Source organism: Acanthopagrus latus, chromosome 13 (genome assembly GCF_904848185.1).
Source record: "Acanthopagrus latus isolate v.2019 chromosome 13, fAcaLat1.1, whole genome shotgun sequence".
In the NCBI taxonomy this organism is placed as follows: Eukaryota; Metazoa; Chordata; class Actinopteri; order Spariformes; family Sparidae; genus Acanthopagrus; species Acanthopagrus latus.
This window is the reverse complement of record NC_051051.1, coordinates 18,253,502-18,325,590: the sequence shown is the minus strand read 5'-3', so window position 1 is coordinate 18,325,590 and position 72,089 is coordinate 18,253,502. Positions and strand designations below refer to the sequence as shown.

Genomic DNA, 72,089 nt, shown 5'->3' with positions numbered 1-72,089 from the left:
GGGTTCCGCGGTGTGTGACACCATAGCGGGGTTCCAAGCAGCATTAACCAAAACTTTTGATCCCGTAAGCTCCAGCTGAGAGAAAGCCCAAGAACTCAGTACATTGAAACAGGGCAAAGACTCAGTGTGCGACTACGCTATTCATTTCCGCAGACTGGCTGCCGAGAGTGGGTGGAATAACACCGCTCTATACGACATTTTCCTGAAGGGTTTGTCACCCGACATTCAAGACCTGCTCATACCCCTGGATCTACCAACGACCCTGGACGCCCTCATTGCTCTTGCCATCCGCACCGACAGCTGACGGAGTCAGCTCAAACGACAGTGCGAGCCGAAACAAGGAGTACGAGGGGGAGCACATTCCGCACCGGACTCAAGATGGCCGACTTCTCTTCCAACAACATCAGAGAAGCTTCCCAGTCGACCGCCCACACACGACGACGAACCCATGCAGCAGGGCAGAGCTCGGTTGACTCCGGAAGAATGCCAGAAAAGACAACGGGAAGGAAGGTGTTTCTACTGTGGCGACACCGGTCATCTCGTCAGCTCCTGTCTCCACCTCCGCCTCCCAGAAGGCGGGGCTAATTCGTCTGTCTTCGTCACCTGCTGGAGCCGGGTTCATCTTTGTGGGAAAGAAGGACGGATCGCTGCGTCCTTGCATCGACTACAGCCCACTGAACGACATCACAATCAAGAATCGATATCCACTTCGACTCATGACCTCTGTATTCGACCAGCTTCAACAAGCCAAGATCTTCACTAAGCTTGACCTTCGTAATGCCTATCATCTGGTCCGCATTAGAGAGGGGGACGAGTGGAAGACCGGTTTCAACACCCCTAGTGGACACTACGAGTACTGTGTAATGCCATTTGGTTTAACTAACGCTCCTGCTGTCTTTCAGGCCATGATCAATGACGTCTTGAGAGATTTCCTGGACCAGTTTGTGTACGTCTACTTGGATGACCTACTAATATACTCTCCTGACCTAGCTACACACCAAGATCACGTCTCCCAGGTTCTCAAGAGACTATTAGACAATCAGTTGTATGTCAAAGCTGAAAAGAGTGTATTCCATGCCGATACTGTCTCCTTTCTGGGCTTCATTGTAGCCCCTGGAAGAGTACAGATGGACCCGGCTAAAGTGAGCGCTGTGGCAGAATGGCCCACTTGCGACAGCCGCAAAAAGGTTCAGCAATTCTTAGGATTTGCGAACTTTTACTGGCGGTTTGTCAGGGGCTTCAGGGCAATAGTGGCGCCTCTCCATGCTCTTACCTCCACCCAGGTTTCATTTCGCTGGTCTCCTGAGGCTGAAAAGGCATTCTGGGAGCTCAAGCAGCGATTCACCACGGCTCCCATCCTCACCTTGCCTGATCCCCAGCGTCAATTTGTGGTGGAGGTAGATGCATCCAAAGACAGGGTAGGAGCAGTTCTCTCCCAGCGATCAGAAAAGGACGGCAGGATGCATCCGTGCGCTTTCCTGTCAAGAAGGCTGTCCGAAGCAGAACGCAACTATGACGTTGGCAACCGAGAACTTCTAGTGGTAAAATTAGCATTGGAAGAATGGAGGCATTGGTTGGAGGGGGCCGAACAACCACTCATTGTCTGGACCTGTCATAAGAATCTTGAATTTATCAGAAAGGCCAAACAGCTGAACTCTCGCCAATCCAGGTGGGCTCTGGTTTTTTTTATTGCTTTTCTTTTACTTTGTCTTACAGGCTGGGATCCCGAAACGTCAAACCAGATGTCCTATCGCGACTATTTGATCCTGAGCCGAAGACCAAGCAAACTGAGACTATCCTTCCACTGAATCGTGTGGTTGGAGTGGTTACTTGGCCTATAGAAAAAGAGGTTAAGCAAGCTAATGGTGGAGCCCCCTCACCCAGTGGCTGTCCCGACAACTGTCTGTTCATTCCCGCTGAGTTACGGCCACAGGTGATTCATCGGGCCCACACCTCACTGCTTTCCTGCCATCTGGGAGTCAAAATTTACCATGTATGTGATCTCCCAGAGGTTCTGGTGGCCCACCATGGAATCAGAGGTCCGGGAGTACATCGAGGCTTGTTCGGTCTGCGCACGCAACAAGACGTCTTCTCAGGCTCACACAGGATTGCTTCAACCACTTCCCATCCCTTCCAGCCCCTGGTCGGACATTTCCATAGACTTCATCACAGGGCTCCCGGTCTCACAAGGAAATACCACAGTACTTACTGTGATCAACAGCCCCAGTTTGTGTCCAGGTTCTGGAAGGAATTCTGCAGACTCATCGGAGCTACAGCCAGCCTGACATCGGGTTACCATCCTGAAGCTAACGGCCAGACCGGACACCTCAATCAACAACTGGAAACCGGCCTCCGATGTGTGGTGCACCAGAATCCCTCGACATGGAGCAAACACCTGGTCTGGGTTGAGTATGCTCACAATTCATTACCCACCTCTGCTACTGGTCTATCTCCATTTCATTGTGCCCTAGGTTATCAACCCCCATTGTTCCCAGACAATGAAATGGTAGTGTCGGTTCCCTCTGCCTATGCCATGGTTCGACGCTGCCGACGCATCTGGGCTGCCGCTCGACAGGTGCTGATCCATCAGGGAGATCGAGTTAAGAAAATGGCAGATCGAAAAAGACGCCCTGCCCCTAATTACCAGCAAGGCCAGAGGGTATGGCTTTCAGCTAAAGACTTAAACCTCAAAGTCCCATCCAAGAAGTTGGCACCTCGGTTCGTGGGCCCCTTCCCCATCAAAAAGATTGTGGATCCTGCTGCAGTTCGACTACGTCTGCCCCGGTCCCTATGAGTTCATCCGACATTTCACGTGAGTCAAGTTAAGCCGGCCAAAGAAAGCGAGATGTTTTCCCCCTTGTGGAGTGCTTTTTGTTGTATTTTCATAGTTCTCAGTGTAGCAATTTTCATAGCCTGAATTTAGACCTCTTCGGAGTGATCCCTGTGCTTTTGGTTGGATAATTGTCTTAGTTTTTTCCTAATGTTTTTGCATTCTGAGTCATACCATTGTTCTTGCTTTCCATTTTTTGGGTTTAGTTTTAGGAAGGGCAAGTTAGATTGTTGTGCCACATAATGGAAGATATTGTTGATGTAAGTTGCAGCTACGTTTGCTCCTTCTTTACTGTGTGGATATATATGGGCCAGGAATCTCCTGATATTCAGGTAAGCTGTTTTGCTCCCACCTGTAGTGAGTTGTTATGTTACTAGGATTGGGGGGATTGGGGCAAGGCTTGTGTTCTTTTTAAGCATATATTGATCTGGTTATGGTCTGAAAAGGTGGTTTGTTGCTTAACTGTGAATTCTCTAAAACAGAAAGGGTCTAAATCTGTTATTGCTGTGCTACTGCCAAGAGAAGAGCTGTAGGTGTAATGGCCAAAAGAGTCCCCTCTTATCTGACCATTAACTGTGTACAGACTGAGGGATCAGAAGAGCTGCAGTAGTTCTTTCCCATGTTTGTTTGTCATTTTGTCATAATTATTCCTCGGGGGAAGAGTTAGACAGGTGTTAGTTTTGTTATTCATGTATTTGTCTCCTTTTGTGTTGGTAGTGTCTGATTCTTCTGCTGTGCATGCATTCATATCACCCACAAGTAAGATATTTCCTTGTGTTTGGAAATGGTTGATGTCTCCTTCTAGAGCATCCTTAAAGTAGGGAGATTCAGCTGGAGGGATGTAGATCGCACATAGAAAGATGTTTTGGGTATTGGTGGTCAGTAGTTTTTTTTTTTTTAACTTAACTTATATATAATTTTCACCTTCTCTAATAAGTTCAATGTGATGTGTGTATTCAGCTTTAAACCAAATAAATCTTCCCCCTGTGTTCCTTCCCACTAACTCACCTCATTTTTGAAAGGCTCAGTTGTTTACAAGCATAGATTGGGTGAAGATCACCACTTTGTGAAGCACACGATTGTACAAAGGATGGTACTATGTGTACAGGAAGACTTCTTGAAAGTGTTGATAAATACAGTTTACAAATTATTGCATTCTGTTTTTATTTGTGTTTGACACAGCATCCCAACTTTGTGGAAATCATGATCATAACCAGCTCATCTGTCCAAGTGACTTGAGCTTTGATCACTAAAATCTACAATCACTTAATCTGTGAGTCAAAGTAGATAATTGATGCTAAATTTTAAGAAATTCTCTTAAACATGAAGTGTATCAAGTGTTAAAGTCTTGATTTAACTGGTATTCTCCTACTCTGCAGTTACTAAAGAAGAGTAGCAACTAACCAGCACACACACACAAACATAGCATCATAGCAAATCAGCATTTACCAAGACAAACAGTGGTGACAGTCCAGTCACCAGAGAGTGACGAGCAGCATGGCAGTGTCACATCGCGGTGAGGGATGTCCTGTCTTGGGTTTTTGTCTTGTGAATTTCATGTTTTATTTTGAAAGTAACTCTCCTCTCGTTTCAGGTCACTTGCCCTTCCACTTGTGTCCCTGGTCTGACGTCATCCCTAATCCTTGATTGTTTTCGCCTGTGTTCCCCTCCCCCATATGTATAAAGTCTTTGTCTTCCCCTGTTTGCTTGCCAAAGTATTTCGTCCTCTGTCGTGTACTGAAGCCCTGTTTCTCAGGCTTGCTGTTGCTCTAAGTTAAGTATTGCCAAGTTTTATTTTCTGTAATTGAACCTCTTGAGATGAGTGATTTTGAGTTTATAACGTTTTCTGGTTAGAGTTTGATTTTTTTCAGTATAGTTGTTTTATAGCCTTTTGTTTTCCTCCACATGGAGCACCTTTTTGTTGTACCTTTTGTGTTATAGAAAGTAGAAAGTTTCATAGCCTGAGTGCTGACCTCTTCGGAGTGATTTTGTTTTCAGTTAAATTTTTAGATTTCAACCGTAGTTTAGGTTACTCCTTCAGGAGCGCTTTTCTTTGTGTTTTATGTCTTGTTTGTCCTCCACAGTGTTTCATAGTCATTTGATTTATCATTCAAGCTGAAGAGTTGCAATTTCAGTCAATAAAACCTGACATTACTTCTACCATTCTGCATCTGAGTCCTCTCTCTTTTGTCCGAGCCTGACAGGCAGTGCAGTAGTTTGGGCTGTTGCCTCACAGCAAGAGGGTTTGAGACCAGGCGGCTTGGCCTTTTTGTGTCAAATTTGCCCAATGCACCGTGCCTTTGTCTGTTTTCACTGGGTACTCTGTCTTCCTCCCACAGCCCAAAGTCATGCTAATGTAGTGAATGGGTCACTCTCTTCCCAATAGGGGTGAATTTGAGTGTGGACAGTTTGTTTCTTTGTGCCAACTTCTGACTTGTCCCCAATCTACCCTGCCATTCACCAAATGTCAGCTGGGATCAGCTCCAGCCTCCTGTGACCCTGCAAGAATAAGCAGTTTCGCAGAATGAATGACCACCTGAGGAACCTCTCATCTTGGGAAAATGTTATGTGAGATTTCTGTCATCTGATCATTTACTGAAAAGACATGATTTCAGTATATACAGTTCTGCTGTCCATGGTCATCTATGCCGTGTTAAAGTGGTAAAACTCAAGTCACTGGACAACAAAATTGTCCACAATGAAATTGGGTAGGAATCAATTAATGTGTCAGTTTTTGTCCAGGACAAAGTAAGGTGAAGCTACCTATTTACCATATAATTTTCATGCTGCAGCACACAGGCTGGTGCTTTGCATACAGTTAGAGCTCCGAAAGGCAAGAACACACAGTACACTCGACAGTCTTACTAACTCACCTTTCTACCCATAAACGCACAGTATCAGGAGATTTGTTGTTGAAATTACCATTTAATTATCCTCTACCGTTATTATCCCACTGACAACCACTGAACCACCTGAAGAGATAAGTGTGCATTCTGACGTGTATTTATGCTACTGTACATGTTAATGAAGGTTCTTGGTCATCCAGGTCATTGAAATTCTAAATGTTGTATTGTAGGCAACTGGATGTATTTCAGTTTCTTGAAGAGGTTAAATCTCTCATCCAAGAGGCTTCTTAAATTTTAACTTACTGGAGCAGAGTTGCAGTCTTTTAAACTCTATGTGGGAGTGTCCTTAGAGAATCAATACTCAGAGTCCGAAGCCCCATTCACACTGCCGTTTGGATGCGGGGATCCTGTGCCAATTCTTCATCCCAGCATCTGTGTGAGTTTCTCAGAAGCGGTGAGGGATCAAATTTCGCTCCGGCATGGATCCGCTTCTGGAGGTAGTATTAGGGGGGATGCGGGGATCCTGTGCCAATTCTTCATCCCAGCATCTGTGTGAGTTTCTCAGAAGCGGTGAGGGATCAAATTTCGCTCCGGCATGGATCCGCTTCTGGAGGTAGTATTAGAGTATTAGTTCGCATTATTGACGAACCAAACCACTGTGAATGGATAAGCCGGCTGCGCATATCAAGGGCATATTGGTCTGATAGTCTGATAACTGCACAGGTCCGTCACTCATCTAAATAAAGAGAAATGTCCCATAAAGCAATGTTACATGATAAAATAAAAGTAACATAGTAACTTTAACTGTCTTTGGCAACTTATGAGGAAAAAAAAATGCAGTTATATGTAAAAAGTGTCTGTCTGCTTGTCTGTCTTCCTGTCTGTCCTACCGACTCTTCATCTCATTTCTGCCCAAAGGACAGCGTCTGTCACCGGCAAATAACTTTAACTCACCAAGTATTTGTATTGGAAATAAATCTCTGCGATGGTTAGCCCTCCAGACCGAGACTTAAGTGAACTTTCCCCCAGAAACGGCCTCCCTCCCCCACATATGCCAGACTGATGATTTAATTACATAATTTAGAGTGACAAACATAACGTCACTTTCCAGGATGTTTCGTGGGTCAGGATCTCGATCACTACACATTATAACAGCATCCATATGATTATAAACTATCCGATAGGAGGACCCCTAGGAAACCTTGAAAGCACACATGGACCGTCACGCCTCTTTAGGAACTGCAGCGCTGGCTTTCTGTGTGAATTACACAGCGGTGCATCTTGAAGGCAAAGATGCTCGGCTCTGTATGAATGACCAACAGTGGAGAATTGGCTAACAGCCGGCTGCAGCGATAATCTGGCCTCTCTATGTGCAAGGGCCTTGAGCTTCAAAGGTCATTAAGGTGACCCACAAGTGGCCCTAATGACTCGGAAACTTACACGTGTCCTTAACAAGGACACTGTGCGGACATTACATAGTTTAAAAGTCTGCAACTGTCCTACAGTTAGTTAAAATTGAAGAAGGTGACAGGTGAAACGTCTTCAAGAAACTGTGTAGTTGCAGATGGTACAGCACTTAGAAATACTACTGTGCAGTTTCCTGATGTTCTTGAAGTGACCTCTATTGCTATTTGCATGATGGGGTTTAGACTCATCTGCATCTGTATGCTGAATCCAGTGAAATCATATGCACACAGTTCATTTTCCTCTTCAGCATACATGCCAACAGTGTACTGACACTGCAGTGACAATAAGACATGGTTGTGCGGTATACCTTGGAAAAATGGGGAAAAAAAGGTCTTTAGGAAAAAATAATGCTATATCAACAAGTAATCTATTGGCAAAAATGCTGTAAATTTGACAAATTAGGTTTTTATTTTTCCATCCATCCATCCATTCCTATGTTGCCTTTTTCTGTTCAGGGTTGTAGAGGCTGCTTTCAGTCCTAGTCTGCAGTAGACGAGGGACAGGGGCTTTTTAGAAGCTCTGTAATCCCACCAAACAATTGCAACAGAAAGAAGCCAGAAAAAAGAGAAAGACTTGATTTACCTAGCAGTTAAGGCTGTGGCTCCTCTGTGCTTGCTCCTGTTACTCAGACCGTGCCCTCTGTCTGGGGCTGGGGCTTGGTAGGGGAAAATATTTGCATACCAAGGGCCACTTGAATGCGGAGCTCCCCGGATTCTCACTACCTGACATGCAAAACCAGTGTTGACCAGTTAAAATGATGCACACGCACAGTCAGCACAGGTGTAGTCCAGTCAAAACACACCCCCACCCTTTCCTACAACCTACCAGTCTTCTCAGTGAATGAGCTGTGATTTTGCTGGGATATTTTACTTGTAGGTTGTTAAGGGACGAGGATTGGTTGGAAGTGAAGGTGATATCAAGGTTTTCCTTAACAGAGCAAAAACTTAAGGCAGTGGAAATCAAGAACAAGTATCAGAGGTTGAGGGTCAGTTAAAAAAAGACAAAAAAATAAGGAAGAATAAGTTTGTGAGAACTCTAAAGGATGCCGAGGTCTTTTCTTGTGAAAAAGAAACGACGGACATGTAGAGCATGGCAATGGAAAGAGGCAGAACAACTTCAGTGGAAACAAGATGTTATAGTAGGTAAGCATCTTTAAATGTATTTTCATTCATTTTGTCTAAAGTAAGCAGTGACATATACAATTGCTTTTATGCCTGTTAAGCTGTATGTAGTTATTGTATGTGGTAATTTATTTGACCTGGTTAATGATTATGAAGTAAAAATTTGTCCTCTTTTATCATTTTATAGCGAGTGAAAATGCAAGAAAGCATGACAGCCAGCAGACTGCCAATGTGCCTCTACCAGTAGCCAACTTACAATGTGGGACAACAGTAGGAATTAGAGTGCCCACACCTTTGTTGGGGTCAGGAGGACCAGGGGATGAAGCCAGGCCGGACTGGTCAACACTGATGCTCAGGGGTTCCTTCTACCCTCCCAGTACATTGGCTATTGTAAGCAGAGCGAAGGTAAGGTTGTTTCATGTCAAGTATAGTGTCAGTCCTATTAGATGAACAAATAGCATTAGCCAGTGATTGCTGTTAATAGAGCTGCTGACAACTAGGGAAAGATCAAGTAACAGATAGCTAATGCGATGAAATTGGCTGAAGTGGGGAATGTTAAGTCTCTGTAAATTAAAGAGTATGGTCTAGACCTGCTCCAATTGAAAAGTGTCATGAGATAACGTTTGTTTTGAATTGGCGCTATATAAATAAAATTGACTTGACTTGACATGGTAGCACCATCTTAATATGTTAGACTGTGCCATTTACAGCAACAAAGAAAACAGACATTAAGACAACAGGCAGTGAGCACGGTAGAAGCCACAGTAGCAAAGGTAATGGAGAGACAGCTACCAATAGTTTTTATGTGTAGGTGACTCATCAGCAATGATGTAAAGGAAGAAAAGGTGTAGCACGAGGGGAGGGTAATAAGAAATAATGTGGTAAGGGTAAGTACCCTTATAAAATGTAATAATCCACAATTTGTATTAAATTCGGCAATACCTAGAAATATGTTCTAAAAACAGTGTTACATCCTAATTAATAAGATTTAACAAGCTAATTTCATATCAAATTAGAAAGATATTTAAAATAATACATACATTTATATCCTCATTATAAACCATACACATAAATTCCTAAACTGTAATTATAAACAGAATATATTGCATTATTAGAGCAAAAATGTACTACACTCAGACACGACTTTTCTGAATTGTTCTATAATTACAAACCAAATAGGAGCTCCACATTGACTATAATATGATTTCACAAGATCATGCTATAACAAATCAAATTCAAGTCCATGTCAGATGGAGGGGGATGTCTGTTGAAGAGTCAGTTGGGAGTATCTGTAACAGCCTGTAAAGACACTTTTTGACACTTTCAGTTAGCCTTGTCTGTTACCACCAACTCCAAAAGTGGCCTGTGCCAGGCTTCCACAAGGTTCACTGAAGATTGTTTCAGGGCAATATGTTATGTTTGTGTATGTATGAGACATAAGTCAGTCTCTACTTGGGCATTTTGCTGCTATAGATTTTGTAATGATACGATTTTCTGATTCCTTTTGCTCTCTGTGCTGCACCTATGTGAATCTCTGCAGACAAGACATGAGGAACAGATAGAGTTTTGTGTTCACTAATTATTACCAAATCATTAGAGCAACCTCATAACTATTCAACTGATCATTGATGGCAAATTAGAAATTAAAGGGCATGTTATTGGTATATACTTAATAGAAGATTATTTTTATATATCATTATAAAGAGACATTAGGTCTTTGTATCTTGTCAATATCTTTATACAACATTGAATCTATGGAACATGAAGTATTTTTTTTCAAAGTCCGTTTAAAACATACACACACATTTTCAAGTCTAAACAATTCCAGCTCCTATAAAATTACCTCCTGCAGACAGGATATTCTCTATGATGTTTTTCTGACACTATAAACATTTATCAGGCTGGGAATTGATATCCAGTTCTTATGGGTATCAGCTCATGTAGGCATCAAAGGAAATTAAAGTTTGGATCATCTTGCCAAAACTGGACTGACTGCAGATCAAGTAGAGCTGCCAATATCAATAAGCAGGGTAGAAACTAAAGCTTTCATATGGAGCAAAATTAAGATGCAGTGGCAGAGGCTACAGGATAGGGATAATTATGGAAAGCATCTGTATCAGATCTAGCAACAAATCAGAGAGGGAAGATCTCTGGGCAGATTTAGCAAGGGAGAGTGTCTGATGAGCAGATTTAGAATAGGAAAGCGAATAAATAATTCACCTAAAAAAGAAAAACTTTGAAAACAGCTTGGGAAAGTTGGTTTAAAGCATGTGTTTTCACCTATCTTCAAAACACTGGACAGTTAATGGCAATAATGCTTCACCTGGTTGCAAGTCACCATTAAAAGAGGAAAAAGAAAGAAAGAAAGAAGAAGAAGAAGAAGAAGCTTTTTACAAGGTTTCTCCCTTCTAATGGCAGAAGTGGAAAATGAGAGTTGATTTAGGAAAACTCCTCAAAAGGTACATTTAGGGCTTTCAACAGTCACTTTTGTGACACAGGCTGCACAGGCTGATTTCTAACTGCAGAGCCTAATGATCAAATATGATTTAATATGAATACTGGAGTTCCATGGAATGCTTGGCACTTTTTTACTGTGAAAACCCAGATGCTGATCAGTGATGTCATATTGTCATGTTATTTAACCAGGTTTGTATCTCTCCCATACTAGCCCCGACTCCGTACTTCCCCCTGCCCAGGCGACTTTGTGTGCTCTGTGTGCCACAAGATATTCCCTCTACAGCGTATGTTGACTCGCCACCTAAAGTGCCACAGCCTGGTAAAGAGACATCCTTGTCGATTCTGTGGAAAAGGTTTCAATGATACCTTTGACCTGAAGAGGCATATGCGAACACACACAGGTCAGCAACTCTTTCTCTCTGTCTCTCTCTCTCTCTCTCTCTCTCTCTCTCTCTCTCTCTCACACACACACACACACTCATGCAAGTATAAACTGGTTTAAAAATGTGCATTCAAAATATTACTGAAGTAAAAGTACAGACATTTTAGCAGCAAGTCGTACTTAAAATAAAAGTGCTCATTAAGAGAAATGATTTTTGTCTGACTTCAGTTATTACAGTTTATTGATTACTGAGTAGTATGCCAGTGTGAACGGATAAGCGACACGGAGCGTGGGTGTGCCGTGTCGGTCAACGGTCAGTTAACTACACAGGTCCCTCACTCAACTTAATACAGAGAAATGTCCCACAAAGCAACCTTACATGACCAAACAAAAGTAACACAGTAACTGTAACTATCTTTGGCAGCTTATATAAGAAAAAAAATGCAGCAGATATAGGCATCCGTCCTCCCGTCTATTCTCCCACCTGTCCTACTGACTCTTCGTCACATTTCTGCCCAAAAAAACAGCATCTGTCATTGGCAACTCACCGAGTGTTTATAATGAAAATAAATCACTGCCATGGTCAGCCCTCCGGACCAAGACGTCAGTGAACTTTCCCCCAGAAAGTGGCCTCCATCCCCATGAGTGAGAGAGTTAGATTGACAGGGGGGATGCTGGGAAATACCTTGAATACAGGAGAAATCAGGTGTTTTGAAGAGCCCCAGTGCCAGCTTTCTGTGTGAATTCACGGCGGTTCGTCTTTAAGGCACAGATGCTTCACTCTGTGTGAATCACCATTGGTGGAGGATTGGCGAACTGCTGCTGCAGCTTTTATGTGTCTTTTCCTGTGTGAATGGGGCTAATGACTCTGATGGACACACCAGAGCGACACATCATCATGTCAGAGAGGACGACAGTCAAAGTCATAAACTGGGACATCTGTATAGTTTTATCCAGGAACGTGCAAGTATTCACCATTGAAAGTATATATGTTTACAATATGCTGAAGACAGTCAAGCTCTGTTCCATAAAAAAAAACATCTAATCATGTTGCTCATGACTGCAATTCATGATGACCTTCATATTTGAATAAATCTAGTGATTTCAAGAATCAAACAGTGGTTATTAGTGATGTGTGATTCATGAACGAATTGTTCAAAACTCAAGATCCTTTTTACTGACTCAGGAGTTACAAGTATTGTCTCCATTAACTTGTTCACTGACTCACCAATGCTACCGCCAGTTAACTGCAAAGAGGAGACATACCACACAAAAGCTGTGGTCATCCACCACTCGAACGTATAAGCACTGACCTTAACCATGGCTACTTGTGTCGGAAAAGTGATGTAATTGCCTTCTCTTGAGCAAAGCATCTTTGAATCTGGAGGTCTTCAGATTCTTTAGGTCTTCCAGTCAGCTCTCCCATCACGGCTCTAGTTCTCCAGGTAGTGGCTCATCCCATCCAATACTCTTTTGGCACATTTCTTGTTGTATTGTCCTTCCCAGTAGGATGAAGGAAGCCAGGAAGCCTAAAGTGTCCAACAGAGACAACAGTCAAGATGATTCCCCGTCACGTTGCTGGTATCTCATCCAGGACGACCCTAAACAAGAAACTGTCACTGTTCACACTCCACATTCCTCCCAAAACAGTCTGGACTGGGCGTCCATCATGACTGATATCGATATCCTGCGCTCCACTGGCTCGTCCACTGACAGGAATTGACTCCAAGACTTCTCTATTGTAAGAGATGAACTTGTGGAGGTGCAATCTCCCTTTTGCACACACACTGATGAGGCCATCATCAATGTAAAAAGCTTTTCCTGATAAAGTTTGCAGCTGCAGGATACTCCTTTTTCATTCTGGTTCGCAAGATACTTCATTCCTTAAATTGCGCAGCCATGAGATGATGCTGCACCAAAATGATGGACAAAAACCACAGGAAACATAAATAATCTCTTAAAGTTCAAACATAAATAAATCCTCTCATCTTATATGAAATCTGTGGAACATTTTCTCTATGTCAAAGGTCACTGCAATTGGATGTTTGCAGAATCTACAGAGCACTCCTGTCAGCCCATTTGTGCGATCAGGTCCAGTCAGTAGCCCTTTTTGGATAGAAAAGGTGGCACATTTGCTCTAAGGGTAAGGGTGGCAATGTGCCACCCTCTCTTTCTAAAATGGAGATGTAATATTCCTCCTTTTCCAAAAGGAAGCATAAAAAAAAAAATTGATATGAGGCAGGCATAAACATGTGACGTGTGTGAAGCACGAAGTTGGGTGGTGAACAGTAACAAGGCATTTGTGTTCAAAATAAGAGCTTTACATTGTACCCCGTTGGAGTTCAGAGCTGGGTTCTTAGCGGGGGGCTTTTAATTTGAAAGTAGTGACTGTTCGTAGCTTGCCGCTACAACAACAAGCGGACACAACCAAACAGCTACAGAGACCGAGGAGATGCTAGCATCTCCTGGATCTCAGCGGCTTTCCAGTTGCTCATCTTGACATCCGCAAATGAAGTGATGGACTGACTGCTGTGATCAGCTGTTTCCTGGTTTTAAAACTCCCCAGCTGTGGGTCGCACAACAGTGCATGTCATCGACACCTCCAGCCATCTCACGCAATAGCCAGCAAATTGACGCCTCAAATTTAGATAGCAATGGAGGTGGAAATAAGTGTAACCTCAGAGGCGGACCAAAACAGACCGCCAATTTGCCACCCTTTGTCTAAATCCGTGGAACTAGCCACAAAAAGGACGGCCAAATTGGCGGCTTGCTGCCCAGTATAAATTTTTCACTTTATCTGTTGGTGCTTTTGACATGAAAAACCAGCCCTTTATCTTTCTACTTACTGTATTTACTGTGTTATGCACCAAAACACGACTTACTGTACAAACACAAGTAGTTTATCAGAAAAAAAGCAAAAGTAAGGTTCTACTTAAGATATCTGCCACTGGGCCTCATGCCACATGGCTCAAACAAAGAGAAGGCCTGTAAAGGAAATCAAAACCTAACTACAAGTGGCCTTATCAACCTGAGGAATCAAGAACAAAGGAACTGAACCAATGCCCAAAAGGTGTGAAGAACTGTGACTCAAAGTATGACACACCCCCAAAAATTTGACCCGTTCCCTATTGGCCTGGAAACCATGCCAGGATTACCATGACATCACTCACTTGCTTGTCGCATTCCCAGAAAGTAAGGTGATGATATGTGAAGACTGCTGTTTAGGGTGTACTTTGAGAAACGTTTTCCACTTCGCTTGGCCTAGGCTTCAGTTCTTTCCTCACTGGACAAGACAGTTTTTGTTTTACTTTCGTTTTTGTTGGAATATTCTTTATTATTGTTTTGGATCCATAGAGGAACACTGCACAACCTAGTCGTTCCTCACTGCCTGCAGAAGGAAGAAATAATCTTCAGAAGGAGACGGAACCACCAAGGTCAGTCCTTCCATCTGGTCAATCCTGCTGTGTGATAACAGAATGCCCTCATCAGCTGTTAGGACACTACAGCTGATTCCATGCTTGCATCCAAAACGAGTTGGAGTTTCGAGTCGGACACACGCTAGTAGCAACGAGCGACCCAAGTACGAGGCTACTGTTTGGGCAGAAACAGATGCCCAAGGAATTATTTTACAAAGATCAAAAACACAGGTTTGTTCCACTCAACAGGCAAGACACATGGTTCTCAGTTACAAAAATACTTTTATTATTTTATTAATGAAATATATAAGTTCTCACAAAAGTACGATTCACACCAAATGAGTAAAAGGACGCCTAATCAGGGGCTGAGGCCTACTTGTGGGGAAAGGAGCTAGTGAAGGGGAAGGGGACTCAACAAAGTTAAATGAAAGAAAAAGGGGTTCACACTGACATGTGTGGCAGTCACACACTGATATCAATAATGTCCAAGGGCGCACAACACAGAAGAAGAAGGAACACCACCACCCACCTCACCAATACCACCACCAGCCTGCAGCCACTTGGGGGGGGAAAAAGGAAGTTACAATAGAAATAAATATCCCAAAATGTACAATATACAAAATAAAGCAAGGAACAATTCACAAAATAAGCTAAACACAGTTGCCTAAGCAAAACAATTTACTTAATCCAAACAGAAGTAAAGAAAACAAAACAAATAATACAAAAATAACGGATTAACTTTTCACAATCATTTAGTTAAAATGACAAAAGTAACCAGGTTAAAAGTGCAATGTCAGCAGTGCTCCACGCAAGCCGACTGCAGCAAAATTCCGGAAGACAGCAGCGCCACCAAGCAGCACAAAGCCAAGGGAAAAGGCAGCAATGAATCAGTCACTGCCAGAGACAAAGCCCGACGAATCGGGGACAACATCATACATAAAAGCAATAGCAGAGACCAAGCAGCCGCAGTGACAAAGCAGCAGGAGAGACAAAGTTGTGCATAAATGTGGTAGAGACAAAACAGCTGCAGCGACAAAGCAGCAGCAGAGACAAAACAGCAGCAGTCCCAATCAGCTGGTGGTGGAGTCACGTGATAGGCTACCTGTGGATTTTGGCCAGCTGATGAGAGTTCCCTGTTTTTAGAGTCAAACCTGCACAAGCAGAGGGAGGGAGAGAAAGACCCACACAGCAGCAGACATCCACCATCCGAGAGAACCAGGCATCAAATGGAGCACAAAGTATGGAAGCCCGGACCCGGAAGAGACGCGTCATTGAGAGGAGGGAGGAGGAAGAGGAGGAGGGCCATACTTATGTACTGCCGCCCTAGTGGTCAGCTGTGCACAATTAACTGCAGCAAGACAGCCTTATTTCTATGCTGTTACACATGCTTTTGTTGTGCTTATGTTTTGTGTGAAGGTACTGCCGAGTCCCACGTATGGTTGACTGTACTGTGTTGCACTGTATGCTAATGGTGTTATCACGCTTGCTAGGAGCTCATTCATGCTGATTCACTCTGTGGATTGAGATGGTCAGTGCTCAGATTTACGCCTTCCCTCTTATCTTATTATTAATATTTTAATAATATTGACAATTTGATTAATTTTAGGCTTTGAGACTAAAGGTATATAATTTGATTATTGATCCCTAATTTCAGGGTGGTGCCCCATGTTCATTAATGAATCATTGTAACCTACATTTCATTGATTAACTATTAATACTAATATTATATAATACTAATCAGTCAAAGGACTAAGAGGTGAAATAGGTCAGAGACACTTAGTCTGCTAACATAGATAGATCGAAGGCCTCCTTATGAGGTTTACACAAACATAAGCCACTTATACCACTCTGAATGTAAATTGGAATCCATAGAAAGGTTAAAGACCTCTTTTGTCTCTACCTGCTGCAGGAATCCGCCCCTACAAGTGTGAGCTGTGTGAGAAAGCCTTCACACAGCGTTGCTCTCTGGAGTCCCATATGAGGAAGATTCATGGTGTCCACCAACAGTATGCTTACCGTCAGAGACGCTCCAAGATCTTTGTGTGTGAGGACTGTGGTTACACCTCAAGTCGCCCTGATGAGTACTTCCTTCATGTGAGACAGTGTCATCCCGGCAGTCCCGTACTACGCAGGTACTACCGGCGCCAGGCCAATGAGAACAGCAGCCTTGTAACAGTAGACTGTAAACTCAACCCCTATTTGCAGTACTCATCCCCTGCATATTACATGTAGGGCTCCTTCAATCTCTGAACCACATTATATAATAGCTGCTCTATGAGCAATTCATAAATGGATATAACCTTTGTTAGTTTTAATAAAGTATTCAATGTGTAACATTTGGGCCATGCATGCACCTTGTCTGTGGTCTTTATCAGTTTTTGCTTTAAATGATTTTGTAACTTGTTCACTTTTCATGTTTCATATCACTGTTTGGATGTTTTCTTTTTTATAGACTTGTTTACCGATATCAAAATGTATCCTAAATGTTGTGTTGTGTTATTTCATATGCATTTTTGCCAAATTCAAGATTTTTGTTTTTATACAATGTACCACTCATACATATGTATGTTTGGAGTCATGTGTTGCATTGGCCTGGCCATCAGGATACATTTTGGGTTTGTTGTCTTGTCCTGTCTCAGGGATAGGGGATAGTCAGATGATGAGACCGAGTCTTGGATGGATGGGTCACATACATAATGTAACTTAAGTTGTGTACATAATGTTAGTTACATCACATACAAGTTAACTTATTTAAACCCAAATACCACATGATTTTCTAGACACGTAGGTAAGGTTTTGTTTTAGGTTAACTAAACTGCAACCATACAACAAGGGTCTGGTACACCTGTCTCTGGTGGAGCTGCAATGGTCATGGTTTGGGAACAATGATATGTATATACATTTTGTTTCGTTGTCTTTCCGCTTATCCGTGAGGGTCGCGGGATGTTGCTGTTTCCCCTTAAGGGGCTGTGGGGCTTACTGGGGCCAAATCCAATTCACTCAATGGGCATAGGCCAGGATGAGTTGCCAGCTCATCGCAGGACCCGTACTGATGGCAGTGGCTGCCACACAAGGTGCCATCTGCACATCAGGAGCAACAGTATCGTGCTCAAGGATACTTCAACATGTAGCTCAGCTCTGCCCAGCGGGGCCCGGATTTGACCTGACTTGTGACCTTCTGATCACCAGTCCACCAGCTCTACCCACTGAGCTACAGCCGTATATACATATTGTAACTTAATTTGTGTACATATTGTTAGTTACATTACATACAAGTTAACTTATTTCAACCCAAACCATGATACTTTCTAGACTAGTAGGTAAGGTTTTGTTTTAGGTTAACTAAACTGCAACCAAACAACAAGGTTCTGGTATGCCTGTCTGTGCTGGAGCTGCAACAGTCATGTTTTGGGAACATTGATATGTACCATTCTGGCAGTCCATTCACTCAGTTAACTTTGACAATAATAAATGTTCACCGGCTCGTCTCTAATTGTGTCTGTCTGCTGTTTGGTACAGTGTACAGTGAGATCAAGTACAGAACTTTTAACTCTGGTTGACATAATGCACATGTGTATGTTCACTGTTTGGGTGTTATTAGGGCCCGAGCAGGGAACCTGCAAGGACCCTATTGTTTTTGAAGCGATTCTTTATTTTTAGGGCCCGAGCAGGGAACCCCTGCGAGGACCCTATTGTATTTGAAGGGATTCCTTATTTTTAGGGCCCGAGCAGGGAACCCCTGCGAGGACCCTATTGTATTTGAAGGGATTCTTTATTTTTAGGGCCCGAGCAGGGAAACTGCGAGGACCCTATTGTATCTGAAGGAATTCTTTATTTTTTTATTAGGGCCCGAGCAGGGAACCTGCGAGGACCCTATTGTATTTGAAGGGATTCTTTTTTAGGGCCCGAGCAGGGAACCCCTGCGAGGACCCTATTGTATTTCAAGGGATTCTTTACTTTTTTTTTTTTAGGGCCCGAGCAGGGAACCCCTGCGAGGACCCTATTGTATCTGAAGGAATTCTTTCTTTCTTTCTTTATTTATTTATTTATTTATTTATTTTTTTCTTCGGACGAAATGATTGCATTTTTGACTACCTGAACATACCCCAAAACTCACCAAACTTGGAATATAAGTCCCAGTGGGCGAAAAATTTTATAATCTATTTTCCTCCTGAATTTCCACCACTAGGTGGCGCTGCTATTAAGCACAGCGCGTTTTGGCTAATAACTCCCATAAACTTTGTCGCACATTCAAAAACCTTATATCCACGCGTTCAGTGAAGTGGGCTGAGTCTTGTGGTATAGGCCACGCATTTCCGCCTACCGTTTTTTTTCGCTACGTTGCAAAATGTCGAAAACCTACTTTTTCGAACTCCTCCCAGGCGATTTCACCGATTTGCACGAAACTTGGCACACAGCATCTGTGGACCCTCCTGACAAAAAGTTATTAAAAGAATTTTGATAGGCCAAACAATACTCACGTTATTAAATAACAACTTCCTGCAGATTTCCTGCCAAACAGGAAGTGTTGGATATCTCCACAACGGTGTGTCCAAATGACATGGAACTTAAGATTATGCTTTGACATGACTTAATGAGCATGTGTCCAAAAGTCTAGGCGATGACCAAAAGGTGGCGCTCTTTAAATTCATATAGTTTATATCTCCACATCGCTTGGGCGGATTGACACCAAACTTGGTATAGTCATTGCCACTTCCCCCTTGAGGATATCTGACAAAGGACTTATCAATCGGCCACTAGGTGGCGCTCTGGTGCCAGTTTAATTTTATATTTGGCCCTGTGCCCACACCATAACACTTATGGAAATGAAATTCATAGAGCTGGTATAGACTGGCCCCTGCAACTTACACACCAAAAATGACCAGCAGGTGGCGCTATTTTTCACTTGAAGAGTTTTTGACCCATAACTCACACATAATGTGTCAAACATTGATAAACCTTATATCTCCATGTTCCCTGCATCCAGCTGAATTGTTTGGTGTAGGCCACGCCCACTTTCGAGCTAACTTTCAGTTCGCAAAATTGCGACAAATGCAAAACCTACTTTTTCGAACTTGTCCCGGGCAATTTAACCTGTGGACCCTCCTAACAAAAAGTTATTAAAAGAATTTTGATAGGCCAAACAATACTCAAGTTATTAAATTACAACTTCCTGCAGATTTCCTCCCAAACAGGAAGTGTTAAATATCTCCACAATGGTGCGTCCAAATGACATGAAACCTAAGATAATACTTTGACATGAGTTCCTGAGGATGTTTGCAAAAGTGTAGGCTATGACCACAAGGTGGCGCTCTTTAAATTCAAATAGTTTATATCTCCACATCGGTTGGGCACATTGACACGAAACTTGGTATAATCATTGCCAGTCCCGTCTTGACGATATCTGACAAAGGACTTATCAATAGGCCACTAGGTGGCGCTCTGGTGCCAGTTTAATTTTATATTTGGCCCTGTGCCCACACCATAACACTTGTGGAAATGAAATTCATAGGCTTGGTATAGACTAGCCCCTGCAACTTACACACCAAAAATGACCAGCAGGTGGCGCTATTTTTTTTGTGAAAGCGTTTTTGGCCCATAACTCACACATAATGTGTCACACATTGTTAAACCTTATATCTACTTATTCCCTGCATTCAGCTGAATTATTTGTTTTAGGACACGCCCACTTTTGAGCTAACTTTTTGTTCGCAAAATTGGGACAAATGCAAAACCTACTTTTTCGAACTCCTCCTAGGCAATTTGACCAATTTGCACTAAATTTTGCGTGAAGCATCTATGGACCCTCCCGACAAAAAGTTATTAAAAGAATTTTGACAGTCCATAAAACAGCCAAAATATAAAACAACAAATTCCTGCAAATTGTCTAGAAAGCAGACAGTCATGTACATCTTAACAAAATACTTTCTGATTATCATGTAAATGTTGAAAATTGTGTGCAATGGACTGATGAGGCTTTGTGTAAAATTTGGTGCAGATCAGCCAATAGGTGGCGATTTGGTCGAAGTCTAATTAGTTTGAATGGAAAGTAAATGGGAAAATCTTAAAATCCTCTTCAAAACTCATTGCCTTTCAACCTCTTGTTGTGCTTCTTGCTTTGAGCTACAGATACTATTCCACATTTTAAAGAGTCAGAAGACCTTGAACTATTGGGCATGCGTTCAGTTTCTAACAATCTTTAACGGTTTTCACATCATCACAGTTTTAGTTTCAAGGATTTTTTAGGCTATCTTGTGATTTTATAATGGGTGTGTATTGTGTGAGCTAGAGTGCCTGACATCATCGCTACAGTGTAGAGCAGCTGGAAGAACTGGAGAAAAAATTCTCTTCAGCTACTGGACGATGATACTTTCAGCTTCTTCCCGAAACTATTTCTTTGCATTATGCCTCATGTGGACATTTTCGTCAGCCAGCTCCAGAAGCGGACCATCAACTCAGTCTTTGTCTGGGGAATCATGCATGTACATTACTTAATACCAGCGGGAGCAGGCCACCAAATTATAAAGAAACAGCTTCTTCAAGGCGTTGCATGCGGAAGCCCTGACGGCAGCATGCCCCGAGATGCGTGGACTGCGAGGGCCCGTCCAACGCTGCTCGCAGCTTTATTAGGGCCCGAGCAGGGAACCCCTGCGAGGACCCTATTGTATTTGAAGGGATTCTTTTTTAGGGCCCGAGCAGGGAACCCCTGCGAGGACCCTATTGTATTTGAAGGAATTCTTTATTTTTTTTTATTTTTTTCTTCGGACGAAATGATCGCATTTTTGACTGCCTGAACATACCCAAAAACTCACCAAACTTGGAATATAAGTCACACCTGGCAAAATTTTTTATATTATATTGTCGTCCTGAATTTCCACCGCTAGGTGGCGCTGTTATTAAGCACAGCGCGTTTTGGCTAATAACTCCCACATACTTTGTCGCACATTCAAAAACCTTACATCCACGTGTTCAGTGAATTGGGCTGAGTCTCATGGCATAGGCCCCGCCCATTTCTGCCTACTTTTTTTTTTCGCTACGTCGCAAAATGTCGAAAACATACTCTTTCGAACTTGTCCCAGGCAATTTCACCGATCTGCACGAAACTTGGCACACAGGATCTGTGGACTCTCATGACAAAAAGTTATTAAAAGAATTTTGATAGACCAAACAATACTCAAGTTATTAAATAACAACTTCCTGCGAATTTCCTGCCAAACAGGAAGTGTTGGATATCTCCACAATGGTGTGTCCAAATGACATGAAACTTGAGATAGTACTTTGACACGAGTCCCTGAGGATGTGTCCAAAAGTTTAGGCGATGACCACAAGGTGGCGCTCTTTAAATTCTAATAGTTTATATCTCCACATCGGTTGGGCGGATTGACACCAAACTTGGTATAGTCATTGCCACTGCCCTCTTGAGTATATCTTAGAAAGGACTTATGAATCGGCCACTAGGTGGCGCTCTGGTGCCAGTTTAATTTTATTTTTGGCCTTGTGACCACACCATAACACTTATGGGAATGAAATTCATAGAGGTGGTATAGACTGGCCCCTGCAACTTATACACCAAAAATGACCAGCAGGCGGCGCTATTTTCCACTTGAAGAGTTTTTGGCCCATAACTCACACATAATGTGTCACACATTGATAAACCTTATATCTCCATGTTCCATGCATCCAGCTGAATTATTTGGTGTAGGCCACGCCCACTTTCGAGCTAACTTTCAGTTCGCAAAATTGAGACAAATGTAAAACCTACTTTTTCGAACTCGTCCCAGGCGATTTCACCGATTTGCACGAAACTTGGCACACAGCATCTGTGGACCCTTCTGACAAAAAGTTATTAAAAGAATTTTGATAGGCCAAACAATACTCAAGTTATAAAATAACAACTTCCTGCAGATTTCCTGCCAAACAGGAAGTGTTGGATATCTCCACAACGGTGTGTCCAAATGACATGAAACTTAAGTTTATACTTCTACATGACTAAATGAGCATGTGTCCAAAAGTCTAGGCGATGACCACAAGGTGGCGCTCTTCAAATTCTAATAGTTTATATCTCCACATCGGTTGGGTGGATTGACACCAAACTTGGTATAGTCATTCCCACTGCCCTCTTGAGTATATCTGAGAAAGGACTTATCAATCGGCCACTAGGTGGCGCTCTGGTGCCAGTTTAATTTTATTTTTGGCCTTGTGACCACACCATAACACTTATGGGAATGAAATTCATAGAGGTGGTATAGACTGGCCCCTGCAACTTACACACCAAAAATGACCAGCAGGTGGCGCTATTTTCCACTTGAAGAGTTTTTGGCCCATAACTCGCACATAATGTGTCACACATTGATAAACCTTATATCTCCATGTTCCCTGCATCCAGCTGAATTATTTGGTGTAGGCCAAGCCCACTTTCGAATTAACTTTCAGTTCGCAAAATTGCGACAAATGGAAAACCTACTTTTTCGAACTCCTCCTAGGCAATTTGACCAATTTGCACTAAATTTTGCGTGAAGCATCTATGGACCCTCCCGACAAAAAGTTATTAAAAGAATTTTGACAGTCCATAAAACAGCCAAAATATGAAACAACAAATTCCTGCAAATTGTCTAGAAAGCAGACAATCATGTACATCTTAACAAAATACTTTCTGATTATCATGTAAATGTTGAAAATTGTGTGCAATGGACTGATTAGGCTTTGTGTAAAATTTGATGCAGATCGGCCAATAGGTGGCGATTTGGTCGCAGTCTGATTAGTTTGAATGGAAAGTAAATGGGAAAATCTTAAAATCCTATTCAAAACTCATCGCCTTTCAACCTCTTGTTGTGCTTCTTGCTTTGAGCTACAGATACTATTCCACATTTTAAAGAGTCAGAAGACCTTGAACTATTGGGCATGTATTCAGTTTCTAACATTCTTTAACGGTGTTCAAATCATCACAGTTTTAGTTTCAAGGATTTTTTAGGCTATCTTGTGATTTTATAATGGGTGTGTATTGCGTGAGCTAGAGTGCCTGACATCATCGCTACAGTGTAGAGCAGCTGGAAGAACTGGAGAAAAAATTCACTTCAGCTACTGGACGCTGATACTTTCAGCTTCTTCCCGAAACTATTTCTTTGCATTATGCCTCATGTGGACATTTTCGTCAACCAGCTCCAGAAGCGGACCATCAACTCAGTCTTTGTCTGGGGAATCATGCAGCAGTACACGCTCTTTTTTCTGTCTTCAGCGTGCATTACTTAATGCCAGCGGGAGCAGGCCACCAAATTATAAAGAAACGGCTTCTTCGAGGCGTTGCGTGCGGAAGCCCTGACGGCAGCATTCCCCGAGGTGCGTGGACTGCGAGGGCCCGACCAACGCTGCTCGCAGCTTTAATTTTTAGGGCCCGAGCCCGAGCAGGGAACCCCTGCGAGGACCCTATTGTATTTCAAGGGATTCTTTTTTTTTTTTTTATTTCATTTTTTTTTTATTTTTTTTTTTCTTCGGACGAAATGATTGCATTTTTGACTACCTGAACATACCCCAAAACTCACCAAACTTGGAATATAAGTCCCACCCGGCGAAAAATTTTATAATCTATTGTCGTCCTGAATTTCCACCACTAGGTGGCGCTGTTATTAAGCACAGCGCGTTTTGGCTAATAACTCCCATATACTTTGTCGCACATTCAAAAACCTTATATCCACACGTTCACTGAAGTGGGCTGAGTCTCGTGGTATAGGCCACGCCCATTTCCGCCTCCGATTTTTTTCGCTACGTTGCAAAATGTCGAAAACCTACTTTTTCGAACTCCTCCCAGGCGATTTCACCGATTTGCACGAAACTTGGCACACAGCATCTGTGGACCCTCCTGACAAAAAGTTATTAAAAGAATTTTGATAGGCCAAACAATACTCACGTTATTAAATAACAACTTCCTGCAGATTTCCTGCCAAAGAGGAAGTGTTGAATATCTCCACAACGGAGTGTCCAAATGACATGGAACTTAAGATTATACTTTGACATGACGTAATGAGCGTGTGTCCAAAAGTCTAGGTGATGACCACAAGGTGGCGCTCTTTAAATTCATATAGTTTATATCTCCACATCGCTTGGGCGGATTGACACCAAACTTGGTATAGTCATTGCCACTTCCCCCTTGAGGATATCTGACAAAGGACTTATCAATCGGGCCACTAGGTGTCGCTCTGGTGCCAGTTTAATTTTAGATTTGGCCCTGTGCCCACACCATAACACTTATGGAAATGAAATTCATAGACCTGCTATAGAATAGCCCCTGCAACTTACCTACCAAAAATGACCAGCAGGTGGCGCTATTTTTCACTTGAAGAGTTTTTGGCCCATAACTCACACATAATGTGTCACACATTGATAAACCTTATATCTCCCTGTTCCCTGCATCCAGCTGAATTATTTGGTGTAGGCCACGCCCACTTTCGAGCTAACTTTCAGTTCGCAAAATTGCAACAAATGCAAAACCTACTTTTTCGAACTCGTCCCAGGCAATTTAACCGATTTGCACGAAACTTGGCATAGAGCATCTGTGGACCCTCCTGACAAAAATTTTTTAAAAGAATTTTGATAGGCCAAACAATACTCAAGATATTAATTAACAACTTCCTGCAGATTTCCTCCCAAACAGGAAGTGTTAAATATCTCCACAATGGTGTGTCCAAATGACATGAGACCTAAGATAATACTTTTACATGAGTTCCTGAGGATGTTTGCAAAAGTGTAGGCGATGACCACAAGGTGGCGCTCTTTAAATTCAAATAGTTTATATCTCCACATCGGTTTGGCGAATTGACACCAAACTTGGTATACTTATTGCCACTGACCTCTTGAGCATATCTCACAAAATGCTTATCAATCGGCCACTACATGGCGCTCTGGTGCCAGTTTAATTTTATATTTGGCCCTGTGCCCACACCATAACACTTGTGGAAATGAAATTCATAGGCTTGGTATAGACTAGCCCCTGCAACTTACACACCAAAAATGACCAGCAGGTGGCGCTATTTTTTATGAAAGCGTTTTTGGCCCATAACTCACACATAATGTGTCACACATTGTTAAACCTTATATCTACTTATTCCCTGCATTCAGCTGAATTATTTGTTTTAGGCCACGCCCACTTTTGAGCTAACTTTTTGTTCGCAAAATTGGGACAAATGCAAAACCTACTTTTTCGAACTCCTCCTAGGCAATTTGACCAATTTGCACTAAATTTTGCGTGAAGCATCTATGGACCCTCCCGACAAAAAGTTATTAAAAGAATTTTGACAGTCCATAAAACAGCCAAAATATAAAACAACAAATTCCTGCAAATTGTCTAGAAAGCAGACAATCATGTACATCTCAACAAAATACTTTCTGATTATCATGTAAATGTTGAAAATTGTGTGCAATGGAATGATGAGGCTTTGTGTAAAATTTGGTGCAGATCGGCCAATAGGTGGCGATTTGGTCACAGTCTAATTAGTTTGAATGGAAAGTAAATGGGAAAATCTTAAAAGACGTTGAAAGGCGATGAGTTTTGAAGAGGATTTTAATCCTCTTCAAAACTCATCGCCTTTCAACGTCTTGTTGTGCTTCTTGCTTTGAGCTACAGATACTATTCCACATTTTAAAGAGTCAGAAGACCTTGAACTATTGGGCATGTATTCATTTTCTAACAATCTTTAACGGTTTTCAAATCATCACAGTTTTAGTTTCAAGGATTTTTTAGGCTATCTTGTGATTTTATAATGGGTGTGTATTGCGTGAGCTAGAGTGCCTGACATCATCGCTACAGTGTAGAGCAGCTGGAAGAACTGGAGAAAAATTTCTCTTCAGCTACTGGACGATGATACTTTCAGCTTCTTCCCGAAACTATTTCTTTGCATTATGCCTCATGTGGACATTTTCGTCAGCCAGCTCCAGAAGCGGACCATCAACTCAGTCTTTGTCTGGGGAATCGTGCAGCAGTACACGCACTATTTTTGACTTCAGCGTACATTACTTCATACCAGCAAGAGCAGGCCACCAAATTATACAGAAACACCTTCTTCGAGGCGTTGCGTGCGGAAGCCCTGACGGCAGCATGCACCGAGGTGCGTGGACTGCGAGGGCCCGACCAACGCTGCTCGCAGCTTTAATTTTTTTTTTTCTTCGGACGAAATGATTGCATTTTTCACTGCCTGAACATACCCCAAAACTCACCAAACTTGGAATATAAGTCACACCTGGCGAAAAATTTTATAATCTGTTGTCATTATGAATTTCCACCACTAGGTGGCGCTGTTATTAAGGAACGCACCTCTTGGCTAATAACTCCCATATACTTTGTCACACATTCAAAAACCTTATGTCTACGCCTTCACTGCAAAGTGGCGAGTCTCGTGGTATAGGCCACGCCCATTTCCGCCTACCGTTTTTTTTCGCTACGTCGCAAAATGGCGAAAATCTACTTTTTCGAACTCCTCCCAGGCGATTTCACCGATTTGCTCGAAACTTGGCACACATTGTCTGGGGACCCTTGTGACAAAAAGTTACTAAAAGAATTTTGATAGGCCTAACAATACTCAAGTTATTAAATAACAACTTCCTGCAGATTTCCTACCAAACAGGAAGTGTTGGATATCTCCACAACGGTGTGTCCAAATGACATGAACCTTAAGATTCTACTTTGGCATGACTTATTGAGCATGTCTTGAAAAGTTTAGGCGATGACCACAAGGTGGCGCTCTTTAAATTCAAATAGTTTATATCTCCACATCGGTTGGGCGGATTGACACGAAACGTGGTATAGTCATTGCCACTGCCCTCTTGAGGGTAGCTGACAAAGCACCTATCAATCGGCCACTAGGTGGCGCTCTGGTGCCAGTTTAATTTTATATTTGGCCCTGTGCCCACACCTTAACACTTATGGAAATGAAATTCATAGGGGTGGTATAGACTAGCCCCTGCAACTTACACACCAAAAATGACCAGCAGGTGGCGCTGTTTTCCACTTGAAAGCGTTTTTGGCCCATAACTCACACATATTGTGTCACACATTGGTAAACCTTATATCTACATGTTCCCTGCATTCAGTTGAATTATTTGGTGTAGGCCACGCCCACTTTTGAGCTAACTTTTTGTTCACAAAATTGGGACAAATGCAAAACCTTCTTTTTCGAACTCCTCCTAGGCAACTTGACCAATTTGCATTAAATTTTGCATGAAGCATCTATGGACCCCCCTGACAAAAAGTTGTCAAAAGAATTTTGATAGTCCTTAAAACGGCCGAAATTTAAAACAACAAATTCCTGCATATTGTGTTGAAAGCAGACAATCTTGCACATCTAAACAAAATATAGTGTGATTATCACGTAAATGTTCATAATTGTGTTCCATGGACTGATGAGGCTCCGTGTAAAATTTGGTGCAAATCGGCCAATAGATGGCGATCTGGTCGCAGTCTGATTAGTTTGAATGGAAAGTAAATGGGAAAATCTTAAAATCCTCTTCAAAACTCATCGCCTTTCAACCTCTTCTTGTGCTTCATGCTTTGAGCTACGGATACCATTCCACCTTTTAAAGAGTCAAAAGACCTTGAGCTGTTGGGGTGTGTATTGCGTGAGCTAGAGAGTGTGACATCATCGCTTGAGTGTTGAGCAGCTCGACAAATTGGATCTTGATTTGGAAATGTACGACATCTTGTTGGCTTTCAGCTGATGGTCCTATTTCAGATGTAGGAATTACACTTTTGGATGTAGAAGAAAAAATGAAAACACCCGAACAGTTTCCTTACAGGTTTAATATGTTACTACTAATTGTCAACATTGTTGTGCTCCTAAGGCAGCGGAGCAAAACAGCCCACCTTTTCTCCTACATGTTTGGTGCATTCAACAGTAGCATACACATTTCTCACTCATCCATATATCACATTCACGACTGATGCAGTTACTTTTCACACCACATGCTTTTTGTAAATAGTTATTGTTTCAAATTAAACATTCTGGTTACACTTTAACATGACTTGTCTCATCTTTGTGGCATGAATTGAACCAGTTTGTGACAATAACGTTATATAATGTGGGGTGAAAGCTGTCCATAGGGCTGTCTCTATTTTCTTAGTTTATCAGGTGTTGCTGTTCATCAGTTGAACTGACAGTGAGTCAATATGCACCATCATGGCTGATCAAAGGCCCTATATATAAAGATTTACACAGTTCAAACCACTAAATTGACATTCTTCCTCCCAGGACAGGGGAGGCACAGCAAGAGTGGAAAACATTGTAAGGGTGATGCCAGTTCTAACACTACAACCAATATCTTGTGTGGATGACATGAAGTCCAGCTTCCAACTCTTTTTACCAGAGTTTATTGAGGAAGTGATACTGGATGTGACAAACCTGGAGGGGAAGCATGTGTTTAGGGAAATACGGTGAGCATTCGACCAGGTCAGTAGCCAAGCTGACATGTGTCTGTTGATTCTGGTTGGAGCTCATCACCCCCTGCTAGTCTGGTTAGGAGTTTGCAAGCCCCAGCTGTTGCCCCAGGCTAAGCCCCCCCAACGACAGCAACAACACTGACATGCTACTAATGTGATGCCTTTGTTTGCAAGGCACACTCCAACCTGATTGTGTAATGCCACTCCTGTGTGTCGAAAACACACACGCGCACACACACACACACACACACACACACACACACACACACACACACACATACACACACATAGATGTGTTACACTTGGTAGAATCTGGTTGTCAAAAGTCAAAAACAGACACAAGGCTGCAGCAGTATCAAAACCTTCTTTATTTCAACACAACTGAATTCACAGCTGATGATGGTTTGAGGTTGAGGCTGCTGGAGCGCTGTGTGGTGTCTAGATGCTTGGAGGAGCCCATGGCAGGTGGAGTGTTGCTGCCAGGCTGAGGACATGTGTGGTGTTTAGCCACTTGGAGAAACACAGCTGTAGACAAAGCATGTTGAAATTAGTTGTTATACTGTTTCCAGTATAACACACAGGTCAACTAGAGTAAGTTTAGATTATACCATTGACAGAGCCATATACTGCATGTGGTTGGCAGCAGGTAGTGTGTTGATCAAGACTTTTAAGCAGGCATTAATTGTCAACCTGCAGCAGGTGCATATGAGTGTGATCCCTCCTGAGACAACAAATCCGCCCAGCCTTCCAGCGCAACTCTGCAAGTAAACAGAACACACAAGCACAAAAAAAACAACACAGACACCGCAGCCATAGATCATGACAAGAGTACTATTATCATTTTTAGTGTCTATTCTTTCTATGTTCATTGCCATTATGCATGTTCACCACTAGTTAGAAACACTTACTACAATGTATTAGGGTCAATGACGTATAAGGTTTTTCAACATGCCAATTTTAAAATACCAAAAATAAGTATATTTTTTGCAACTGTTCAAACATTAAGGATGTTGTGTATACAAAATTGAACATTACAATTATAAATTTAGCAATTTTAGTGTTTTTTCATATAGATGAATTTCCCCTGGCCTTAAAAAATGTCATGTGGTGCGACCATAATGTATCTAAAAATTAATACATTTTCTTAACATACTTAATAGTGTTTTACAAATTGTCAGTAATATCAACTATATAGAAACAAAGTGTTTGCATTTCATTTGAATTTGTGTAAATAATGCTCTCATAATTTAGCGATATAATGTCACAGTCGCTACATTAAATGTAGTTCACCAACAAATTTTTTCTTTAAATTGGATAATAATGATAAAAATGTTTTAAAATAACCTTTCACTTAAGCATATTGTATCAGTTATTAATGTGTTAGTTACAGAAATTAGATATTTTAGTTTGTATTTGATATAGGTATTGTTATTATTGGTCACACCACATGATGGGTGGTCGCGCCAAATGACGTGAAGACCTTGTGTCATTAAAAATCAATTTAAAGAGGCCAATAAACAATTAATTCCATGCAAATTTCAACCAGATTTTATTAACATTTCAAACATGAAAACAAACATTTCATTTCATAAACATTTTTTGACAAAAATCTAACTGTATAGTGGCCCAGGACTTTTTAAACTTTGCCCAATCTTTGCATGAACAACATCAATACAAACATTTAATTTCATAAACATTTTTTTGACAAAAATCTAACCGTGTGTGTTAGTGTCTGTGTGAGTGTTTGTGTGTGTGCATATGTGCCACTAACCCCAAGCCTTCTTGAATTTTGCCCAGTCTTGGCTCAATCTTTGCCCAATCCTCGCATGAACAACATGAACAGAAACATTTCATTTCATAAACATTTTTTCGATTTTCTGATAAAAATCTAACCATGTGTATGTGTGTGTGCGCGTGTGTGCCGCTAACCCCAGGCCTTTTTGAACTTTGCCCAATCTTGGCTGGTCAACTTTGAGTAGCGTGAGGTTGCTGGCTCAGGTTCTTCAATGACAAAGAGAACATCTTTCTTGTAGCAATATATAATATCTGGCTCTTGTGGCCACATGAACAAGTTATTTTCTCCTGACTGTCACATGGAGGTAACTTGTACTTCCTCTCCCACAACCTGAAGGACCTGGCCAACATAGGGAAGTTCATCATAGCTGACTATGACAAACTTTCCACTCAAGTCTTGAAGAGGTTGTTTCTTTGGTGGCTCAGGAGCGTTTACGGGATCGTCGGTGGTGTTCCTCAAATCTGCTTTCACTGGCTGGTAACATAGGCATGTCTTCATTTCTGCATGCTTGCAGAAGCACAAGACCTCCCTGTGACTGATTTGTGCTGCTTGTGAAGACAAAACCTGGTGTATTTTTAAGGTTCCCTTCACAGCTGTCAATTTCCCTGGAATCAGCTCATCATATTTCTGGATGCTCTCTTCGCTTACCCAGTAATGAGTAATGGTCGACCCTGATTTTTTGGTCAGCATCTCATACAAATCCAGTGGAGCCTGCAGCTCACCTCCCCGACGAACATAGAGATCTGCATCCCTCTTCACTGCACCACCGATACCATCCGGGGCACCCTTTCCGTGGGACTTTTCCGAATAGTTCCATGTAACATGCTTGAACCCAGAAAGGAAAGGCACAGTACTGAGGAGATAAAAGTTAGCTTTGTTCCTGTACTGTGTAACAGGTCCGTCACTAATTATATGTAGGGCTGTAATCTCTGGGTAGGTTGTGTGAAGCTCTTTCAGTATGGGCTCCAGGTGTGCCCATACTGCCCTCTCGTCATGGCGGAGGCTGTCTGATAGCGTTGCGTATGATTTTGTCCCATGGACTGTGTAGAGAATAGCGGTGTGTATTACCAATGTGAAGCACTGCTTCAGCTTCTGTGAGATTCTGTTTTAGGCCACGAAACTTTTCTGTTTGGTGGATCCAGTTGAACTGGTGTATGGCTATACATTCTAGCTTTTTGTGGAACAGCTCTTTTAAGTCCTTGATTGTCCCTGTATGTGTTTGTTTTAAGACATTTGCAAAGACTTTCTCTCCATTTGTTGAAGTTACTCGCTCCCATTGTTCCCAAGAAACCTCTGCAGAGGGTGTCTCAGGTAATTCGACTTCATCAAAGCAGCACTTTGGGCATACACGATCCATACATGCTTTGTTTTTAGGGTCACAAACAATCATATTCAATAATTCTGAGATGCTGGTTGTCTTCAACAGCCCTCTCTTGGTAAGTTTGTTAATCAGTAGCCGGACATTCTCATGTTCCACACATGCACATGTATCTCTGTCACTGGTCTTTGGCTCTGTGATATAAAAAGGCCGTCTTCTTACAAATTGTCGGTAAGACATGGAGAGATCCTGTTCCACCTCTGTTTGATACTGAGCATGGAGCTCAATCAGGGGCTTTGTTAGAACTCTTCTTTGCATTTTCTGTTTATTTTTGGTAATGGTGTCTTTTTCCCCTGCTAACAGACGGTTGTTTTCATCTCTGGACAGGAAATTGATAACTGCTTGCTTTCTTTTTGTTGACAGTTTCTTGTGCCCCCTTGGCTTGAATTTTTCACTTAGGCCTACTGTTTGTTTTCCCATTAACCTCTTCTCACTCTTTCTGGATTTATCCCTCAGTTTTTCATCTCTGCTAGCTGTTTCTTCAGATGTAAGACCTGCTTTCTCAGTTGACACTTCTCTCCCTGCAATTTTTTGCAATGTTTTTCTGCTGATGTATTCTTTCTTTTATTCCTCTCTGGTGTGGAGGACACCGGTGGATTAAAATCCTCATTTAGAGGCATGGGGTCTTCCACAGGCGGCTGCTCTGGCTGCTCTTGTGGCTGTTCTTGGGCAACATCTACACCAACCAGAACTGGTGGAATATTCTCCATGGATGGTGGAGTAAGGTCTAACACAGCATTTGCCATATCTTTTCTTTCTCTGTAAGCACTGGATACTGCCCTCCATTTCTCTCTCTGTTTCTTTTTCATCTTCTCTAGCTCACTTGCCTTTACATATGGAATCTTCCCCTGCAGTTTCCTTCTCTGGTAGCTGAAACAATAATGTAATATAGTGTCATGCCCTAAATCCCTAGTCTATTTTTATTTTGGACAACTATTAGATCACAGTAAATGAACATGTTAATGAAAAAGTCTACCAGGTAATGAAAAACACAGAGAAATATGTACTGCAAGTTGCTTCATTTATTGTTTTGATTTTTTAAAACTTTTTTAACACACCTTTCTCTTCTCCTGGCAAGGTACTCTGCTTTTGCTGTGGGGTCAGAGTTGACACGCTGCCTGTGGCGAGCGCTTTTAACTTTGCTTGGCAGTGGCATCTGGTAAAATAAATCAATATGAGTTAAATAGACAAATAATAATTAATAAATTGCTAATATCTGCATAAATACCCAAGTGAAATTGCATGCTTTTACTATTTTTTCTTATATTTTACAAAGATGAACTAACCATTATTTCTGAAATATTAGCAAAATGACTCATCAAATATCCAAAAAATAGTCAAAATAATAATAAAAATTAAGTACTTAATGTTGATCAATCATCAATTGAATATAAAAGGCACAAAAACTGCCAATCTAGGTCATATATCTATGATGGAAAACAATCTGCAGTGGTCGCACCACATGATAATTGGTCGCACCACATGACATTTTCAAGTTCAGTCAAATATTACTATGACAAGATTAGCAACATAAACAAAGCTAGCTAGCTTTCCACAAAAGGACACTATGAAATTTATAATAAAAATACAAATTTGCAGAAAAAACTTAAATTAATTGTTTTTTTGAGGTCATACCACATGATATCCAAATGTGGCAACAACATTACAGCCGTTAAAAAAGTTTTTTTTTTTTTTTAAAAATGAGAGAGCCACAAACCTTCTTTCTGCTTCCATAGCTCTATGACAAAATGGTGGATGATGCAACTTCCTGTCCTCCAGTAGATTTCAAAATAAAAGTTCCAAAAGTGGTCATTTATTGATGGTCGCACCACATGATATTTAATGAAATGCATATGATTGGACAAAGTTTGTTTGTATATTATGAAAGAAATATAACTGCAAAACCTTTGCAATTTTGTACAGGAATACAAAACACTTTGTAAATCATGCCAAATAGGGCAGAAAATTGTCACATCGCGGTGAGGTTGTCTTGTCCTTGGGATCTGTCTTATGAAATGCTTGTTTTATTTTGAAAGTAACTCTCCTTTCGTTTCAGATCACGTGCCCTTCCTCCTGTGTCCCTGGTCTGACGTCATCCCTAATCCCTGATTGTTTGCACCTGTGTCTCCCTCCCTCATGTGTATAAAGTCTTTGTCTTCCCCTGTCTGCGTCGCCTAAGTATTTCGTCGTCTCGTCGTGTACCCAAGCCTTGATTCACAGCCCTTGAAATTTTGCATCTTGTTAAGTATTATCTTGTTTTGTTTTTCTGTTTATTGATCTCTTGAGAGAGTGATTTTGATTTGTAAATTTCTGGTTAGAGTTTGTGTTTTAGTTTTGAACTTTTCATGGTTGTTTCTTTCCTCCCACGGGAGCGTCTTTTGTTGTACTTTGTTATTTTGTTAGAATAGAATTAACTTTCATAGCCTTGTGTCTTCCTCTGCGGAGTGACTTTTCTTTTGTATGTTTTATATTTTAGAAATTCAGAATAGTGTAGGTTTTCCTCCTTCGGGAGCGTCTTTTGTTACTAAGTGTTCTGTGTTGTTCGTCCTGTCTGTCCTCGAAGAGATTCATAGCTTTTGATTTATCATCTCCTCTGAAGAGTCGCTAATCAGAAAAATAAAAGCTCGATTCTACTTCTGCAACCTGCATCTGAGTCCTCTCTTTTGTCTCAAGTCTGACAGTATACTTAGGCCAGACATGGACTCAGCTGAGGCAGAACGACTCTCCGAGGTTCTACGCACTCAAGAAGCCCGTCTGAGTCGACAGGAGGAGTTTCAGACCGCCATGGCAGCCAACATGGGACAGATTTCATCCCAGCTGCACGACCTGTTGGGCCAAGTCTGTCGGCCCAGCCCCGCTCCTCCGACTCCGCCTGCTCCAGCGTTCCCAGAAGTACCGGTGCACTCCGGAGGAGCTTCCTGCAAACTAGTGCCCCCGACCCAGTACACCGGTGAACCCGGACTCTGCCGGACTTTCTTGATAGACTGCTCGATCCATTTCGAGTTCATGCCACAAGCCTTTTCGACCGAGCGGGCTAAGGTGGCATTCATGATATCCCACCTGGCAGGGCGAGCCAAAACCTGGGCTTCGGCTGAATGGAGCAGGAATTCCATGATATGTGAGACTGTTGCCGGTTTTCAGACGGCATTAACTAAAACTTTTGATCCTGTTTGTTCTAGCAGAGAGAAGGCTCAGGAACTCAGCTCCATAAGACAAGGTAATGACTCTGTGTGTGATTACGCGATCCACTTCCGCACTCTGGCCGCGGAAAGCGGGTGGACCAATACTGCTTTATACAATGTTTTTCTTAAAGGACTGTCACCTGATATCCAAGACCTTCTCGTGCCCCTGGATTTACCCACGAGCTTAGACGCGCTCATCGCCCTCGCCATCCGCACGGATAATCGGCGGAATCAACTCCGAAAACAGCGGGTGGAGAGACGGGGAGAGCACAACAGAGATACAGCTATGCCAGAAACAAGATGGCCGACATCGCTGCGATCGCTTCCAGAAAACGCCACGAGCCGAAACGACGAGGAGCCCATGCAGCTGGGAAGAACCAGACTCTCACAAGAGGAACGCCAGCGGAGACGCCAGGAAGGAAGGTGCTTTTACAGTGGCGAAACCGGTCATCTCGTCAGTGCTTGTCCCGTCAGGAAGACTCATGGGGTGAGTTCTAACCAGGTTTCCAAGACCGCTGTCCGCATTCTCACCAAAGTCAAGCTTAATTCACAATATGATGTAAATGCGATGATTGACTCAGGAGCGGATGAAAGTCTAATGGACTGGAATCTGGCTCGAAAATTACAGCTAGAGTGTGAAACTTTAGCCAGGCCCATCCGAGCTCGCTCCCTAAACGGAGCGGACATATTCGTCATCACGCATATAAGTAAACCTGTCCAATTGACCATTGGAAATCACCATGAACAGATTCGGTTTCACCTCTTCACTTCCTCGTCTCACGTTTTGGTTTTGGGGCAGCCATGGCTTTTCTTCCACAATCCGCATATCAACTGGAAGAACGGGCAAATTAAAGGATGGGGAAAAGACTGCACTAATCACTGCCTTTTCGACCAAGTCGCTGAAATAAATCTGTTTTCTGCCGATCCTGTCACAGACCCAGAATATCCGGACCTGACCTTGGTTCCGACCTGTTATCATCATCTAAAAGAAGTGTTTAATAAAACTAAAGCACTGTCTCTTCCTCCTCATCGTCTCTACGACTGTGCCATAGACTTGATTCCCGGTTCTACCATTCCTATGGGGAGACTCTATTCCATCTCTGGGCCTGAGCGACGTGCCATGAATGATTACATCTCTGCGTCCCTAAAAGCGGGCTTAATCTGTCCCTCGTCGTCTCCGGCTGGAGCCGGATTCTTCTTCGTGGGGAAGAAAGATGGGTCTCTCCGACCATGCATTGACTACAGTCCGCTGAACGACATCACCGTCAAGAACCGCTATCCCCTGCCTCTGATGACGTCAGTATTCGACCAGCTCCAACAGGCAAAGGTTTTCACCAAACTAGATCTTCGAAACGCATACCACCTAGTACGCATCAGAGAAGGGGATGAATGGAAAACTGGTTTCAACACCCCCAGCGGTCATTATGAGTACTGCGTCATGCCCTTCGGTCTTACTAATGCTCCTGCTGTGTTTCAGGCCATGATTAACGATGTATTGAGAGATTTCCTGGACCAGTTTGTGTACGTGTATTTAGACGACATTCTAATCTACTCTCCTAATATCACAGTACGCAAAGACCATGTTAATCAGGTGTTGAAAAGACTCCTTGACCATCACCTGTATGTCAAAGCTGGAAAAAGTGTTTTTCATGCCGACACTGTCTCGTTCCTGGGCTTCATTGTAGCCCCTGGAAGAGTACAGATGGATCCGGCTAAAGTAAGCGCGGTGGCTAATTGGCCCACTCCCGACAGCCGTAAGAAGGTTCAGCAATTCCTTGGATTTGCGAACTTTTACAGGCGGTTTGTCAGGGGCTTCAGCGCTACAGCTGCTCCTCTCCATGCTCTTACCTCCACCCAGGTCTCGTTTCAATGGAATCCCGAAGCAGAAAAGGCGTTCCAGGAACTCAAAAGACGATTCACCACAGCACCCATCCTCACCTTGCCAGACCCGCAACGACAATTCGTGGTGGAGGTAGATGCCTCGAACGACGGTGTAGGAGCAGTACTATCTCAGCGCTCAGATAAAGACGGCAAGATGCATCCCTGTGCATTCCTGTCGAGGCGGCTGTCCCAAGCAGAAAGGAATTATGATGTCGGAAACCGAGAGCTACTAGCCGTGAAGGTCGCGTTGGAAGAATGGCAACACTGGCTAGAGGGAACCGAACAACCTTTCATTGTCTGGACTGATCACAAGAATCTTGAATTCATCCGTAAGGCAAAAAGATTAAACTCTCGCCAGGCCAGGTGGGCTTTGCTCTTTAACTGTTTCTCTTTCACTTTGTCTTACAGGCCGGGATCCCGAAACGTCAAACCTGATGTCCTCTCTCGCCTCTTTGATCCTGAGCCTAAGACCAAGCAGACTGAAAGTATCCTTCCACTGAATTGTGTGGTTGGAGCGGTGTCTTGGCCTATAGAAAAGGAGGTTAAGCATGCAAACGGTGGAGCCCCGTCACCTAAGGGCTGTCCAGACAATTGTCTGTATGTCCCGGCTGAGTTGCGCCCACAGGTGATCCATTGGGCTCACACCTCGCTGCTTTCCTGTCATCCCGGAGTCAAGAGAACCATGTACGTCATCTCCCGGAGGTTCTGGTGGCCCGCTATGGAGACGGAGGTCCGGGAGTACATAGAGGCTTGTTCGGTCTGTGCATGGAACAAGACATCATCGAAGGCTCGTTCCGGTCTCCTTCAACCGCTCCCCATCCCCTCCAGACCATGGGCAGACATCTCACTGGACTTTGTTACAGGGCTCCCGGTCTCCCAGGGGAACACCACCGTCCTTACGGTGGTTGACAGATTCTCAAAGATGGCACACTTTGTCGCACTACCCAAGTTACCCTCTGCTAAAGAAACCACAGAGGTCATGATGAACCAAGTCTTCAGAGTTCATGGATTCCCGAAAGACATTGTCTCGGACCGGGGGCCCCAGTTTGTGTCTAAATTTTGGAGAGAATTCTGCAGATTGATTGGAGCCACAGCCAGCTTAACGTCAGGGTACCACCCGGAAACTAATGGCCAGACCGAACGCCTCAATCAACAGCTGGAAACTGGCCTCCGTTGCGTGGTACACCAGAATCCCTCGACATGGAGCAAACACCTGGTCTGGGTAGAGTATGCACACAATTCATTACCCACTTCTGCTACTGGTCTTTCTCCTTTTCATTGCGCCCTAGGTTATCAACCCCCACTGTTCCCAGACAATGAAAGGGAAGCGTTGGTTCCCTCAGCCTACGCCATGGTTCAACGTTGCCGATGCATCTGGGCAGCTGCCCGACAAGCACTGATAAGACAAGGAGATCGAGTCAAACGAAGTGCAGACCGTAAGAGACGTCCAGCTCCCGACTATCAACCCGGACAGAGGGTATGGTTATCCGCCAAGGATCTTAATCTCAGGGTCCCATCCAGGAAACTGGCTCCGCGGTTCGTGGGGCCATTCACCGTCACCCGGAATATAGGCCCTGCAGCAGTTCGTCTACGCCTGCCTCGGTCCCTGAAAGTACACCCTACGTTCCATGTCAGCCAGATCAAACCAGTAAAAGAAAGCAGGATGGTTCCTGGTCTGACGTCATCCCTAATCCCTGATTGTTTGCACCTGTGTCTCCCTCCCTCATGTGTATAAAGTCTTTGTCTTCCCCTGTCTGCGTCGCCTAAGTACTTCGTCGTCTCGTCAAGGCTTGATTCACAGCCCTTGAAATTTCGCAACTTGTTAAGTATTATCTTGTTTTGTTTTTCTGTTTATTGATCTCTTGAGAGAGTGATTTTGATTTGTAAATTTCTGGTTAGAGTTTGTGTTTTAGTTTTGAACTTTTCATAGTTGTTTCTTTCCTCCCACGGGAGCGTCTTTTGTTGTACTTCGTTATTTTGTTAGAATAGAATTAACTTTCATAGCCTTGTGCCTTCCTCTGCGGAGTGACTTTTCTTTTGTATGTTTTATATTTTAGAAATTCAGAATAGTGTAGGTTTTCCTCCTTCGGGAGCGTCTTTTGTTACTAAGTGTTCTGTGTTGTTCGTCCTGTCTGTCCTCGAAGAGATTCATAGCTTTTGATTTATCATCTCCTCTGAAGAGTCTCTAATCAGAAAAATAAAAGCTCGATTCTACTTCTGCAACCTGCATCTGAGTCCTCTCTTTTGTCTCAAGTCTGACAAAAATAAATTGTAATATATTTAGAGTAATTTCAAATAGGTTTTCAAAACAGCAGTCATGGCTGGACGGTCGCACCACATGATATTTTGACACTTTTAATGACAGAAAAATTACAAATAACTCCTGATTTTTGAAAAGTTTAAGTGACTGCTTATAAGGGAGAGATACAATATATAGATAGTATATTTTTTGTACATTTAAACCTTTTTTTAACTTAAAAAAATACAGCCGGACAGAATATTTAGGCGTCACGTCATTGACACATTAAAAGTGTTCAATAAAATGTCCTTTTCATTATGTTTGAATGTTTTTTTGTGGTAATGTAAGAGCACTTAAACCAGACCTGTCAAATTTGACGAGGAACACGAAAGTAGAAAACGAACATAATACAAGCGTTAATTTGATTTGGATTTTCTTTTATGGAGTTTAGTCACACTTGTTACACATATAATTGAGTGAAATATGGCCTTTCATGTAAATGCAAAAGAATCAGTAGGACACCACAGGGAATCGAACCCCATCTCGGTAAACCAGGAGTACCATTACCAGTGCCTTTTGCTTTTTGAGGCAACACGAAAGGTAAAGCAAAACCTGCATTAGCAACAGCATATGACTGGCAGCAATTCATATTATGCAATTACTGCAGTATAGTAAGTGCGATATATCAGCCAATGGGATAAGATGGTGGTCTATAAATTACTGCTATCAAAATGCTGTATGTAGTGCAGTGGTAAACCAAACATTCTAAATTGACATTTGGTACCTGGAGAACATTACATGCCAAATTGTCTGCACCATACAGGCCAACTCCACCATGCTGTTGGCCTTGAATTTCTGTCAATATTGGGTCGCTGCTATTGTAGGATAAAGTCCTTGGCTGATTATGATAAGCGTAACCATCCATCTTTACAGTTTCAAATGAGGAAACTGCAGGCAGCCATGTTTCTGTAACAGCAATGCAGTTGGGCTGCAAATGCTGTGTGCAAAGTGCCAAATCAAATACATGTGAGGTCAAATTCTACACATTCATCAAAAACACAGTAAAGGTCTGTGTATTGAATTTGTGCTTTGAAATATTCTCGACCATGAAGGGAGGCATGTTTTCAACTACATCTTTGATTGAGTCCTTACAATAGATGGCTTTCTCCTTAAAGTCCCTGATCACCAACGCTGACAAATTTCTAACCCGACTTATAGCTACATACGCCTGTCCAGCTGCAAAAATCCTTTCAAGCGACACGACCGCTTTATCAACTGTAATGCCTTGTACTTTATGTACTGTACAGGCCCAGGCGAGCTTCAGTGGAAATTGCCGACGCATTCCACCCTTTTTAGTCACCCTCTCCTCTTCAGGTTCAATGCCCGTGGAACCCATTTCTACTGCAGAGGCAAATGCACAGCATTTCCTCTTCTGTATGCCAACCCTATCGTCATCAAATTTAACATACACCGTCTGAGGAAACCGTGTTCCATCATTCTCCGGATAAACTATGTGTGTCACAGTGCCACACGCCCCATTAACTAGACCATCTGCTACATCTAAGTTTTTAAACAGCATTACACGGGCATTTTTCCCCAAAAGCAGTGTCTCATCCAGACATGTGTTAAATGTTCTGGAATGATGTCCGCTTATCAACTCGTCAGCCTTATCAACAAGGCCTGAATCCCCCCTGACACTCCTCACACTCCACCTCTACCACTGACTCTACTGTCACACTGACAGCACCATAACTTTATGCGTTACATTAACGCTCACCTTGAACATCCTGTTCATTTGCACATTTTCATTTGCACATCATTCTTGTAATTGTTCACTGCCAGCTGGTCTGCTCCTTTTTATCCTTTTACCCAAAAAACAGATTGTGTATATATATTTATATTGTATAGTTATATTTTCTACTTTTTAAAATAGTTTATATTGTTAATCTGTTATATTTTCTATTCTTTAAATAGTTTATATTGTTAATTTGTTATATTTTCACTTAATAGTTATTTGATGCATGCACCAATATCACCACAACAAATTCCTCGTATGTGTAACATCGTACTTGGCAATAAAGCTTTTTCTGATTCTGATTCTGATTCTGATTCTGAGCTTGCCTGTTTTTTTACTATTGATATAATCCTGTGCCTCTATTTCCACATGATCCAGACAACTCTTAAACAACTGCTTTAAATTATGCTCATTTACTTGTCGATTTGTCGGAAATATGTGCAAAGCTGAGCTGACTTTGCCGGTTTCACAATGTTTCAATATTTCAATGTCGCTATCCAACATCGGCGTACCTTTTGAACGAGTTCGAACTCTGTTCAACAACTCTGCAAATACAGGATCTTTCTGACGAACAACGGTTTTCAATTCTGCAACCTTAAACAACCGAGACCACAAATCACCACCTTCCAGGTCATCTATATACAGAGGTCTCCCTTTCACTGGAGGCAATTGATAAAAATCTCCAACTGCAATTACACTAACGTTTCCAAACGGGGAATAGTCACCAGATTGCTTAATTTGTCTTAATCTTCCATGGATATAAGCCAATAGTTTGTGATCAACCATGGAGATTTCATCTATGATCAAAAGTTGCAAGCTACTATATTTAGCACGTAAAGAATTCAGCTTCTCCTCACCCAGTGGAGTGTAAGGTAAACGTACATCTTTACCTATGCTAAAAGCATTGTGAATGGTAGCTGCATTTAAATTGTGTGCAGCTATTCCCGTGGGAGCTGTTAGTACAACGCAAATGTCGTCCGGATCACGACACCCTCTCGACAACAACCTCATTGCCTCGTACTGTATAGCCCTGATCAAATGGCTCTTACCTGTCCCTGCCCTACCTGTAATAAATACATGTATCGGATCTGGCTTTGCTCCATTTACCCTACCTAAGCACCACTGCCTAATCTGATAAAAAATACACATCTGTGTCTCATTCAGAGACCTAATTAAAGCCAAACTGTCCTCTCTGTCGAGGACATTCTTCCTCTTTTTCAATTGTGCAATATCTTTACTGTTCACAGCTAAATCTGGAATGCTATCTACATGTTCATCCACTATCTGCTCCATCTCTCTACGTTCCTCTATACTCTCTAAACGCTCCAACTCCTGCTCTGGGCACAGCTTGCACCAGGCATCTTCTACAACACCCTCACTATCAATTGAATTTTGGATATCATCCAACTCGTCTGCATCTCTTTCAAATTTGCATCTATTCAGATCAACAACTTCTTTAACCGAATGTAGCAATTTATCACCTAATCTCACATGACCGTGTCTATAAAACTGCTCAAACATCTCAAACCCTGCCGGTTTGAGCTGCCCATCTTTGCGATACGGCAGGAAGAACTGCAAAATGCTCTGATTCTTAGTCTCCGAAAAGCGCACATAACGAACAACGGCAGGTTGCGTACGTGTTCTTTTCACAACAAAACCACAATCATTATCTAATTTAACCCTATGGCCAGCTGTGTCGTTTTTACTCAAAACACAATACTCTGACGCAAATGTTGCCAAACACATGTCATTAAATGTACTATCTTTCGGCCTATTCTTGTACCTGTCCACAGAACTCCTCATCCACATATCTTCATCTGTAAGATCATGTGATGATGTTTTTTGTTTCAACACACTTAAAGGCAAACTCATTCTAACTGTATTCTCCCCTACCGGCACAAACACAACTTTCCTAGAGCACTCCTTAAGATGCATGTTTGTCAATCTATACACCGCCTCTTGAGCACATACATCCCTATTGTGTAAATACACACTTCCTAAATTTTTCAATGCATCTTTAGCACAACTATTACCCTCTTTAGCCGCTTCCCTCTGAGCATTTCTTAACAACAAACCCATCTCCTTTTCTGCCTTGGAGATGTAAGAAATAATGTAAACTACACAAGCATAGGCATCAACAACATATTGGATGTCAATATTAGCATTCCAGCATTTCAAAAGCGGTTTGCTATATTGATTTTTTGTCATCCTCTTCACTGACTTGACGTGAAATAAAAGTTTTTGCGGATGGTGGCTTAGGAAAATTGAAACGACAAACAGTTTTATTCTTTTTGCAAGATTTTGAATGTCGTTTTGAATGTTGTTGCACAGATGTAAGATGCATAATCTAACTGTTCAGCTGTCTCTGTTCTACCTGCCTGTTTCAAAATACTATTGAGGAGACTTTTCCACCGCATATCAGCTTAAGAAAATGAACAAAACCACGTTGGGACACCCAGCTGACGAACACAAGCCAACAAATCACACTGGGCTCCCTGCCAAAAAGATGGGGTACCTCTAATAGGTTTTAGAAAACGAAACCCATCATCAAACTGCAACAAGTTTTTAAAAGATTCTTAATCATTCAATACATTTCTTCTAACGTTTTGAGATACTGCACCTCCTTTACCCTTTCGCAATGCTATTGATACATTTGACACAACCTGTTCTACCTCAGATAAGTACTGAGCAAAAAAGATGTATTCAACATTTTGTGCGAATCTACCATCAGCATGTAGAATCCTGTTATTAAAATAACGCGACAAAGTCAAACGATGCGGTCTACTATCATGGTATGTACCATGTCCAGTAGGAAACAACACTGGGAAGCATTTAGCTTCATTTGTGTGATCAGACAACAACCTCACAGGAGAGTTCCCTTCTGCTGGAGCCAAATTCAATATATCATCGAAATATTGATCCAGTGTTTCCTGACCAAAATCTACAGGCATAAGACAAGTGTCCTGAAACATGCAATGGTTTTGTCTGTCATGCAGAAGCTCATCTTCCCCAACATCTGCACATACTTCACCACCCGCATCACAATCACTATCCAATTTGCTACAAAATGTATTTATCCAAGCTTCATTAAACTCGACATCTTTATAATAGACATTTGTCCGTTTTAAATACTGCAAAGCCTGCCTTATGCGCATACTGTCAACAAACTCATAGTGGTAATGTCCTTTATAAGTAAGCTTCCGCTTCAACTTTACTGGCAACAAAGATCCTTCCATGCCTGTATGTGGCAGCAAATTGCTCGTCTGCACAATATTTGCAGGAACACACGTTACAGGTCCATGCACTCCATTTTGCCCACCTTTAGGCAATGCCAACATCTTCATAAACGGAATATGCAATGCTATCAAATGTTCCTCTAATCTTTTCAAACACGCCAATTCTGGTGGAATGGGACAAAGCGCCAAATTGTTCAATGCACATTCAGGTGGCATTACACCATTACTAATGTGAGAATGACATTTGTTACAAATCCACAGCTGACCTCTAGCTGTATCCAACCATTTACACGGCAATATGCAGTCTTCATTACATTTATGTAAATATGTTTCACTAATACATTTATCAGCAATTACCATTATTTCTTTGGTTTTAGTATAATTTTCTCTTTTACATTTCTAAATTTGATTTTTAAACAACCCTCTGTAGCATACGCAGCACACAAAATCTGGCCCATCTTTAACTTTGTCCCAAAACTGCTCTCTAACATAATCAAACTCCTCTGTCTTTTCTTTATGTTTTTCCCTCTTCAGTTTGTTCCTTGCTATAACACACTTCTTATGTTCAATACTTCCATGATACTCTCTTCTACTCCTGGATTTTACATGCTGCCTGTGCACTTCACTGTCCCTATATTGCCTTTGACTAAACTTTTTAACTTTAAGCTTATATCCTACATTTTCCCTATACTTTTTTTCAGTGTTTCAGTGTTTTATGCTTATATTCTACATTGTCCTTATATTTCTGTTTATTCTTTTCAATAAGTTTATGCTTATATTCTACATTTTCCTTATATTTCTGTTTATTCTTTTCAATAAGTTTATGCTTATATTCTACATTTTCCCTATATTTCTGTTTATTCTTTTCAATAAGTTTATGCTTATATTCTACATTTTCCTTTTCCAATACATTTGTCTTATATTTCACTTTACCAATTTCCTTGACTTCCTCCTTATACAAATCATTTTCCTGGTATTTTCTTTTGCTTTTTAAGTTCTTTTTACTTTTCAAATAGTTAGAAGAATTAACATTACTTGACTTAAATGTAAATGAAGTGTGCTCATGCGTAGACACAGTACTATGCGTCTGTTCTACGACATTATCTTCAATATCGATAACCCCTTCAGCTACATAATCTAACAACTGGACTTGAACTCTCAGTACAAACACTACGCTCTCTACTTTGCCGTCTAAAATTGTAACATCCGGAACAAGACGCACTCACTTTGCAGTACCGATAACAAATCTGCATCTGAGGCTGCATAACACAAACCACGTTCTCATAATGGTTACCGTTACAATTCTGTAAATACACTGCCTGATTGGACAACTGCCTATTCTTGCAACTGTATTCAAGCCAGCGATCACCACAATACGTGAAAATATTCACTCCTAAACAATCTGCTGCTGCTTGAATCTCTACCTCAGTGGCCCAAGTACCAACATATTGCATTTGCAATCTACTCAGATAATCTGCCATTGACGAATACTCACGATGCAAAGTATATGCAAGAGGATTGGCCCGTAACTGTCATGACTCCTGTTTGTGTTGTCCTTGTATCTGGTTTTTGGTTTTTGATTCATGTCCTTTTTTATATGTCTTGTTGTGTTCTGTGTTTTGGTTTTTCCTTGTCTTGTGTCTCATGTTCTGATTTTTCCATGCCCTCATGTGTCCTTTAAGTTCTCCTGTGTTCTCCCCTCTGGCTCCCTCTGTCTGTTGTCTTGTTCCCTCCTGGTCTGTTCCTCTGTGCTCCTCCCCCTCATTATCACACCTGGCTTCCTTCCTCCTCCCTCCTCACCTGTTCCTCGTCATGTCATTAGTATCTGTGTATTTAGTCTCTGTGTTCCCCTCACTCCTGTTCTGGTCATTGTTTTCTGTTTGCTGTTTTCTGTCTCTTGTCTGCCCGGTGCAGTTCTGACACACTTACCAGCAACAGACCCCTTCGGCAGGGACTCTGCACACCTGCTAGGAATGGGGTTAGCGTCACACTTACCTGTGTTGGATCTTGGTGTCGGCCGGACACCAAGATCGACGACAGGCTGAAGGCCCCCCTCCCCGGCGTGGTGGTGGTGGCAGCAGCGATGGCGGTGGTGGCAATCTAGATGAAAAAAAAAAAAAAAAAGAGAGAATAATAATCTGAATAATTAAACTATGCTACTGTTACTATAAAGGGAATACACACACACGCAGTTTGCACAAAACTATACTAACCTCCCCCCTGACATCCACTTTCAGATGAGCAGTTGCAGGCAGTGGCACAGGTTTCACCACGGGCAAAGCTCTCGTCGGGACCTAGAAAACATTTTGTTTTTCCAATTATTATCCAATTATTGCTGTAATACTGTAGACATGCACATTTTTTTCTTTCTTTTTTTTCCCCAAATAAGTCAAATATTTAATACAATCAATACAAACCTTCCGGCATGCAGAAGTCCGATGATGTTCCACTTTTGGACGCTAATGGAAGAAAAACAAAATACATTTCCTGAAGCTATATTTGGGCAAAAGTGTTTGTGGACAATATTGTGCAGTTTTGCATGTTGTTGTGAGTGTATCAGAAAAAAGACTGACGATTTAGAGATACTAAAACCTCTTCAACCAACCAACATACAACTTGCATGCAGTTTACCTTTGAGCTTCGTGGAACAGCAGTAGAATCAGGGCTAGGAAGATGGGATGGAACAGCAGCATCCATCGCAGCCAACACTGAACTGCTGAACCAAACAGGGTTGGGCTGGATGGAACACTCGAGGAGTGGAGTTGTGTCAACCTGTCAAACACATATACACAACAGCTATTGTGTCAAAATGCCATCATCAAAACAGTCATATCCAAATCCATCTATGTTTAATCAATCATAACATACCTGCTGCTGAACCACCCTCTCTGCACCAGAGGACTGCTCAGGTTCCTCAGGTGCTGTCCTCTGTAATGACAAAATAAGATACTTGGTATTAAACAACCCATCAAGCATTACAGATGTCAGCTACTCAAAAAAAAAACATCAACCACACAATGACAGTATGTGAACAGTTACCTTCCTGCCCTTGCCAACGACAGTCCAATCAAAGGGGTTGGATGGACGATGTACGGTGACCTGTCCCCTGACAACCACCTTTGGAATAACCTGCCTACGAGGCGGCAACATTCTGGGAGCAGGTTGTAGCTTTGGTGTCGGAGGATGCAGGTATTGGTATGCGGCACTCCACAGCTGCCCGGCAAAAATGGGCATGCCGTCACTATCGCTGAGGTGAACCTGCAAAAATAATCAAAATAAAACAGATTAAACAATGTGTATCTGATATAAACTTGTCATTCAACTACAGACAAAGTGTGGATCAAATTATAATTCTACTTACACCATCTCTGCTCCAGAGCTCACGGCGGTTCATGGGGAAATGATCAGCAAAGGGGAAGAACCTGACACCTAAAAAAGACAAATATCACCAATTATAGTAAAATTTCTATGCATTAAATTAAAGTTTTAGATAACAACCATGAAGATTATGGAAATTATAACTTTTATTCAAACAGTCTGCCTAATAACACATCATCCATTATACTGTAACTGCACTTAAACTCTACTCTTTTTAAAACTTACCCATACGTGCTGCCACACAGCGGAACTCTTCACGCAACAATTGTTGCTGATCGACGTCTACAGTCAAACGGGGTGCAAAGTCTGTGACACACACCTGTAAAGTGGTTGTTAATAACAAAATAAAAATGTTCTGATAATGCCATAGCTAATAAATATACGTCATTCTGCAAACACTTGATACAAATTAATTAACTATGATAATATATCAATAAATACAATGGAAAATAAACCTACGTTAGCCCATCTCGAGCAAGCACTGAGTAGGAGCTTAGCAAAGTCTGCCCCTGCCTCGTCGATGGTCCTGCTGGATGTCAGGTTGTTGCTTGGTGCAATGACCAGGACTGCGTGAGGAGTCCGAGGAACAGCAGCATGTAGCAACTCCGTCCTCACCTCCATCGCACAGGCCCCGGGCGTACACATGAGGCCAAAGGAGAGTGAGCCCTTTGGCATCAGAACATAGCCATCTACGATAGCACGTAGATGGGAATCACCGATAACAAGAACAAACTGGAAAAGAAGATTAGATTATTGTAGAATGAAAATCACTAATAATAGCTGTTGTTATTATTATCATTATTATCATTATTATTATTATTATTATTTTTATTATTATTATTATTGTTATACCTTCTTGCCAGGGGATTCACACGGCAAAACCAGCTTGTGCTGACGACCTGTCAGCAAAGATTTTGGCCATTGTCTCACAGCATGGCGCTGACCAGTGCTGGACTCTATTGATGAACAGAAAAAACAACAACAAGATACACATACTTAATGAGGACTTTCAAATCATCATCACAAATCATGTAAACAACACACCTTGCCACTAGGAATATAAGTATAGTATACACAGTTAATGAACAGATTTACATACGCGAGACAGAGGCATTAGCAGGCTGCTGCGGTTCCACGTCAACCGTTCGCCGTCCTGCCATACGCCGTTTGGCTGCCTCCGAACGGCGAAAAGACTTGCCTCGTGGCATCTAAGACCATGTAGGCAATTGATCAATATTGACATTACAACTCATTTTTAGCCTACAATAATTAGACAAATACATCTTAAACACACGTTTAACAAGCAACCAGTGATGGAAGAAGAAGAATTACAATTGTCACTTAACTCAAAGTATTCATACTGTCATGACTCCTGTTTGTGTTGTCCTTGTATCTGGTTTTTGGTTTTTGATTCATGTCCTTTTTTCTATGTCTTGTTGTGTTCTGTGTTTTGATTTTTCCTTGTCTTGTGTCTCATGTTCTGATTTTTCCATGCCCTCATGTGTCCTTTAAGTTCTCCTGTGTTCTCCCCTCTGGCTCCCTCTGTCTGTTGTCTTGTTCCCTCCTGGTCTGTTCCTCTGTGCTCCTCCCCCTCATTATCACACCTGGCTTCCTTCCGCCTCTCTCCTCACCTGTTCCTTGTCATGTCATTAGTGTCTGTGTATTTAGTCTCTGTGTTCCCCTCACTCCTTGTCTGGTCATTGTTTGCTGTTCTTTGTTTTCTGTTTCCTGTTCCTCGCTCCTGACCATGCTCCAGTCCATGCTCCAGTCCATGCTCCTGTCCCGTTTTGTATGTTTTTGGTTTTGAGTTTTCCATGTTTGAGTTGAACTTTGATTTTTTGATTTGTACTTTTGTCTAGCTGTTTTCTTTTGCTACTTTGTCTGGTCCTTGTTTGCTACTTTGCCTTTTGCCCTTTTTGTCTGCTTTTGGTTTTTGTAACAGCTTTAAATAAAGCTGTTTCCCTGATCTTGCCTCCATTAACTGCGTTTTGGGTCCACCTCCCCTTCCATAGTCTTCCCTTTTTAAAACCCTAACCTGACACATACAACACTGAAAAATACTACACTAAAATGGTGACAATTTACTTTAAAAATACAACTTATTTCCATGTAGCCATGTTACAATAACAGTCTCCCCAATACATAGCCATATTAATGAACACACATTACTGGGGAAAGCTTTACAGCTGCTGAACTGTGGTTCTACAGTTTCATTATATTGCTAAATTAAGACCCTAGTACAGGGTGAACTCAACAACTTGTTTTTTTTTTCCTTTATAGCAGTGGTTGTCAACTGGTGTGGCTTCAAGACACGCCATCACCCATTAATAACAAGGCGTGACCCAAATTAAGGAAAATGTTCAACTTCTCAAGCACTTCAATAACTGTAATATTAAAACTATTCAGTCACTTATTCAAGCAATAAAAAATGATAAAAAATACATAAAGAAGTGCAACCATGACAACAAACAATGCACTATGGAAACAATTCAATTTCTTCAGTAGTAGTTTTTCTCCACAAACTCAAAATCAACAAAAACTAAATTTCAAAAAGATTCAAGTATACAAAATGAATTGTCCTGATTACAGCAATTCAGCTGAATTTACCACTGAGCAGACAGGAAGTCAGCCGAAACAACAACAATAGGTTTTCCACATACTTTTCAAAATAAAACACTCCGTGTTGACACCAGCACACCCATCTAAAAAAAGAGACTAACAGGGGATCGGGAACACCTCCCACAGTTTTTTTTTTTTTTTTTCTTATGACACAACCATAACTGTGGTTGTGGGTGATCATGTGATTATTGCGGGAACTCCCCGGCCTGGAAACACCAGCTGTCTACCATACTGCCTTTGGCGGACTCAAAACATAACAGTGACGGTTGCCCATGGCGGGGAATAAACCGGATTGGAGCCATGCCTCCATAAATTTCATTTTCAGCGTGCAGTCACATGACAGCTACACCAGCTGATTGGGTTTGTTGCTCGACAACTTGATGATTTCCATGACTTTTCGCACATATCCATATTTAATATATTTATATTCATATTTACCTTTTGCCATGCTCAATTAGCACTTAAAAACAAACTTTGCAAGTCTTTTATGTTGTGAAATGGCGGGTGCCAATTGCCATTACAGGGCATTAAGCTAACCTACTGTTATGGAGTGTGGATAGATGGCATTCCTCTACATGAATATCCTCCTCAAAAAAAAAGCACACAATTTTTTTCTTAACTTTTTTGTTGTTGTTGTTTCCCGGGCAAAGGCAGGCCAGTCACTGAAAACAGGTCAGCAACCCACTTTTGGGTAGCAACACACCAGTTGAGAACCACTGCTATACACATTCCTCTTTTTCTGCCCGTCTGCAGTACAGTGCAACACCACCCGCGAAGTTCAAACATTTACTCTAACCAATCACAGCGTAAAACGACGCGAAGTTGAAAGAAACCACAGCGCAATGCGAAATTCAAAATATGCTTGCGCCAATCACAGCGCAGTGAGAGTTGAAATGAATATTTATATTACATTAAAACAGTGTCTAAAGACTGGCGTTGCTAGTAGCTTATAGCTGGTTTAGCTAGCAAACCAAAGTAATGTCCTACAAAACGTGTACTTGCAACAATCACAGCAGGAGAAGTCTCAGAAACTTTCGCTTCCTTTAGAAAAAAAAAACTTTAAGGTTTCTGCTGACAAGCACTGCTAATAACGTTTGCTAATGTTGAGCACGGCCTAAAACACCGCCTCACCCGAGTCCATTGATGTAGTAAGAGACCAGCCAGAGAATTGAGGAAAAGAATAAGTATTTATTACACAGTCTGCAGAGAGTGGAGATCCGTTCAGTACAATACAAGCATCAATAGCCATTATCCGAACAGAGCTAACTCGTGTCTAGGGGTGTCTGTGTTATAAGCCTGTGTTTCGCTATGCCTACTGATGGGTATGTGTTGCTCGTATCTGTCACTAATTGGCTAATGATATGTGTGGTGGCCGCATGCACAGCGTGTGATCAACGCGAGGATTGGCTCTCCGTCCGCATGCATAGCATGTGATGACTCCCATGTCTTGACGGGAACGTCCTTGAGCATCTTCCCTATCTGTGGGTGTTTTGCACAAATAGAGTTATTTTGTCACAGTATGTGGTTATGGCTGGCTCCCGTTATCTATCTGTGTCTGCCTGTGTGTGTGTGTGTGTGTGTGTGTGTGTGTGTAAATTGTGACTATCTGTATGAGTCAGCCCGCACATGATCACATAGTTAAGCAAGTATAATAGCATCCTGGCACGTACGCACATCAGTAGTACCGTCTGTATATTCACACTAACTAGCTCTCTCCTGACACAGTAACCTTGACCAACAGTGTTAAAAAAAACAGCACATGCACACATAACTTACCTTACTGAAGTAGGCAGTTAAGTCTTATGCTAACGCTTTATAAATTCAAAATTAACTCACCGTGTTGAGCAAGTCCGAACTCCGTATGACGAAAAGAATGCTGCTGTTTTTTTTAGTCAGTATGTATTTGTATGTATGTGTATTCTCTGTCTCTCAGTCTGTCTCAGTGAGAACCCTAGCAAACTCCAGATTAGACTTTCGTCTCCAAAGGTTTTTGCTAAAGGGACCGTTAACGGGGCGCAGAGGTATTTTATAGACTAGCAGGTCAAATCCATCTAACCAATAACAGGGCAGCAAGGTCAGCGGACCAGCTAAGTTGTATGTTATTGGTTGACACTGTGATAAAAAGAAACATTGGTCATTAATTATTAACTAGTAATTATTTATATTTCTATAAATGTGTGAAATAAACACATGCTATGTGTATGTTTAGTGGATGCTGAAATGCGCCAAACAGTATTGGTGAGGGGATGCACTGCATGGGTGAGTAGCACTACCTGACATACACTGCACAAAGGAGGGGGCTACCAACAGTGTACACACAGCCATGATTGACACTTCTCAGACACTCACCTTATGACTGGTTCTGTTGATTCAAGTGTCAAATTCTTGCAAACCAAGACACGCTGGCTGGACTCACAGACAGTGGAATTTTTTCACAATTGATGTGTATCTTACTCTACTCTTAAATCATAATGACTATTTTAACCAATATAACAAAATAGTTGTACATACTACTAATTTAACTTTGTCATTATAAAACAAACCACCTCTCACATGCAACATTACACTATCCGAAAAATTAAGCTCCTTCTTTCAGAAACACACAAATAACTAATGGCTAACACTAACACATCTGGAATACTAATGGTAATATGACCACTGTTTTGTGTGTGAACACTTATGACAATGCCTAACACCCTAATCACCATAGATGCTGTATACGAAAGAAAACAAACAACAACAACATTTAAAACAACATTTATTAAATGAACAAAAATTGAAACACAAACAGAAACTCCTTAGACTCCTCCCACCACATCTTCGCCTCCTACAGCAAATGACATAAACAATACAGGCAAATAAATTATTACTTCAGTGACACTGACATATAAAGGCACAGCTTTAATGTAACAGAAAGTCTCATCAGGGTCTTTTGACTCTCTTCCTGTCCCTCTCTGAGCAATGGAAGCTCAAATACAGACAGGAAGAGACTCAATAAGCTGGTGAAAAGGCCTGGCTCAGTCTTGGATTGTCCTCTGGACTCTATTTAGGAGGTGGGTGAGAGGTTACCCAAGCTGACATCAATTATGGACAACCCCTCTCACCCCTAAATGCAACTGTGAGGGCCTTAAGCACCTCCTTCAGCAACAGACTGCTAAACCCACGGTGTAAGAAGGAACACTATCGCAGGTCATTCATTCCAACAACTATCAGACTGTTCAACACATATAACCCTTAACGTAACACCATAAGCACCTACTTATCTGCACTACTTAAACTTCTACCTCCGCTATCTTGTGCAATTATTCTCTGCAATAATACTATTCACTTTTTTGTACATCTTCATATTCATACACTGAGTCTTTTTATTTTAAAATACTGTATTTAAACACTATTATGCATCTAATCTCAACAAAACAATACTCTGACACTTTACTTAAATGTATATATCTGTATATGTATCTACCTGCTACTGTGACAAGTGAATTTGCCTGATGTGAGATAAATAAAAGTCTCAAGTCTAAACTACCATATTTACCCTCCTCCAACACCTCTGCCACTCCTACAGCAAATGACATAAACAACACAGGCAAATACATTATTACAATTCAATTACACTCACACATAAAGGCACAGCTTAAATGTCTCTTCCTGTGACTCTTTGAGCATCCACAGTTCAGAAAGGGAAAGGAAGAGACTCAATAAGCTGGTCAAAAGGCCTGGCTCAGTCTGGGAATGTCCTCTGGACTCCATTGAGGAGGTGGATGAGAGGAGGATGATAGCCAAGCTGCCATCAATTCTGGACGACCCCTCTCACCCCCTACAGGAGACAGTGGGGGCCTTAAGCAGCTCCTTCAGCAACAGACTGCTTCACCCACGGTGTATAAAGAACGCTACCACAGGTGATTTATTCCAACGGCTGTCAGATTGTTCAACACCAATAACCCTTAACATAGCATCATAAGCACCTATATATTTTGCACTACTTACACTTCTATCTCCGGCATGTTGTGCAATTATTCTGTGCAATAATACTATTTTATTTTAGGTACATATTCATATTCATACACTAAGTCTATTTATTTTCAAACGATTTATTCATTTATGCAACCAGCTTCAACAAGGCAATATTCTGACAATTTATTTAACTGCATATAATGCATATTTTTGCCTGCTGTATATAATGCACATAACTTATTGTGCTTTCTATATTTTACCTTTTCTCTCTTCAAATCTTTTTAGTATTTTAAGTCCTTTACTTATTGTATATCTATGCATCTGTCTACCTGCTACTGTGACTAGTGAATTTTCCCCATGTGGGATGAATAAAAGTCTGAAATCTAAACTAACACATTTAGAACTTACCCTCCTCCAACACCTCCACCATTCCTACAACAAATAGCATAAACAACAGGCAAATACATTATTACAATTCAATTATAAAAAGGCACAGCTTGAATGTGACTTACCCTCCTCCAACACCTGGAGCATTTCTTCATCCGTAACTTCTGCAAATAGTCACGATCATAGTGTAAGAAGAAATGTTAGAGTTTTCCCCACACTTTGCATATACTGCTGACTCAAACAGTAGCCTCATTCACACTGCTGTTTGCATGCCGAGATCCTGCACCAATTCTTCGCACCGTCCTTCGTGTGAAAGTGTCAGATGCGGAGGGGGTGAAATTTCGCTCCGGCTCTGATCCGCCTCTGCAGGTAGTATCAGGGCCGCATTATTAGAATAGTGTAAAAGGGCTACTAACTGAACTTACCAGATGCAGGAGGCTTCAAACTCTGTTGGAGTTGAGCCAACTCACTTTGTAGCTTCTCAATAGTGGCCTTGTCAGAGAGGTGTTGCTTCTTTTGCCACTCCACCTTTGCTGAAGAAGCATTCAGCTTACGAGCAAAGCTGCCAGTGACCCTGAGGAATTTTTCCCCGATTTCAAGGGAACTTTTGTAAAGATGTTGTCGTGGCACCGCCTCATCCAAGCAAGAGTACTGCAACATACACAACATACAAACATTTCCCAAACATAAACGTTACAGATAATAACTATATATAACTATATATTTATTTAATTACAATAGTAGCCTACTATAACTTTTATCATGAAGTGTTACTGAAAACAATATCATATCATATTTAGATATCAGAATATGGTTGTTGTAAACACAGCTTCAATATTCAAGTCCTTTATCATCACAGCAAGAGCACTACAAGCACTGGTAGCTAAGTTACAATATATTGCATAAGTCTACATGCAGAGGTATAGCAGCAATGGGAAAACCTGCTATATGAGGCATCAGGTCTACATCTATACAGACACTGCGTACGCGCTTGCCACAAAGCTTCACAGTTCATGGTTGGAGCGGGAATAACATTGTTGGCTATCGATATAAATCGCATGGTTAAATACTTACAGACATGACCTGCCACTCCTGGCGGAGCGCCATCACCTCAGGGTCATTGACAATGCTTAACTTCACCGGAGATTCCGGGTAAGACATATTTATCTTTACAATAAAGAAATACACAACCAATTCAGATTTCAGTCAGTCACAACACTAACAACACTCATTTTGACATGACTTGTAACATGCATCCATCCAACGCTAGCATTAACACGTTATAGCTAACGCTAGCTAACCAGCAATACCTTACGACATCCATACAATTTCAAAACAATGTCTGACTACTTAATCAACTACCATGACATGTATCGGTGTTACCAATGGCATTTCTTGTTGATTACGTTTAATATGATTATATTAGGTGTTTTATTACAGGTGAATGACACATAACCAACATACCACTCCTGAAGAACTTACGATAATGGACGTTTTCGGTGGTGTTCGATGACAGAGAAGGAATCAAACTAACGAGGTGACGTCACCGCTACAGGCGCTGTTCAGTCTCTACGTGAAGCGTACGGGGCTAACACACGCCATATCCGATTTGTCTCATTTCAAAACAAAAGCACGTATTTCTTAATTAATTATTTTTTTTAAACGATGCAATTACACAACTTCATAAAGGCGAGGTCTATAAAGTGCTTTAAATTAGCTACTAATAATGTAACGTTGTTGCTGTGATGATAAATGACAGTTAGATATTGAAGCAGTGTTAACAATATCCACATTCTGACATGTAAATGCGACATTTGTAGGAATAAAAAACAGCAATTGACATTACCTAACCTTTTTCTAAATACACTGATGTTTTTATATTCCAGTGAATTCCCTGCATATTTTTCACTTGACTATGAGCAGGTGTAACACAAGCAATTTACACTCACAGATGAATGAAGCATTTCTCATTCTGCTTTCATCATGCAGCAGGTGACATTTCACATACCATCAGCTCTTCTCTGACCTGGCTGGTTCTATGGATTTTTTTCAAGATCCAGTGAACCAGTGTGCATGACAGAGTGGTGGCACACAGACTCCCAAGAGCAAACCAAGTAAGATGGAACTTCCATATCCATGCCATGAACACTGTGTTTTAGCACAAAGGTGACATCATCCAGTGTTTTGAAATCATCAGGGGAGTTTGAGCCTACCACTGAGCGAAAAGCTGGAGAGTTTGTGAGCCTACTGGAGGATGATACTTTCAGCTTCTTCCTGAAAGTATTTCTTTGCATCATGCCTTGTGTGCATATTCTCTTCAGCCATCTCCAGAGGCAGACCATTGACTCAGTCTTTGTCCAGGGAATCATGCAGCAGTTAACACAGTTTTTCTGACTTCAGCATACATTATTTCATATGAGCAATAGCAGGCCACCGAATTATGGAGAAACAACTTCCTCAGCAAAAGGTGTTGCTTGAACAAGCCCTGAAGGCAGCATGCCCCGACGGCAGCATGCCCCAAGGTGCGTGGACCGCGAGGGCCCGTCCAGCGCTTCTCGCAGCTTTAATTAGGGCCCGAGCAGGTAACCTGCGAGGACCCTATTGTTTTTGAAGGAATTCTTTATTTAGGGCCCGAGCAGGGAACCTGCGAGGACCCTATTGTTTTTGAAGTGATTCTTTATTAGGGCCCGAGCAGGGAACCTGCGAGGACCCTATTGTTTTTGAAGTGATTCTTTATTTTTTTTTTCTTCGGACGAAATGATTGCATTTTTCACTGCCTGAACATACCCCAAAACTCACCAAACTTGGAATATGAGTCACACCTAGCGAAAAATTTTATAATCTATAGTCATCCTGAATTGCCGCCACTAGGTGGCGCTGTTATTAAGGACAGCGCGTTTTGGCTAATAACTCCCATATACTTTGTCACACATTCAAAAACCTTGTATCCACACGTTCAGTGAATGAGGCTGAGTCTTGTGGTATAGGCCACTCCCATTTCTGCGTACCGTTTTTTTTCGCTACGTCGCAAAATGTCGAAAACCTACTTTTTCAAACTCGTCCAAGGCAATTTCACCGATTTGCACGAAACTTGGCACACAGCATCTGTGGACCCTCCTGACAAAAACTTATTAAAAGAATTTCGATAGGCCAAACAATACTCAAGTTATTAATTTAGAACTTTCTGCGGATTTCCTTCCAAACAGGAAGTGTTCGATATCTCCACAACGGTGAGCCCAAATGAAATTAAACTTAAGATTCTACTTTGGCATGACTTATTGAGGATGGATCCACAAGTCTAGGCGATGACCATAAGGTGGCGCTCTTTAAATTCAAATAGTTTATATCTCCACATCGGTTGGGCGGATTGAGACGAAACTTGGTATAGGCATTGCCACTGCGCTCTTGAGGATATGTGAAAAAGGACTTATCAATTGGCCACTAGGTGGCGCCCTGATGCTAGTTTAAAATTATATTTGGCCCTGTGCCCAAACCATAACACTTATGGGAATGAAATTCATAGGGGTGGTATAGACTAGCCCCTGCAACTTACACACCAAAAATGACCAGCAGGTGGCGCTATTTTCTACTTGAAAGTGTTTTTGGCCCATAACTCACACATATTGTGTCACACTTTAGTAAACCTTATATCTACATGTTCCCTCCATTCAGCTGAATTGTTTGTTGTAGGCCACGCCCACTTTTACATTAACTTTCCATTCGCAAAATTGCGACAAATGCAAAACCTACTTTTTCAAACTCCTCCTAGGCCATTTGACCAATTTGCATTAAATTTTGCGTGAAGCGTCTATGGACCCCCCTGACAAAAAGTTATCAAAAGAATTTTGATAGTCCTTAAAACGGCCGAAATTTAAAACAACAAATTCCTGCATATTGTGTTGAAAGCAGACAATCTTGCACATCTAAACAAAATACAGTCTGATTATCACGTAAATGTTGATAATTGTGTTCCATGGCCTGATGAGGCTCTGTGTAAAATTTGGTGCAAATCGGCCAATAGATGGCGATCTGGTCGCAGTCTGATTAGTTTGAATGGAAAGTAAATGGGAAAATCTTAAAATCCTCTTCAAAACTCATCGCCTTTCAACCTCTTGTTGTGCTTCATGCTTTATGCTACAGATACCATTCCACCTTTTAAAGAGTCAGAAGACCTTGAACTGTTGGGCATGTATTCAGTTTTTAAAAATCTCTTACGGTTTCCAAACCATCACAGTTTTAGTTTTACGGATTTTTAGGCCTTCTTCTGATTTTGTAATGGGTGTGTATTGCGTGAGCTAGAGTGTGTGACATCATAGCTACAGTGTAGAGCAGTTGGAAGAACTGGAGAAAAAATTCTCTTCAGCTACTGGACGATGATACTTTCAGCTTCTTCCCGAAACTATTTCATTGCATTATGCCTCATGTGGACATTTTCGTCAGTCAGCTCCAGAAGCGGACCATCAACTCAGTCTTTGTCTGGGGAATCATGCAGCAGTACACGCACTATTTTTGACTTCAGCGTACATTACTTCATACCAGCGGGAGCAGGCCACCAAATTATACAGAAACACCTTCGTCACGGCGTTGCGTGCGGAAGCCCTGACGGCAGCATGCCCCGAGGTGCGTGGACTGCGAGTGCCCGACCAACGCTGCTTGCAGCTTTAATTAGGGCCCGAGCAGGGAACCCCTGCGAGGACCCTATTGTATTTCAAGGGATTCTTTTTTTTTTTTTTTTTTTTTTTTTTTTTTTCTTCGGACGAAATGGTTGCATTTTTGACTACCTGAACATACCCCAAAACTCACCAAACTTGGAATATAAGTCCCACCCGGCTAAAAATTTTATAATCTATTGTCGTCCTGAATTACCACCACTAGGTGGCGCTGTTATTAAGCACAGCGCGTTTTGGCTAATAACTCCCATATACTTTGTCGCACATTCAAAAACCTTACATCCACGCGTTCAGTGAAGTGGGCTGAGTCTCGTGGTATAGGCCACGCCCATTTCCGCCGTTTTTTTTCGCTACGTCGCAAAATGTTGAAAACCTACTTTTTCAAACTCCTCCCAGGCGATTTCACCGATTTGCACGAAACTTGGCACACAGCATCTGTGGACCCTCCTGACAAAAAGTTATTAAAAGAATTTTGATAGACCAAACAATACTCAAGTTATTAAATAACAACTTCCTGCAGATTTCCTACCAAACAGGAAGTGTTGGATATCTCCACAACGGTGTGTCCAAATGACATGAAACTTAAGATTATACTTTGACATGACTTAATGAGCATGTGTCCAGAAGTCTAGGCGATGACCACAAGGTGGCGCCCTTTAAATTCAAATAGTTTATATCTCCACATCAGTTGGGCGGATTGACACGAAACTTGGTATAATCATTGCCACTCCCGTCTTGAGGATATATGACAAAGGACTTATCAATCGGCCACTAGGTGTCGCTCTGGTGCCAGTTTAATTTTAGATTTGGCCCTGTGCCCACACCATAACACTTATGGAAATGAAAATCATAGGCGTGGTATAGACTAGCCCCTGCAACTTGCATACCAAAAATGACCAGCGGGTGGCGCTATTTTCTACTTGAAAGAGTTTTTGGCCCATAACTCACACATATTGTGTCACACATTGGTAAACCTTATATCTACATGTTCCTTGCATTCAGCTGAATTGTTTGGTGTAGGCCATGCCCACTTTCGAGCTAGGTTTCCATTCGCAAAATTGCCCTGACGGCAGCATGCCCCGAGGTGCGTGGACTGCGAGGGCCCGTCCAACGCTGCTCGCAGCTTTAATTATTTTTATTTTTCTCCAGCTAAAAGTGGTGCTGCAGGCAAAACTGTGCAAGGGAGGGCAGTGCAATTTGGAGGGTTGGTTCAGACTCCTGCAAATATCCGCCTGCAGAGGGCGCTATAACCTAGGCCAATGCGTTTTTGCCTATAACTCCCACACCGTATATCGCACATTCAAAAACCTTGTATCCCCAGATTACCTGAATGGAACTTAATCACATTGCAAGCGGCCCCGCCCACTTCCACCAAAATATATTTTTTGCAAAATCACAAAAACTGGAGAATCTACTTTTTCAAACTCCTCCTTGGGAGTTTGTCCGATCTGCGTTAAACTTGGCATGTACACTCTTCAACTGGACCTGATCTAAAGTTATCAAAAGAATTTTGCTCAGTCAAAAAATGCACAAATCATTGTCGAACAAATTTCTATAGCTAGCTATAAAAATGTAAACTGTTTAATATCTTGGTCAAACTAAATACTATTAACACCAAATTTGAGATCCTTGGTTGCTATGATACTGGGAGGGGATGAGCCGAATTTGGCCAATTTTGCCCTCTAGGGGGCGCTAAAAAGATGGGAAGTTCATATCTCTTGACGGGCTACACTGATTTTTAGGAAATTTGGTTGGTATGATGTAGGGCCAATCCTGAGGCCATATCTTGAAGGTGGTCATTACTGGTAAATATGGGCATGGCTTAGTACAACAAATCCAAATCAGCACATATTCAGCCTTTTCCCATTACAGCAAATGCCACGGCTCAGACATTGGCCTGTGTCCTCAGTTTTACCCCGAGCCTGTCATCCTTTGGGGCCAACTTCTGTGGGTTCTGCGGTGCGCGGGGGGTCTTGGCCCTAGTTTTCTAGTTTTCTTTGTAAAATGTTGTGCCCGATCTTATTATTGTGCTAATTCCTATCGTGCTGGAAAGTGATTTCTTTTTTGAATAAAAAATACATGAAATGTTCAATTTCATTACTTGATCACTGTTGCTGGTCAACACATTTGAACATGTGTGTGCTGTGTATGTTAACTTTCCGTAGCCTTGCAGGTGACTACAAGAATTTTCAGATTTGGTGACTTGTATTTTAGGATAGCAAACACACAATTAGTCTTTTAATGTATCGTAAAACAAAACAACAGATGTTAATTGAAACACTAGTGAAAGTAAATAACACGATTTTAGTTTTAAAAATACACTTTAATGTGTCATAAAATAACACTGTGCATGTTGAAAATTAAAATGAAAGGGAATAACACATTTTTGAGTTAAAAGTGCACTTATGTGGTGTCCTAAAACAATACCAAGGCTGTCAAATATTTAACATTATTAAAGTGTTAAAATATAGACACTGTTCAAAGTGCAATTTTAACTCACAATCCATGAGAATTATATAAACTCGGAAAAAGTATTAAAGGTGACATATTATGCTCATTTCTGCTTCCTGACATGGTTCCCTTATGTCAAAATGGAATGTTAGTGACATGCTTTGGTCGAAAAAGCTTAAGGATTGAGCACAGCAAGGTTCTTGAAACACCAATTTCACAGCCCTGCTCCAGGTGGCCAATTTCAGTGCCTCTCCCTTTAAATGCTAATGAGCGACTACATGCACCGCCCAAAGATGTATTTGCGCTGCCCACCTCTCCCTGCCTGCGGAAGACTTAAGGGCGGCATTGTGTGACCATGGCAGCGGTTGAGTTACCGGAAGAAATGGCCACCGGACAACAAACTGTGGTGCAACCGTACATGTTTGAGCCGGAGTCCGACCCAGAACAACAAGAGGCTCCAGAAGAAGTTCAGCAGCCAAGAATGTACATGGATGTTTCTCAGTGGTTAGTAGTTTACTTTTTTTTTTTTTTTTTCCTTCGACATTACTTGTTACTGCATAGACAAATGAAAGTTTTACGGGCTTAGTAGCCGTCTGCCCCACACTGTTACAGATCACAACCCCCTTCTCCTGCCTTGAGTGTTTACATAACAAAGCTTAGCCAAACCTCGACTGGCGTTTATACTGCTCTTCAGTTGCAGTAACACAGATGCAATTTAGCAATTGCCGTTACAAGAGAAAAGCGTAACCCTATATTATTATTTATATTTATGTGCCCAGGTAAGTCAATTGAGAACTTGCTCTTATTTGCGGTGACAACCTGTAATTAGCTAGCAATTTCCAACAACTGTAGTTTTCAATAAGTCACAGTTGCCTCCCGTCACCTCTCTACCAGCAGTGTTGTTTTTGAACCAGTTCCAACAGTTTATAAACTTTAAATATTACAAAAGAAACAACACAACGTGATTGATTGGCTATGTAGTTTCCAATGAATAATACAAATTCCGCTTAAAAACAGGTGCTCCTGTGGCAATTGTGAACAAGTGCCTACAGAGCCCGAGAATATCTTCTGTATGGAAATACCACAGGTAAGTGTGAACACTGGGCAAACAAGGTTGTTATTTTGCAGTCTCTTTTCTTTAATCCATTGTCAATCACTTACCTTTCATAACTTCTAGGTTACACGAAGACTAAGTTACAGCAGCTTCCTGAGCAACCATCATGCATGCTGGACCATCCTGGCCTAGAACCTATCTGCCTGAATGTGTTTTCACTGCAGAATGCACTGAACATTTATCGGGCAGACTACGGACCTTTACGTCTGAGGGGAATAGTGCAGTAAGCTTTTTAGGCCCATAAATATTATTAATTTATTGCAAAAGTGTTATGAAGTACATAACTGCTTCCTCTGTCTTACATTGCTTATAGTTTATCTTTACTATCTTTTACTTGGCAACATGAAAACTACATATCAAACAAAAAAAACACACAGAACAGTTGGGAGAGATGTTTTATTGTAAGAAACAATTGTAGACATACAAAATAAATATCTAAAGTGGAACAGTTAAACTTGCCAGTTGCCATGGATGTGAACATTCATTGCTAACTTTCTACTGAATTGCGTCCAGCCAATATAGATACCTAGCCTACAGAAGCTTTGTAAGCTGGTGCTGGGGCTTTCTGGGGTGGAGAGTGAGAGCTGTGCTGCCTGCCTGCGTGGTGCTGAGGATTCGTGCAGAGTTCCCTGACACAGAAGGACAGTATGTTGGGTTCAGACCTGTCCTTGATTGAACCTTGGCACGTAACTGGCTATAACGTCCAGCTTGTTGGGTCTTTCATACTGACCTGAGAGGTCTTCAGGGATTGTAAGTTTCAGCACCTCGTTCACATATGGGACAGGGTCCTGGAAAATCTTCTCGAAGATCAGGTCCAACAGTGCATCAACGTAGTCTGCAGTGCAATATTCATTCTTGTTTACAAGAAAAATGCACAAGAACAAACAAGCTTTGTGCTGCAGTGCTGTCAAGTGTCTCTTCGTATTTCTCCTAATTTATACATTCTCCTTATTTATTATTTTGAAAACCATAAAAAAAATAATTCAGATTTTATTTGTGTTCATTTTCAACCTTTTGTGTTATTGCGTGTGTATCCATCTTTATTTTTTATTTGTGGGTTTCAAATAAAAGATTGCTTTTACAGGCTTTGCAGTTCATTCTCCATGCTTAGATTTGGGGAAGTTGACTGTACAGAAGCTCTCCACCTGTAGATGTTGCCTGTGGTCAGTCAGTATTTTCATTGTAATGCAGGGCAGCCAGGTAGAGTCTTGGGTCTTGGAAAAACAGTACTTTAAAAATCATAGTATACACACTAAACTATAATCAACTAAACAGATAGTGATGTTTTATGTTCGCCAATCCATATTCATAACAGAGTAAAACAAAACTATATTAGAGTAAAATGGTGACTAAGATTACATCATATGCTTTTGTTCAACAAACCTGTGCTTCTGAAGTGAGGCTGGAGAGTTCTCATGGAAAGCTGTGTGCCAACTGTGCATTTCACTGGTTGGTCTGTCCAGCAGGCAATATGATGCACTACAGACTGCTGTACAGATGTGCTTGGCTAAACACAAAAGGAAGGAACATGTTTTGTGTCTGTTTTCTCATGTTACATGAAACAAAGCTATGTAGACAGAAATGACGTTTAAAACAATCAATTTGATAAGGCAAATGCTGGTAAATCATAATCCGAGCAAACCCATGCAAATCCCTCATTTCACATTAGATTTAGTAAGTGAGCAATACATATTGGCAAGGCAACTTTTCTGTGTCCATGCCTTCATATAACTAATGTTAATCGTAGCACAGCAGACAGGTCTCCGGCTCCAAAGCAAAGTAATGATTGCTTGTCTGCAGACAAAGTTTTGGTACTGTCAGATCGGGTCTCTCGTACCAGCAGCTAACACTACACGTTACGTGTAGATGAACACAAAGGTGCTCCTGGGCATTTAACACACTGTCCTTTAGCCTTTAGCACAACATGCTAATGTGGGTAGGTAACGTAGCTCACTGGCCGTGAATAACAGAGCATTTCATACCGTCCTCTCTGCGTGTTCACGGCGGAACATTAGCTCGCTGTCCGTGAACAACTGAGACAATTTCACACCGTCTGATCGGCAGTGAGCATGCGTGTTCACGTCGAAACAGTAGCTGTAACAACTGATAAGTTGTCTGTGTAGGATGAGCTAGCTAGCGCTGCTCGTCCACAGACAACTTCTTAGTGGTTCACCGGCCGGTTAGAAGTGATCAAATCTCAATATCCTAATTATTTTTCTCAATTTACTGTCATGTTTTAAAAGAGTGCTGATATGACAAATTAAGGTTTGGCAACATTAACATTACCGTGAATCCTAAGACCAGTAAGCCCAACGTTGTAACGTTAGCTCAGCCTCATATTTACATCACCAGTTAGCATTAGCTCATGTGCTAAACAACCAAAGTAACACAAACTACACTGTTTTTAAAAATACTTACAGTTTCTTCTCCTGTGGCGTTGCCACGGACAGTGGGTATTGATCCATCTTTTAGGAACAATCTCGTTGCCAGTCCTGTCTGATATTGACCCTGGTTGCTGAAACAGTCCGATGTGAAGTGATTGGCACAGACAACGCTTTTGCTCACTGAAGCTGGGACGTTTGTCTGAAAAATAAAATTTAGCCACTTCGTTCTGATATCCTCTTTGGTACGGAGGCGATGTAGGGAAATATGAGTATCCGTGCATCTGACAACAGAGCATGAGTGCTTGGCTTTCGGGTTGTACACGGTTGCAGTCAGGCTGTTGCATAGAAGTGAAGCGAGAAAATGGCGGATCCTCCTACAGGTAGCCGGCGTAATATGGGAGCAGATATCCAGCCTGAGGGTGGGAGTATTCAAATCCAAATGGCTCGTTTAGAGACACATTTCCTGGCTCAGCCAGTTTACAAAACATTGACTTAGTGGTGGTAAATCACTCCTCGGGAGGCAGTCCAGGTATGCACATATACATAGTAAAGCAACAAAAAAGTGAGTTTTGCATAATATGTCCCCTTTAAATTTAACACTGTGTGAGTTGAATTAACACGATTTTGCTGTGTAGCATGGGCACTGATGGTGTTCTGTGTTTTCACTGCACTAAATACTTTAAAGGTCCCATATTATAATGTTTTTAATCAATTTCACACAGCTGTCAAGGTCCAACAACTCTGTATTGGATATGCATTGCCCCAAACCCATCCGTGGTCCAAAATTTCAGCTGTCTAAAAGTTGCTCAAGTGAGCTCTACTGAGAGCAGGTGTTTCTGTGCCTGCACCTTAAATGCTAATGAGCTTTGTCTGTCAACGCTTACTTGCCTGCTACATCACTCTCAGGAAGATGATGCCTCTTACGCTAGCAGTAGCATGCGCTAATGTTATGGTGGATGTATATATATATATATATATATATATATATATATATATATATATATATATCTATATATATATATATATATATATATGTATATATGTATATATATATGTATATATGTGTGTATCGCAGCTCGCAGAGATACTTTAGTTCAACCATACCAGTTTGACCCAGAATCGTTCCCAGAAGGAGAGGCTGCTGAAGAAATACAGACTCTGCGGCTGGAGCGGGACGTTTCAGAATGGTTAGTGTGTCTGAATAATGTTAGTTTGTTCATATGTGTTGTTACAGTTTCTACCATGTAGCTAATGGCTAACAGCTGGTAAAATCTGTGTTTGTCTCCAACACAGTCTCCAAACTCTTGGACACTGTTCACATCGTCTCTGTCTCCAGTCTGCACGTTTCCACTTTTTACTGTGACAACCAAGCTCCCTCGTAATATCATTAACAACAAACTCGCTTCAAACGCCATTGCATAGTGGACCAAAGTGGAGCTAACTAGTTAGCCAATTTTCAGCTGACTTCACCATACTTGTAGGCAACTGTCATTATCAAACTATCTACTACTATCCACTATCAAACTACGGCAACACTTGTGGCTCGGGTGCAGTTGCTGGGTCTGGTATGGATGTGACTGATCCTTTTATGAGGGTCAGTGTCAAGGCAAAGCCATCTTTGTACCCTCGCTATTGAAGCAGTCCGATGTGAAGTGGTAAGCACGGACCGCAAACGACATGTTGTTGTTAAAAAATGAAACGCAACCAATGTCTCTTCTGTTGTTCTGTAGCTGGGACAGAATGTAGGCACTTATGTTGACTTATACAACCAACAGCAGAACAATTTGCGTGTCTAACTCTGAGCGACGACACTGAAACACTGCTATCTTACCGCTGGATACAGCGAACTTCACCTTGGGGATGAACGCCCCCTCTCAGATATCTCCTATCACTGTGCAGAGGAGACTGGCTTATGTAAATGACATTACCTAATGAAAGGAGCTGAATCTGAACAGCCTGTGGGAGCACCATTTTACCAGTGGGTGGCCTGCAGAGACCAAGTGGGAATCGCTTGTTTTCCTCATTCTTGGAGTTGGCGGGCTCAGGGAGGACCAGAGAAAATGTGCGGGATCTTTAAGATGGGGAAACCAGCACAAGCCAAGAATAGCCTTTGTCAGTACTGGATTTAAAAATGGAAAAAAAAAAAAAAAAAAACACTTAATTACAGGCATGAGAAATCAGAGGGTCACAAAGTGGCTGTTACAACTGCTGCATATGAAAACAGGTCGGTTACTACACAGTTGAGCAGTACAATCAGTACACAGCAGGCAGAAAACAGAGCTAATCTGTTAAAAATAACAGCGGGTGAGATGGGACAAGGGATATTTCTGGTGTTGAGCAGGAGGCAATGTGCCTCCGTTATGTTGACACCGATTTGCTGGTGCACAAAGACTGAATATGGCTGGAAAGTACTCAGGTGCACAGGCTGTTATTCAGTGAGCACAGTCACTAGCACCATATATACACTGTGGAGTACACTGTGTCAATTTAGTTACACAACAAGCTTGCTCAGCCTTGTGTGTTGTGTGAAATGCACTTGACTGGAAACATGACCTTGGTACACTTTTTGGGCAGTCTGGTAAGGTGAAAGACAAGTTTAAAGCCATTTTTGCAGCTGAAGGGGAAGGGCCAGCCCTGTCCATCAGGGCCCATATTCACAAAGAATCTTAAGGCTTAAAGTAGCTTCTAACAGGTGAATTTAGGAGCAACTCAAAACATTTTAAGCCTAAAAGTAGCACCTAAGACCTAGTCACAGCCTAATGTTTTGGAGATGTTAAATGACAGGGAATTATTAAAACGATGTCGGATGGCGCGCAAAGGGATTAAAGTTGTGGTTGAGTTCAAATGTTTGGCAACGCTCAGGTATTTGTATTACCTGGGGACCTCAAGTGATTTAAAAAATGATCCCACCACGTCTGTGTTTCGTACGGTGCAGTCACACAGGATAAGCGAAATCTGTGTTTTAACTCGAATTTATTGACATTATTCCCTGGGTCGATCGCACTGGAGCCCTTGCTGGAGCAGCACAACGGTTAGATATGGATATTTTTGCGATAATAACTGGTGAGCCTGTTGAAAGATGGAAAAATGTTCCTTACCGCATGCTGCCATGCATGTAATCCATCTAGTCATCTTTTGAGATTCGATCTTCTGATGAGCCTCCTGAATTGGCACCTAAAATGCTGTCAAAACTTCATTTATAGTTGCCAACACAGCCTCCATAATTTTCGACTGGGAAAAAGGCAGAAAGAGGTGTGGAAAACACAGAAAGAACTTAAGAAAAACAAAAAACGTCCCCAAATCACAGAGATGCCAATTCACACGTGACTAATATTATCTAATGACCTCTGTGTTTGGCGAAATATGGTAGGTAATTTGCGGTGGAATTTTTCACACGGGATTAAGATCACAGATGACCTCTGCAATTATTACAAATTACTGGAGGTCCCCAGGTAATACTAGTCCTATTCGAATAGGGCTTTTGTCAGTCGGAAAAAGTTGCATTCCATCAATACACAAATTGTCTTTGAGGCATGATACAATGTACTGGACATTGTTGCGAAATGGCCCGGATCAACACACTTTTCCCGAATTTCAATGAAGTGTGGTTTGAAGCAACTTTTCGAGCAAATGCCGCTTTTATTGGCATTTCACGTCAAAAATGACGTCATCCATAGCAACAGAGAGTTACTTTTAGTTTAGGAGTTTAATGTTTTCATAACTAAAAGTAGGTCTCAGAGGCTTTGTGAATTACTTTTAAGAAACGACTCCTACATAAAAACTTTTAGTCCGATTTAGGAGTACTCCTAACCTTAAGATAAAAGTCCTCGTGAATACAGGCCCAAGCCTTTATGTCCCACAAGGTGGACTGTCTGGCGCGGTGTGAATGAAGCGTCTGGGGCGTCTGGAGCAGCGCGTCTGAAGCAACGCGAATAAAGTTGAAAATATGCAACTTTTCAGGTGGCATCGCGCCGCGACATCCTATCAGAGACGAGTTCAAGCCAACAACGTCACTTCCCTCACGTACGGTTGTTTACGGTCGCTCAGAGCAACATGGAGGGGAAGCTAATAGTAGCTGTCTGTGGGCACCCGGTGCTGTATGACACCACTGCGGTGTTCTACAGGGACAAACTAAAAAAAGAGGAGGCGTGGGTGAGAGTCGTTTAAGAGGTAGGTCTCCCCGGTAAGTTTTGAAGCTATCTGTGGCTTGTTTTACTACGTTACTGACCGTGTTTCCTTATGAAATGTTAGCATCAGTTAGCACTTGCATGGCATTATCCCCCTTTGCAGGATACCACTAGTTTGTGTGAATGTTTATTGTAATATTTAATTTGGTTAGAAGCTAATTTATGCAATGTGCATCTCTTTCTGTGTGTGCGTGTGTGTTTGCAGTTGATGTGTGTCGCAAAAAATGGAAGGGGCTGAGGGACACCTACCTTAAAAAAAGAGGGAAGGAGAAAAAACGAGCGGGTCAGCGGGGGCAATTTTTCAAAAGTGGCGGTTCTCTGCGGTCCTGTCTTTCCTCGAGGAAGACTGGACCGCAGAGACCTCATATGAAGAGAGCTTGGGAGATGAGGCAGCAGCAGGGCCATCAGAACTGTGGTCAGGAGAAGCAGAAGCAGGGCCATCATCAGGACCATTAGTTTGTGATGGTTGGTTAAGTGAAGACATAGTAGTAGTAAGTACATGTAAAAACACTTTCAAATTCAGTTGGCGAAAGAGCAGTTTATATCTGTATTGTTTCTCTTTCATTTGTTTCCATTAAATCTCAAATGTTATGTTCACCTATTGTAGAATACATTTGGATCATATGATAATAATAATTTCTCTATAGAGCAATCGTTGTGTGACAGCGAGGGCACAGCTCCTGCTGCTCCTGCTGCTGGTCTTGCTGCTGGTCCTGCTGCTGGTCCTGCAGCTGCTGCTTCGACCAGTGGTGCGTACTTTACAGAAGCGGGATTGTGATTATTGTGTTTATTCGTAGGGCTCCAGTCTAAAATGAAAATGAATGTTTACAGACTATGTCATCAACAGAATACGTGATTTTGATTTCATACAAGTGCATGGAGAGGGAAGAGGAAAAGAGGGAGGGACATTGATGCAGCTGGAAGAAGGGAGGAGATGATAGAGGAGCTCCTCATCCAGAACCTGCAGAGGCCACCTGCCCCCCTGCCACCTCCACCACCTCCACCTGCGTGGATTGAGGAGGAGAGGTTTATGACAAGCCTGGCTCCCTCCCTCCATAGGCTGCCACCCAAGCAAAGGGAGTTTGGTAAATTCCAAATTCATAAATTAATATATGAAAACACATTTGTTACACTTAATTTGGATGCATTGGAGTAGCTGGGGTGGCAGCCTGTGCTTGGAACGAGACAGGCTGGTAAATTTTTTGTAAATTTTTTGTTATATTCGTTCTGTTCTTTTTCTGTTAATCACTTTGGCGTTTCTTTTGTTATTTTATTTTTGTATTGATCTTTATAAATATATATTTTGTTTTCAAATTAAAAATATATTGTATATATTTCTTTAACTACTATTTCTCATGTCATTATTTCACACATTCTTTCAAGTACAATGAGACTGTAGACTGGCCAATTTCAAAATGATAATTAAAGAAAAAGTTTAATGGTGTAATATCAGAGGGGGTCAGTATTGTATGAATTGATGTTACATGCACAGTGACTGGTAGACATGAATTGTCGTAGTTATATTGCAGGATTATTGCTCAGTTCTTTTATTTGGATGGCTCTGAAAAGAGCCGTTTTTGGAGTGCTTGTGCACTAAACATGCTGCCACGGGACCACTCCCTCCGTGGAGAAGAAGGCTGAGAGGGTCTCCCGAACCCTGATGGCCTCTCTCGCCGAGTTGTTCGCCCCAACTCTTCCCAGACCTGGAAGTGGCTCCACCTCACTCCCTGTGACGCTTCCTCCAACTCCCGGTGTCTGGGCTGTCATGGGCAGGAAGTTGTGAAGAACACAAGTCGCCTTCACGCACTTCTCTGCCACTTCTGGCTGGACCTCGAGGACACGGTGGTACATCCTCCACTGAGCCACCAGGATGCCGAAGGCATTCTCGACCACCAACTGGGCCCGGGACAGACGGTAGTTAAAGATCCTCTTGACTCTGGGGAGGATGCGCCCAGGGAATGGTCTCATGAGCTTCATCAGCCACAAAACAATGAGGCTGGGGTCCTCTGTCTTCTACAGCTGGTAGAGGCTGGTCCGCTGGCATGTGGAGGGTTCCAGCACGAAGTTCCCGGCCAAAGGCAGAGTTAGCAAGGATACCTCCGTCACTGGTTCTCCTGAAGCTCCCGACATCAAGCACTCTGAACCTGTAATTGGCATTGACCACGGCCAAGAGGACGATCGAGAATCTCCCCTTGTAGTTAAAAAACTGGGATCCAGAGTTGGGAGGGGCCTTCAGCACCACATGCTTGCCATCCAGAGCTCCACAGCAGAGAGGAAAGTTCCATCTCTCTTCAAACTGCTCTGCAATGGACCTCCAGGTTTCTGTGGTGGGCACAGCCATGAAGTCCTCGACCAGGCAGTCCCATATGGCGCTAAACATGGCAGGAACAATCACAGAAACCGTAGAAATTCCCACACTGAATCTGTTGGCAATGCTGTAGGAGTCTCCTGTGGCTAGGACCTGCAACATAGAATAGATAATGGGTCAGGCTTTC

The 72,089-nt window shown here is 41.9% G+C and overlaps 2 protein-coding genes and 3 long non-coding RNA genes across 5 annotated transcripts; 2 read left to right on the top strand and 3 right to left on the bottom strand.

The window, feature by feature from the left end:
• The first annotated feature begins 6,155 nt into the window (after positions 1–6,155).
• On the top strand, positions 6,156–16,751 carry LOC119031590 (putative transcription factor ovo-like protein 3). Its single transcript, XM_037120167.1, has 4 exons — positions 6,156–6,246; positions 8,452–8,669; positions 10,933–11,122; positions 16,429–16,751. The coding sequence occupies exons 1-4, from the start codon at positions 6,156–6,158 to the stop codon at positions 16,749–16,751; spliced, it is 822 nt and encodes a 273-aa protein (XP_036976062.1).
• A 12,535-nt stretch (positions 16,752–29,286) lies between these two features.
• LOC119031290 lies at positions 29,287–34,090 on the bottom strand. Its single transcript, XR_005078562.1, has 3 exons — positions 33,173–34,090; positions 29,550–32,984; positions 29,287–29,466 (listed from the first exon to the last, which is right to left on the bottom strand). It is a non-coding gene; the product is annotated as an uncharacterized LOC119031290 (long non-coding RNA).
• Positions 34,091–44,500: 10,410 nt separating this feature from the next.
• Positions 44,501–49,033, bottom strand: LOC119031589. The gene is made up of 12 exons (XM_037120165.1): positions 48,925–49,033; positions 48,678–48,781; positions 48,285–48,557; positions 48,051–48,144; positions 47,809–47,876; positions 47,487–47,705; positions 47,316–47,375; positions 47,079–47,219; positions 46,865–46,906; positions 46,661–46,741; positions 46,443–46,547; positions 44,501–44,530 (listed from the first exon to the last, which is right to left on the bottom strand). Exons 1-12 carry the CDS (start codon positions 49,031–49,033, stop codon positions 44,501–44,503), a joined length of 1,326 nt encoding a protein of 441 aa, XP_036976060.1.
• A 4,291-nt stretch (positions 49,034–53,324) lies between these two features.
• Positions 53,325–56,368, bottom strand: LOC119031456. The gene is made up of 4 exons (XR_005078608.1): positions 56,271–56,368; positions 55,863–55,955; positions 55,214–55,439; positions 53,325–54,952 (listed from the first exon to the last, which is right to left on the bottom strand). It is a non-coding gene; the product is annotated as an uncharacterized LOC119031456 (long non-coding RNA).
• Positions 56,369–62,879: 6,511 nt separating this feature from the next.
• On the top strand, positions 62,880–63,835 carry LOC119031485. Its single transcript, XR_005078616.1, has 3 exons — positions 62,880–62,996; positions 63,087–63,246; positions 63,537–63,835. It is a non-coding gene; the product is annotated as an uncharacterized LOC119031485 (long non-coding RNA).
• The last annotated feature ends 8,254 nt before the right edge of the window (positions 63,836–72,089 follow it).

Coding starts and splice junctions, on each gene's coding strand:
- LOC119031590 (XM_037120167.1), top strand. CDS start 6,156: ATGGATCCGCTTCTGGAGGTAGTATTAGGGGGGATGCGGGGATCCTGT. Junction 6,247..8,451: donor GTGTGAGTTTCTCAGAAGCG/GTGAGGGATCAA, acceptor ATCATTTTATAG/CGAGTGAAAATGCAAGAAAG. Junction 8,670..10,932: donor CTATTGTAAGCAGAGCGAAG/GTAAGGTTGTTT, acceptor CTCCCATACTAG/CCCCGACTCCGTACTTCCCC.
- LOC119031589 (XM_037120165.1), bottom strand. CDS start 49,033: ATGCCACGAGGCAAGTCTTTTCGCCGTTCGGAGGCAGCCAAACGGCGT. Junction 46,548..46,660: donor AAGTGGATGTCAGGGGGGAG/GTTAGTATAGTT, acceptor TTTTTCATCTAG/ATTGCCACCACCGCCATCGC. Junction 44,531..46,442: donor GACACCAAGATCCAACACAG/GTAAGTGTGACG, acceptor CATTGCCTAAAG/GTGGGCAAAATGGAGTGCAT.